Here is a 72,089-nt window from a genome sequence, read left to right as displayed (position 1 = left end):
CAGAATCAGGGACAGAAACAGTGATCAGGTTGAACAGAGTAGCTCCCAAGGGAGACAAGGGGCAGGCCCTCACCTCTGGCCTTCTCTACAACAGTTCTTACTAGGGAAGTAGCTGACCTTGGGCTCAGACAGCTAAACTTAACTCAGCCAAGTAAACGTCTGGAATGTGGATGTGTGCTGGACCCTACCTACTGAGGATCTGAAGCAAGAAGGGAAAGATGTCCTCAACTACCTCTAAAACAAGAGGCTTTCTGGTAATGAGCTATCACAAGCATCCACGTCAATACACTTGGTGGATAGATGACACCTCTCTAAAATGTACAATATTCCCGTAGCACTGCTAAAAACCAGTTTTCCACATTTAAATTTTTTCCATCTTTCAGCTTGAAAACTGTCTCATGAAATCTTTTGAATTTCAAAGTGACACACTTCTCAGTCTTCTGCAATCCCTCCTACCAGGAACAAAAGTGTCCATATCACACACTGCATCCTGCCCCAGAATTTTTCCAGTGTGCCATGAAAATGGATAAAACTGCACTTTTGTACCCAGGGTCTGTCAGAGACTCTGTGGTCTATGCCTAGCTAGCTGCTTTGGTCAGGTTTCTGGAACCAGTCAGTGAGATAACAGGGACAGTGACAGGACAAATAACAAAAACCTCTTGAGTCAGTTATTAGCACTCTTTCCACATTCGTCCATCTCTTGAGCCTGTTGCCTGTGTCCCTTCACCTCAATGTCTGAGTTCTGTGTTATTAATCACTTGCTCATTAGTCCTGCAGCAGAAGTTAAACACTTTTGCTTGTCTGCCACAACTGTGAAGATGCCACAGCAAAAGAGCTATTTCTCAATGTCACCTGTTCAAGAGTGATGTATCTTCAAGTGAAACAACAAATTTGGCTTTTCAGACTATTATCTACAAGCAGACTGTTTCTGCTTATATTTTGGAGGTATTCTTTCACTTAGGAGCTTACACCAACTGTCAACAGAAGCATTAATAACAGGAAAACCTGGTGCAGGTGACTAGAGGCTGGAGTTAGAATGGTGTCAGGTAGAGGCAAAGAGCAACAAGAACATTCTGGAATACTACTGAATTAATATTTTTGGGAAAGGCAGAGAAATATATTTCCTGGTGACAAATCCGACATGTTACAAAACAACTTACTTGGTGGATATTATTCCAGTATTTAGGGGAATATTTTGTCAAATGAAACAGTGTGGCCAAAACAAAATAAACAATAAAAAATTGGCTGATTGTGCTCTTGTAAAATACTTTTGAGTTTGAATGAACAATCAGAAGCAACTGTACCTCTGCAAATTCTCCAGGTGAGCCATAGCCTCTAGATAATCAAAGACCTGCTAATCAAAGATAAAGTGCTGACAAGAAAAAATGCTTGAAGAAGTTATTAGAACTGCTCTTCTCAAGAATACTGTCAGCCAGTGTTTTTTCTTTGGTGTTTATACTACAGTGATTATTGCAGATGGGCAAGTATTTTTTTCCTCCATCCAATCTTTTTGTGGCCTTAGACCCCAGACCTAGTAGTATGAGATTGTGTCAACTAACACATGCCTGGTTCAAAGGACATGGGCAGCCTGGTAGCTGATATTGCTAAGCAGATGAAACCTACATCCACTGGAGAGCCATTCACAGTACCATCCTAGTCTCCAGGACCAACAAGGATGGAAACCCTCCAACTAGGCCAATAAGGTCACACAAGTTCTACCACTTGCAATTATTTTCTCAAATAAGAAGTGTGCTTTTTTATTCCAACAGAAACTCAATATTAACAGGAGCTGATGGATGTGTAGAACTTCTGAAAGTCCTCATATTTTCTGTAAGCCAGAAAAAGTAACATAACACCAGATTTTCAAACATTCTTTCGATCAATTACAGGCTTTCACTAAGCAAAGTACTTGTTATGAATTTAAAGATAAGCATGTCTATATATGGAGGAAACAAACAGGCTGAGATCATCAGTTTCAAATAGATCTTGATGCCTGTTTATACATATTTATGTACTTCTTTTTGTAATTGGAGTGCTGGCCATTGTATTAAAAGAAATTGCTTTGCAAATTTTTATTACCCTAATTTTGAAGGTAAATATGAGTGACTCAAAGAACAACCAAGCATTGCAGCTGGGACCTTTAGAACCCACCCCAGAAGGAAAAAAATCCAGTGAAATTCAACATGAAGGCCCAATTATCTTCTTTTGTTAACTGTCACTACCAGCTGTGTTGGCTGTATGTATACTGTCAGCTGCAGTACGGAGCTGAATTATGCTGACCCCCCTGACAGTTCAATATCTCTATCCACCTTTCTGATTTAACTCAGCCTGAAAGTTTCAAAAGACTACTTTCAAGGACTCACACACAGGATACAGAACAATATTTTGAGCTCCATCAGTGACTATTCACTTACATTGAGTATATGAATGTGTTTGTGTCCATGATAAAGCAGTCCTTGGTCTTAAGCCTGCACCTGAGTTGAATGCCACTTCTGAGCCCACTGCAAATATTCAGCATAACCAATAGTCCAGACCTGTGCCAATCTACCAATCATTAGCTGGCTATTACTACAACCACGCTATTAAATTCAGCCTCTGGAGAGGGATGTTTCTACTCCTCTCTCACACAAAATACTATGCAGAAGGCCAGAGCAATACAACACTTTGAATATAGCCATGTCTCCTTTCTCCTCTTACTATGAGAAAGAGCTGAACCTTCCTTGATGAGTGATTCCTTGCATAACATTAAAGAGTGTAGAATGGAACAGTACCTCCCTCTATAGCCCCTCTTCCTATCTTCCCTAAGAAAACAAATGGCAGGTCCCTCTAGCTTAGTTTTTTTAGGCAATGACTTTTCTCCAAGAGATTTACAGCAGCAGCCTTGTAAGAGATTTGTAGCAGGCAGTCCTTCATCTGTAGTCTTACATCCTCCTTATGGGAGCCATAATTCTCCTGGAGTGAAATGACACGAGATTGTAATAGCTCATCACGTATTATGTGGTACAGTCTCTACAGGAAGGCTTGTACTTGGCTTTGTATGTCTCCTTTGGGTAACACAGAACTTTCTCAAAAGGCTGAAATAAATTCTTCTGTTTTGATTGCTACCATGCCATCATTGCACACCCCATCCCCACCTCCATGCACACACAACAGCACCATCCTAGGTATTTTAAAGAACATTTTCTGAAAAGTGGATTTTTTGGGGGGCTTGGATACCAGATATGGAACATTTCAGCTGCAAATTGCTAGCGTGATTCTGGCTCAGGCTGGTAACGATGTAAAAGTGCAACAGGTGTTCCGCTTGCATGAAATGGTCTATTCATACAGTTCTTCATGCACAGGTGATCTGACATTAGAATGAAGTCAAACAGGTATTAAATAGGGCAAAACCCCACACTTTAATATACAAAGAATATCCATTTTACTTTCAGTATGGCATGAATGTACTACCCTAGGTACAAAGCAGTACCTAAACGAAATGCTTAGAAAGCCATTTTCTTAACACACCAAAATGATAATCTTCTATTGAGTCCTGAATATTTTTGATAGCCTTCTACACACAGGATCTCTACTGTACACCTCTATCCGCTCACCAGAAAGTTATGTCTCTAAGAGTATAATGGACCAAAATTTTGATTTAGGACTGGAGAAAGAAAATTTCACCTTCCTGATTCATTCAAAAAGTTCTATACTCTTTCTCTTTCCTCGGAGTCTTCAGTGTTTACATTGAAACAGACCTAATATGACTCATTGTATGTATATATATATGTACTGCAGTACAAAGTAGGATCACATTAGGTTTTCTGACTTTCTCAGAGGGTTTACTGAATTGACCTGTTCTTCTGTGGTCAGACATGCAGCAAGAAGAAAATACTAGCTTTAACTGTTTATACCGGATATTACAAAACATTCTTCTACCATAAGCGTGGTCAGGCATTGGAACAGGCTGCCCAGGAAAGTGGTTAAGGCCATGCCTGGAAGCGTTAAAAGAAGTGCAGAAATGGTGCATGATTCTACTACAAATTCTTGGCTCCAAATGCGTACATACTACGGTGTCATACGAGCGGCTCTTTTCTTCTTCTCAGCGGGAAGCCCCAATGAGCAGAGCTTGGGTTCCTCACTCAGCTGCCCCCGCTCCGGGTCACACACTGCCCGCGGGGCGAGCGAAGGACGCGGGCTGAGGGCAAACAGCTCCAGAGCGGCGGCACCTCCGCCGCCATTGCCGCACCGGAAGCGGCCGCGGCGCGCGGGGGGCGGGGCGGGGCGGGGCCGCCGGCCGGGCAGGTACCCCCCGCGCCGCGGTGCCCTGGCCACGCCCACCCGGGCCCCGCCTCTACGGGCCCCGCCCACCCGCCGGTTCCGCCCCTTCCTCGAGCGGCCGCGGCGCGGGGGAGGAGGATGAGGGGGCGCCGCGGCGGTGCTTGTGGTGCAGCCGCGCTCGTCTGACCGGGCCCCGCCGTCCCCGCCGCTTCGCCGGCGCTCTCTCCGTGCCGCCCTCCGTGCGCGCCGCACCACACCGCCGCTCGGGGCGGGGAGTCGCAGCGAGTGGATGCCTAGCGGGCACCCCCGGGGCAGAGACCCGCGGACGCCATGGGCTGCTGCAGCTCCGCCGCGCACGTGAGTGGCCCGTGTCCCCCTCCCTTCCTCCAACCCCGCCGCTCTCCTCTGCCGGGCCCTGTCACAGCCGCCCGCGGCCCCGCTGCCCGCCCCGTGGCTGTGCCCCTCCCGGCCCCGGGTCTGCCCCTGTCGCTGTCCTGTGGCTGCGCAGCCGCTTGTCCCCTCCGCAGCCGCGCTCTCTGGCGGCCGTGCATCCCCTTGTGCCCCTCGCAGCACAGCTTCCTTTAGGCTGCGCACCGCTTTGCTGCCTCCCACCACAGAGCTCCGCTTTGCTGTGGCGGTGCATCCCCTCGCTACACCTGTAGCGCCGTTCTCCCGTGGCTGCGCGCTCGCCCGTGTCCCAGTCTGTAACCATACTCTCTCATGGCTGGGAGCCCCTTGCTTTCCTTCTCCCCTTCACGCTCCTCCACCAACAGCTCTGCTCTCCCATGACTGTGACTCCCTTGCTTTCCTCTTCCGTAGCCTTGCTGTTTCGTGGCTGGGTACAACCCTCTCACATCCACTCGCCCCAAGCCATGCACATGAACTGTGAACCTTTTTGCTCCCTCTGTAGCTGTGCTTTTCCCACTTATAGTTATGCACCCCCTTGTTCACCCCCCATAGCCTTGCTCCTACCGTGCTGCGCAGTTCTATCCCTGCATGCTGTTCTGTGTGGTGCTTCCCCTGTGGATCAGCTTCACCTTGCCCCTTCTTCCCCAGCCCTCCTTTGGCTTTGCAATCTTTGCCATACCCTGCTCCAGTTCCTTGCTATGGCTGCAGCTGCAGACCTCCAGTTCTTACCTGCCATCCTCGTAGTGCCTTGCACCACTGTTCCGTGATCCCCACCCCACCTCCCCCCGCCATGCCTCAATACATCTCCCTAGATAGCTCTGCATGCCCTTCCGTTCTTGCAGCATGTTCTTTGGGGTCCCTACTGCCCCACCCGAGAGAGAGAGGGTTTTCCGTGGGAGGAAAGTCATCATGCCCCGGGCATCCCTCAGATCCACTGCCTCTGGAAAGGGAGACACAGTGAGGAAGGAGGCTGGGATTAGGACTATGTCCAAGGGTTCAGGTGCCTCCCTACATCCATTTCCCTGTGTGTGATTGGTCCCGTGCACATCTCTTGTTTCCGAGGTCGGCTTTTCTTTCTTCCCCCTCCCCCTTCGCTCTGCTTTGCCCTTACTGACTCCTTTTTTTCCCCCAGAGTGGTGCTGCCAGGCAAGGCACAATCGGGAGCTCCACCCAACGCTCCAGTTTGCGGCTGTGCTTCCCATTTTAACTTTCCCTTTAAACAACACGACTAAAGCTATGCTGCTTTTTTGCTTGGCTCTTTTCTGAAGGCTGTAGTACGATCACGACTGATGCCTTGGCTGTGCTTTGCTCACTTGTAAATGTTAGTTTCCTTTGGCTGTGTCACTTGCAGTGGCTGAATCCAGCTTCCAGCAGACTGCTTATGTGGGAAAGTCTGTCTCTGCTGTCCCAGATGACTCATCACACAGATGAGTTTTTGTAGCTCATCCGTTCAGGCAGACTTTTTTTTTTTTATATAAGAGCTCTGTCCTTCCAATGCAGAACACTGCGGAGAGCTGTCCAGTTGCAATAGGGAACATCCTTTCTGTGTAGCAAATATGCTGCAAAGAGGGAGGCAATCAGCTTTATGGTGCATGAAGAAATGGTTTGAACTAAGAGAGTGAGATATATGCTAAATGTTAAGGGAAGATTTTGCAATTGTTCAGTCACTGCAGTAGACTGCCAGAGGATATTGTGAAGTCTGTATTGTTTGAGGTTTGCTAAAAAAAAAACCCAAACAAAACCATGTTAGATAAACATCTGTCAGGAGTGGCTTAAGGAAAGCTGGTACAGACTTGGAGCACTGAGAGTGAAGTTGATGTTTTGAAGTAATGTTCTGAAGTCTTTTCCAACCTTATTTTCTGTGATTCCTATCCAAATTACTTTTCTTAAGTGTTTTGTAGGCTCTTTCTAGCTCTTCTGTATGAATTTGAATTGCTGTTCACTGTTCTTCTCTTAAAGGAAAATGCAGGCTTCTTTGTTTGTAATGTTAGAGGATGAGTTGGTTTGCATATCTGGCCTGTTCATAGGTTTCAGCCGACTAATTCTGGGTTTTAGTGAAATTTGTGTTCTGCTGCCAGGTTGTATGATGTTAAAAGTATCCTGCTGAACTTTTCATTTGCTTTCCTTATGTGTGGCAAGATGCAGTACAACAATTGAGCTTTGTACCCCATATATATGACTGAAGTATGAAGAATGGCAGTTTATTGAATTTCCTGACCGTAAGCAGTGGTGTGTCTCTTCAGGAAATCCAAATCAAATGCTAGTTGCTAGTAGATAAAATATTCATTTTATCAGCAGTTTTGTCTGGTATATGGATTACAGAAACCTTGCTACCTGAAATACAGCATTACATTAGGTCCTAATGCCTGTCTTATCATGCCTTTTATCATTAAAAATAAATGTTGTGTTCCTCATCTTCCATGGTCCTTGCACTCCCACTCTTACATTTTTTCCTGGGCAGGGGTCCATCAGACATTCCTTCATGTCTCCTCACCTTTTTGCTTCTCCCTTTGTAGTCCATATTGGTCTTTGACATAGTCTCTCCTCTTATCATGAACGCACTCATTCCTTATGACTTTGTTTTTCAAGTAGATTTTCTCATTAAGTTTATTTTTCAGCTCTCTAGCCTATTTGATCTTCATCTGCTAATCCACATTTCTGTTTCTGAGAGAAATGATTACTTCTGTTTTGATTCTGCCAACCATCTTATCTGATTACCGCATCTCCAAGTCCCTTTCTCATGACTGCCACCTTCTCCTCTCATTTCTGATAATGCATCTACCTGTGACTGATTGTTGAACTGGATAGATTTCTTTGTAGTTTTATTCATAGCTTTTATTTCATACTCAATTACCAATTTTTTCCCTTAGATGCATTTCCCATTCCTTTGCTTTGCGGACTGTGTAAAGCTCTATCTTAAGGCCTTTTCCTATGCCTCTTCCCCAGCAGAATCTGAAGGTTTCCAGAGACAAACTGATTAGAATCGACATGTTTACCTTTATTCAGCATTATTGATTGCTACTTACAGAGATGTATTCTCGTGTTTGTTTTCTGCTTTTTCTGCCTTTTCAACTACCCAAAGCCTCATTCATTGTTTTTCAGTTTTAATTTCAAATTTCATGTTTTTACCTCCTGCTGCCATCTTATTCCCTTCTTAATTTTATTCTAAGTTGCTATTCTCCATCCTTAAAAATAACCACACTCTAGTCTGTTTCCCTTCTTTTCCAAATTCCTGAACAGAGGAACGTATGCTTGTTGCTACACATTCTTTCCTCCTTCTTCCTACTATATTAATTCCAGTCCAGATTCTGTGTTGTGCTGAAATGATCTTCGATTAATATCTCTACAGGCTTCTTACGCCCAAGTTGCAAGGACTCCACTTCTTTCTTACCCTCCTTGATCTCTGTTGCTTTCAATAGTATATGTAATCCTCTACCACATGATGTCTTATTCTCCTTGGGACGTCTGTAGTACCGCAGAATTTTTCGAGTTGAAAAGAACCCACAAGGATCATTGAATCCAACTCTTAAGTGAATGGTCCTTACAGGGAAAGTACTGTTCTTTTGCAATTATTCACTGCCTTCTACTCTCTGAATATTGTTTATTTGCCACTACTTCTATCTGTGTTTGTACTTCCAGCCTTTTCCCCCCTTTTGTTAACTTGCTATTTTACCAAATTTTTCAGCTTTATCTGTTAAGAGTCATGTTAAATTAAACTTAATGCAGCCATACCAGACTTTCTTCCAGATGGGCTCATTCTTTCTGTTATTCCACTGCTGTTTTGCCTGCTGAGGTGATTAGAACTGGAGTACTTCTTTTCCAGTTTCTTTTTTATTTTCATTTTGGTTTTCCATGTTTGCATGAAGTTCTTTCACTTCCACGGGATAACAGCATCTTCTGTGATCTCTACTATTTCTTTGTCATCACAACTAGAATTCTTGTTTACTTCTTGTTCCTTTTCAGTGTTACCTTGTTTCTTTTTGGTGTTATGAGGGTGTTATCTTTTTTTCTTTAGGGACTTGTGCAATTCTGTACTTACTGAGTATCACTAAGCTGTCATTTTTTTGTGCTTGCTGTCTCTTTACTATCACCGTCTTGCACCTTGAACTTGTAGAGAAAAGCTTGTGCAATGTCAGCTACATTTTAGCAGTTGTCTTAAAGCAGTCTGTGTATTCCTTGTTAGTTATCATGACCAGATCTTCCTGACATTTCTCTGAATTGTAGTTTAGCCAAACTGTACTATTGCATATGAGATGAAAGCCTGTAAAAGAAGGGACAAACACTGAAGTGGGATTTCTGTCTCCTGTCTGGTATTGCTGTTAGTTGTCAGTACCTTCATGTTGTTTCAGCCCACTGTCCTCTCTTGGCCATATCTTTATCATGAGATGGCTGTTTTCTCAGGATGGGTGCTTCTGTCTGGATGCATCTCTTTTGCCATGGATCTGCTGTGCAACAAACCTTAAGTTTCTTCTTACTTTTGATAGAGGTAGCTCTAGTTCGGGTTTGTGGAATTTTTTGTGTGTTTGTGCTGTTTTGGAAATGATCTTCTCTACCTAAATCTAGGGATCTTTTGAGCAAGTGGTGCAGAAGTTGTGAGTTGTTAGAATAATTGAATTTTTTTCAAGTCTTTAGTTTTGCTGAGAAAGAAGAATGGAACTGAGCGCCAGTATTCTCTTCCCTTGCTTTTCATTCTTCTCCTTTACTAGTGCTATTTTCTTCTATGTCACAGTATCAATCTATTTTAAAACTGGATTTTCAGGAAGTAACTGTTGGAGTTCATCACTCCTGTGTTGCCACAACTGTTAGCCTGTGCCGTAAATCTGTTTGAACTAATCCATACAGGTTTTTTGTTTGTTTCTAAGCAAGAAAACTTCTTTTACAGTATAACTCAAATTGCTCCACTGATCTAGTTTATAGCACAGTTCTGTAGAGTTTGGATTGTTATATCTGAGGGGGCAGAAATTCATAGATAGTAAAAGGGAATGAGGTGTGGGGAGAGTCAGACCTTAAACTGCTTTCTCATTCAACAGTTTTAATACATCTGTTCTCCCTTCCTGCTGTTCTGCAATGGAAGTAGCTGATTGTAGTTGAAAGGTGTTTGGTTTGGCAACACGTGATAGGAAACAAGGCAATTTATTGAAGTCTCAGTGTTTGTATTGCAATTGGGAAATACTGTGTGTGTTTAAAATAAACTTACAGCTTTTTACATTAGTGACTTGATCTACGATATGTGTGATAGAGTCTTGAAATATCGCTGTAAACTGGAGGCATGACTGAGAAAAACAAAGCACATGTTATTCTTGGTGGTTTTAGTGGTGGCCTTGGTTTTTGAAAGACTGTAAGAACTTCCCATTATAAGAAGAGATGAAGAAAGATTATCCCTTATCTTTCCCTTGAACATCTGCTAGCAAAACAACATTGAATAAATCTGGAGTTCCTAACTTTTTGAAAAAATGAGTAGTTCTGACAGAATGTCTCTTCTCACTGTTATGGGCAATACAGATTCTGATTGTACATCAGCCATATATCTTCAGCTGTCAGAAGTTCTCACAGTCAAATGAATTTAAGGGACATCAAAACATGCCTGTTTCATTGTGGGCATGCCGTCATGGAAGAAGACCAGACAAATAATGGTGTTGATGAAGGGAAACAGAATGAGTTGTGAATTCTTCTTCCAGGAGATAGGAAGCTTGATTTCCCCTTCAATATATTGACAGTAGATGAGGCTTCTACTCTAGCCTCTGGTAAGCAGATATAGTATGAGGGATGAAGTGTACGGGCAGGATCCAAGAACATGCTGATGATAAGGTATCTCACGGAGTTGCTTCTGTATTTCTGGTCTGTGAGCTCCGTAAGTTTCCTGTGAAGCATGAGATGTCCTTTTATAAATGCTGTCACAAGCAGCACAACCTGTGCAAATAATTTCTTTTGATCTTAACATAGAAATATTTCAACTACATAGATACTTGTGAGTACTCTATAAAATTCACTGAGCTTTTCCTACTGAGGGCTAGCTAATCTGAGGTTCAGACTACCCTTCTGTTGTATCACTTCTTGAAAGTTGTAAGTAGAGAGTTCTTTCCTTTGCTTTGTCAGGTAATTCAAAGATCGGGCGTTTTAAGAGCTTCAGGAAGTGATAGTTTGTACTGGGAACAAACCTGGGACATAGCATCCTTACAAAATTTTTTTTTTTTGGATGGAGTGAGAACAGTTTTGGAGAAGACTGATTATCTTGCATTGTTAATAGTGAATGCTAAATCCAAAGCTTATGTTACTGTAATCTAATTGACATCGAGACTGCTGTCAGCCATCAGACTTTTAGGTTAGTAATTGTGAGGGTATGTTCAGTATCACCCAACTGATGGCTTTTATTTGTCATTATGAAGAAATGACAGTGTTTGTTAAGTAGTGAAGTTGTCAGCTGTCTTTATGCTGCTTACTCTGAAGGCAGGCTTTGGCGCTAGCTGTGCATGCTTTTTCCGTATTTCGGCTGACTGTAATTTTTGTTCCTATGAACTTAGTGATTTCTTTTGTGAAAAGTAGAACTTGCAAACCAATTTAACAGAAAATGTGTCTTTGATATTTTGTATTTGCATCTTTCTGCCTTTGAAGCAGCTTTTGGAAAATTGTGTAGATCTTCTGCTTACCTTCTAAAAAATGGTTATGCAATGTTGTCAGGTTACTTCTACCTGTTGACTAAACTGATTGCTAATTTTTACCTTTGTTTTATGAAACTGTACTGAGAGCTTTGCTATAAATTTTAGAGAAAGTTTGTGTTGGTGAATATCTAATCGGGTTTGTTAGATATTTTTAATATCTAGTATCTAATAGTGGCCTTTCAACCTAGACTCCTAGACTTAGACAGTAAGTAAATGTCATTGCATTGATTGGCCTGCTTTTGCTAGGCCCCTCTTCTCTTCCCCCCCCCCCCCCCCCTTAAATCTTCTTGGTAAGCATTTTTCTAATGTGGAATAAAAGTGTATAATTGTATGACAACAGACTCAAGACCATCTGTATGTATATTTAAGAAGAGAGAAGTGTCAACTTCATTTTGAAGTTCAGCTTTACAGTCCAAAGATTTAGTTTTCTCTGCTTTAATATGATTTCAACCCAGTCTGCAATGCAATATAAGAATAAGAGATGATTGCTGTATATTGGAAAGCTGATTCCATACTGCATTTCTACATGCTAGTTTCTAGCAGCCGCTGTTTTTATTAGTGGTGTTGCTGGACTGTGGTGGTGAGCATGGTGAGCAGAAAATGGTGACTTGTACCTGATAATATATAATGTTCCTGCTCTTTATTAATGTAGTTAATAACACTAGAAATGAGCACTGGCCCATTTTGTTTTCATTTGGTTTTAAATTGAAGCTACTCTTGCAGCTCTTCAGATATATTATTTGACAGAGGAAGAGACCTCTGCGTATTGTATACAAATCTACAGAAACAAAAGAGGAAACCCATTTGTTCAAGGTCATGATAACCATGACCTGGGAATGCTTTGCCAGACTTCCCATAGTTTGCTATGAAAAACTGAAAAATTATTGCCTAGTTAAAAGGAAATATGCTTATGTAATAAGGTAGGGGCTTGACACATTATTCCCCTTTCCATTCTCCTCCCAGTGTTAGCTCCTGTTAATCTAATACACTCTGTGTCCTCGAGCACTGCCCTCTTACTGTAATTATGAGTGTTTTTCTTTCTTGTTATGCAAGAAATTTGAACCTCTAAGTTGGGAGTTTGTATTTAAGCAGCTATGATTTTCAGTTGGCAAACATATTTGAATATAGGATGGATTTTGAAGGAACATGTATCAAACTGCTATGAATGTCCCTGTAAGTGGCAACATGGTTAGTTCTCACAGCAGTGCTGTGCAGGCCATGAGCTCCTAATGAGCTGTGATTTGAATTTACAAGAAGACAGTGGAGAGAACAGGGGGAGCTTTTCTATGGAATGTCCTTCACATCTCATGTGGAGACCAGTAACTGGGGAGTTCTGCCCTGGGATTCCTGGTGGGTTTTTTGCATGTGTCTCAATGTCCTGTGATAAAGCTAACATTGGAAAGTAAAGTGTGTTTTTAATTTTATGTTTTAGTAGTCTAAAGTTAGAAAATATTTTGTAATTTGGGATTTTCAGTCTGTAGAAGTAATAACATTTGAAATTCTGTGAAACAGGTTGATGAACAAGTAGAAAATTCGAATGTAATACAGTAACTTGGTATGTGCAAAGTGTCTTCAGAAGTGAAGAAATGTTTTAATTTTTTAGTTTTGTGGGCTTTGGGGGTTGTTGTGGGGTTTTGTTTGGTTTTTTTTGTGCTTTGTTTTATTATTGTTGCTTTGAGTTTTCACTGTTATTGGTTTGGTTTTGTTTTCATGACTGTTTTTTTTATTAGTGAGTAAGAACCATGGAAGTTCCAAAATTGCATTGAAATGGATATTTTAAGCCCCTGAAAAATACTACTGTGATATTTTTAAAGTATCCTTATTTATTGCTCATTTGAAATAAATGCTTAATAATGTGTAATGAAGAAAAGAAACAATAACTAAATATTTTGAGACTTAAAAACAAGGCTTTTGTCTGCAGATGGCCTGATCTCTAAACTTCAAAACTGCAGCAGGTGTGCTGATCATGTCAACTCTTTATTTAATCAGCTGTGTTATGTTTCAAGATAAATATTTAAGTTGTTGATTGAGGCAGAGGCATGTAATCAAGGAGTTTTGAAGCAATGTTTAATATGAATTGACTGTAAAGATGAATGGAAGATGATCTACAACACAACATACGCTACATTCAAGAGCGAAGTCCCCACGTATGAGTTTTCAGGGTAAACATCCATTAGTAATTCTCTAAGTGATACCTTATGGTGATCTCGATTTTGTTTACCATATGTTAAAAACATAAATACTATTGGTGGAGTCTGAGAACATTAGTGAAATAGAAGATGTGGACCCATTGAATTGGTGGTATTCTTAATCTCTGAAGAGAAGCAAAGTATAAATTCATTACCCTTTGGTGGATAAAGCAGTATTACACCATCAGAAAACTTTTTCTAGCATTATTTCTGAGTTTCATACTTTTAACAGGCAGGTGCATTTTTTCAGTGGACAAGGCATTGGAGATCAAGTGGTGAATGTGAAGTCATTAGGAAAATAAGGATGTGGGTGCCTGTATGTAAAATACTGGTATATGGCTCTTAAGTCTGAAGTGTAACTAGTGTCTGCTTTGCAGTAAACTGAAAAATACACCATTTTGTAATGAGATTGAAGCAGAAATTACACACAAACGGACTAACAGTTGAACTCCACTGTGAATTGCATGTTCTATTATGCAGTCCCTTTTCTAATTGCCCCAAGGTGTTCGGGCTTCTTTCTAGAGATGGCTGGGACATGCTGCAGTAGTGTTACAGTGACAAGCGCTTTTGTCCCTGTAAGTGGGAGACATTGCTTCAGTTTTGCAAGTCTGGGGCAATTCAAGTCTCCCATGGGTATGCAACCCATGTTCTTTGAGGGGAGTTCTTTGAGGTTGGAGCAATACTGCTCTTCCCCAGAGGTAGATCCAGGCCAAGTCTATACTAACAGGTTTTTTTAGTGTGTTTATGGAGGTGTTTTTATGATACAATGTAGTTCATTCTTCCAGGGAATTGGTATAATTTGGTAGGGTAAAAGTTTGCACTTGCTGGTGCATGTTCCTGCTCTAGTAATGGAGGTGTACCAATAATATGCTGTATAATAAACAAGTTTTATTGTGAACCTGAGAGATTGTCTAAACTCATGATAGTGATGTAAGCTGCTATTTAGTGCTTTGTCTGAATACTTGTAGGTCATGCATAGGAAGTCTGTAGGTAATGGTGAACATTTTAACTAAGTCAACTGAGTCAGTGTTCGTAGACTTCTTGGTGATGTAAGCTAAGGGTTTTCTATAAAACTGTAACATGATTGGTAAAGACGTGAACTGAAAATAGGTTTAATGCTTCAAGACTTTGTTCTGCACACTTTAAACAGTAGATTCACCACATGAACTTTTTATATAGAGAACTGGTTTACTTGAGTTGTTAACTTTTGTTCTCGAAAGTGTACTTGTGTGGGGAATTGAGTGTGTATGCTTGGGATCAGGACTCATATACTCTTTTTCTTTAGGCTCTAGGATCAAGGTCTGTTAAGAGGTGGAAGAAGTTTCATTAGGACAGCATGCAGCTGGTGCTAGTTCTTCTTTTAAACAGCTGCACAGTGTAGGAAAGTCTGCCATGTCTTAGAAAAATGCCGTATCTGTTAAACCTGGAGAATTACTCTATTGCATTGCAAACAGTTTGGTAAACTAGTAAATTATGGCTCATCTTATTTGTAGGCAGAATGCTTCACAGTAAAGGTCAACGTGTGATTAGTACTGTTCTTTAGCTTGTAAAGATGTAAAATGAGTAAAATACCATCTCCTTAAATGGCTGTCAGGAAACACTGATAAATGTTTCAAGAACTGTCTTTTTTCTGTTTTTTTTTCTTCTATGTGGGTGTGTTTCAATAGCCTTTGAAGATGCAGGGTTAAACTTGGCTTGCAGGACAGCTTCTGAACTGGATGACTTCTTGGTCATCACCTTTTTAATTTGGCTTGCCCATTTCCCAAGGAGCCCTTACATATCATTTGGTGGTATGCACAGTATTGCAAATGGACCCTCCAATTTTGAAGGGTCAAACTTGCATCAGAGGTGTAAAATTTATGTATTCTGTACTCACAGTGCTACTGGAATAAACCAAATACTGTTTACATGATCAGTTGAATCTGTTACTTTATCAGAACCAGTCTGCCTTCTAGGAAAGGTGGATGTCGCAGGACTCCAGCAGTTTCCACAAAAGATGGTCAGGATGAGAATCCTTTTTTGCCTCTAAAGGCCATTTATTAATGCTATGTGCATGCTGTGGCTGTTTGTCTTCTATGAAGATAGTTTTAGCTTCACAATAATTTCTGAATTCTAATATAAATAAACAAAGAGCAGTTATGTCTGTTTACTCTTCTGTATTGAACTACAGTTGTATGTACTCTGAGTCCAGATGTTACATCAAGGTGATAAAACAACAGAGAATTTAAAGGAGGTGTAGTTAGATTAATATGATTCCTAGGATAGGGTTTTGTAGCACATTATCTTAACATCAGTGTCCTTAACTCTCTGAATGAAGTTGTGGCTTTATTCTTACAACCTTTGTGTTCATATGCGAATTGGAATAGTCCTATACTCTCCAGTTGCTAACTTACACTCACTAGCCGAAGTGGAGCCTAGAGTCTAACCTCTAGGCTCTGACCTGCAACTTGTTTTCATCCCGTGGTTGTAACTCATGCCAGTTACTAATTGGGTTGTCCTTAATTCAGCCCACCTGCCTCACTAGTACTTTAATTTCTTCTTGAAACATGTGCTCTGACCACCACAAGGTTTTTTCTTTCTGCTGCCTGTACCGTGGTGTTGCAACATCATCAGCTGATGGCAAATTCCATCTTTATCCTTATCTTATTCACATCTTTGCTATTAACCCACAGCTTGATTGTCTGTATATATAGTGCTGCAGATGTTCTTTAATAGGCTTCTTGCTTCAGTCTCATCACTCCCAAATTTTACATTGCATGAGACATCTTGTGTTTCAAATAAATTCTCTGTAGCTCCCTGCATCTGTAGTCTCCTGTTGAAATGCTGTATTTTTACATTTTTTTATGGTCTTTTATGTGTTTCACTCTGGTTATGGCACGTGAGTGCTTGTATGGCAGCATCCAGTACTGCTATTACAGTTGCCAGTGAAAGTGGTAACCACTGGTTTTGGCTATTCTTGTACAGAAGTATATTGCAGTATGCAGAGGAGACCTACTATTTGGTGCTGCAAAGATATATTTTGGAAGAGGCAGCAAGAAAGAAATCTGGAAGAGGGATTTCTGTTTTTGCTTGGGAGTGACTGGATGCAATGAATACCAAGAAAATAGCCTCTTTTTTATTTTGTATTTGCGTGCAAGTATTTTCAATCATGAGAATGTGTAACTCTGAATTTAACTAGGAAAAACCAGTAGTTAATGTCCTGACGATCTTCACACTTCCTCTTCTGCAAGAGAAGGCTTAATTGTAGACATGCAATTTTCTAGGTGTGTAGTACTAAAACATGATGGTAAAACTGCTGAACCCAAGGGTTCTGATTTGGTTTTAAGTTTGCTAAGTCTTGTGCAAAATGGACAGGTGTAAACTTCTGAACACACTCATTTGGGGTCTTGAGTAAATAACTCATGAAATCAACACAGAAAAGCTGTTATGAGGAAATGCCCAATCTGCAAGTTTGTCTTGGAGAGAAGGGCTCTTTTGCCAGCCTTCCACTTCTGACTGATAGTGCTCAAAATTCTCTGTGCTTTCATGACAGTACAGGCTCTGTGCTTTGTTAATGGCAAGAATATCTTTAGAGAGCATAGTGTAAATTACGAAAGCTCTATTTTAAGAGAAAATGTGAAATGAATCAAATAATTTCAAAACCATTTTTTTTGTCTCTAGCTTTATTGCATAAGCAAATACTGTAGACTCCTAATCTATCTGGAAGAAGGGCTAAAATAAGTAGAAGTGCAGTTTTAGGATTTCAGGTAAAGCATCTCTGCTATAATGTTGTGGTGTTTCAGTCACAGTGAGGACAAAGTATAGTTTACAGATTGCAGAACGAACATTTGTTAGACCTTATGTTGACCATGGATTAACAATTTATGTTGCTAAAGCATGAAAATCACAGTCTGAGTAAGTGCCTAAGGGTGTAGAGTAGACAGAGAGCAGTCACTGGAGACACAGACACCAACATCAAAGACAAGGATAAAGGGCTGGGAAGCTATGGAAGAAGATTCATTGGGAATCCAGAGTACAAAGAGGCAACTGGGAAGAAAACAGTAGACAGATAATGGTAGCTAGCTTGGGTTTTGTAAGGTCTGAGGACAAGATGAGACAGGCTACAGAAGAGGGGTGTTGTTTTAAACATACACAGTTTCAGACCTTGCTACCCTGCTAGGTGGTTAAATTGTAAGTTAGTAAGTATCTAGTGCCTGTTGAGTTTCTTCCAAGGATACTTTTTGTTTAGAATACCTTCCTTCTGTTTTAAAAAATTTTGTTCTGTTTTTTTTTTTTTTTTTTAGCACAGTAAGAATTCTAGACAGAGAATTAATTTATCTGTGTAACCTCCTAACTATGTCCTATGTTATGGTATTTCAAGTTTCTTTTTGACATAAAAACTGTAGTCCACTTAGTAAGTAAAATGGATTACTTATGGTAACTGTGACTAGTCAGACAACCTAAATCCTTACCAGAGCTATTCTGGAGGCTTTTAAAAATCCTATTAAAAGATTTTGTATGCAGATGGTAGAGAGAGGATTAAAAAAACCCCAACAAAACAAACAAAGCACACTCTGCAGTGCATTTTGCTGCTCCCTCTTTAGCCAAGGGCAGTTTACTCTTAAGATAGCAGCTGTAGCTGAAATTTGTCTCTGCTGTTTGTAAATAAAAGTAAATTTCTAGAGAATCTAGAGTTCTTGGGGTGAATTAGGAATAGGAAGCACGAAGTCTTACGTATTTTATGTAATTATGATTATACTAATTATAACAACATAAATGTCACAATCTTGTGGTAAATGTTAAGTTCGAAGATGGTGTTCGTTTTAAGCGTGAATTGCCAGGATCAGAAGATTCAGTTTTGTTGAATGTGGGTTGTAGAGTGCATAATGTGACCTTTTAGCACCTCTCACTACTGATTATTGAGTAAAATCTAAAGAAGTTTGACTGTTCAGAACCTATGGTGAGTTTGCAGTTTGAATTAAAACTGTATTTATCACATCTGTAAGTGGAACTTCCTTAATAAAAGATTGCAAAATTTGCATGGAATCCCCTAATGCAAAGTCAGACTACTTAGAAAACTGAATTTTTTGAAGTGTGATGCATGCAGGATTTCATTTGTTTACCCAGTTTTTAGCTTTCTAATGGTAGTATTTGAAAAGGTTGCTTTGTGCTTGTGAATTAAGAAAAGCCAAAGTCATGAATACCAAAAAAGCACCTTGCTAATATCATTTAAGTTGCATGCTATTGCTTTTTTTTATTAAAAATATGCAAAATACATACTGGAGATAAAAGCTGTTGACATTTCACCCAGCCATTCTGTTTTAATTCAGTACTGACATTTACTACCTTGTCAGCAAAATCTTGAAGATTCTTCGGAGTCTTAAGAGAAAAAAATAAATTCAAAATTTGAATAGGTTATCCCCTTTGCTCTGTCTCTGGAGAGAGCTGTTGTGTATGTAGTCTCCCTGTATCAATCTCCTTTTCTTCCTCAAGGATTAAAACATTGTCTGCAGTTTTTGTATCTCAGTCAATATATCTGAAGATTCAGTATTTGGGAGCCTGTTGAAAAAACTTGTCTGTGTAACTGTGTATTTTTAAAACTAGCTGTAATCAGTATTTTTGTTCTAACAAATTCTGATTTGGTGGTTGATTTTGTATTACAGGAAGTGCTTATTCTTTCCCTGAAACCTTTCTGCCTAGATGACTGTTTATAAGACTTTAATTGTCTTAGCAATGTATACATGAGAATTTTTACCTCATGAGCAGCAAACTATCTGAATTGCTTACAACTACCTCTGTCATTGCGTGTTTCAACCTTTAATTGCACAACTTTCCGTTCTGGCACCATAGCAATACCAATAAAGTATTTCTTCACTGGAATGTTAAGCTCAGCTGCCTTATGGCAGGTAGAAAACTGTTCCTTAATCAGCAATTTATTGCCTCCTTTCTACAGGCATAGTTCTTGTTCAACCTGCCAATAGTGTTTGAATACTTAGGGGCTTTTGAAAAGTTTAATCCTTTATCTTTGCTGGAAATCAGATTACTGAAAGGCAACTGTGGAAGACTGCAATAGGAGACATTGTCAATTTCATGCCATTAATTTCTGTTTTCTGTTAATAAAAAGACAAGTGAAAATAACCTGTTTTGGGGATAACTATTTGTAAATTTCTGGATAAATTAACTGTTTTCTGGATAAATAACTGTTTGGTGATCTAGCTCCTGTGGAGGCACTTCTTTTGGAGTCCTACATGAACCTTACTCTGAGCCTTTTGACCAAACTTCTTCAACTATCTTGGCACTTAAAGATGGCTCCTGCTGTATGTAAATGCCCTGTAGAATAATTTTCTGCCTTTTTCTATTATGAGCAGACAATTAAAGTGTTGTTAACCTTATCTCTCTCTTCTCACACAAGAGTTCCAAGCGAGAGTGGAAGCCTCTGGAAGACCACAGCTGCACAGATGTACCATGGCTGCTCTTATTCATCCTTTTCTGCATAGGAATGGTGAGTAAAACTCAGAGGATTTTGTAAATGTTACATAGTTGAAGACTTTGCATTCATAAGAAAGGAATTTTAAAACCCATCAGTAACTTAATCACTGGAAAAGGTCAGGATATATTTGCATGGGAACCATCAGCTGTAGAAGAAATGGGTAGTATGTACATATCAAAGGCCTTTGGTAGGGATCCGTAATTCATTGTTTATGCCAGTTCTTGCTCCAGCTTCTCATCCCCTGAAACTGCAGTTTCAGTGATAAATGATTTTCAGCTTGGTGAATTACCACTTGACTCATGTTCCTTAAGGGGCTCTGCATGTCCCAGAAATGATAGCTGGGAGTCTGGTAAACTGTGAATCCCTGTAAACTTCTTGTGAGAAGCAATGTTTCTGGCTATCAGAGAGTTGACTTTTTGTTTATTTGTTAATTTATTTATTTTTATTGAATGCTTAGTAGAAGCAGCTGTTGTTAACAACCATATTACTAATGATAAGATCTTTCTTTCAAAGTTTTAACAGTTCTGTCCTCTGTGATGAAACCATCACCTTTCTCAAGTCAGCCTCACAACACTCTACACTTTTTATTACTAGATCAAACCTCCAAGAGTTACAGATTAATGAAAACTAGAAGTACACCTCCTTCCATCTTGTTTCGTTTCATGGACCTATGTCTGCTACTCTTCTTAAACAGAAAACGTCCATTGCTGTTTTCTACTGCTGTGTTGCAAGCAGTTGTCCTTAGAGGCGTTTGGGACTTACGTGCTCTCAGCTTTCTTTTCTGCTGTACCTCGGTCTCTGGTGTTTGGAATAATTCCACTGAAAAATTTCTTCTACCTTCCCTAGGGTGTTTTTCAATGGTTGGACTTCAAATGCAAAAATTATAATGATTATTTAAAATCAGTGTCACTGTAATATGAATATCTTAAAATTGCAAAAAGCACAGTGCTTCCTGAAACAAGTATCTCTCTTGTGTGTTTGGTTTTTTTCTGGTTTTGCTGATGTTCCCTGATTATTCAGTTACACTTACCTGTTCGCCCAGTTATAAATTAGTTTTCTGTGCATGAGTGTCCCAAATTTTGCTGTCTAATCGATATAATATACAGAGCAATCAACCAACTTGGTCACATAATTGGTGCTGTAGGAGACTTCACTTGTAGGGCAAACCACCCACATTTTCACTGTTCCATGCCAACTTCATTACCTGTTGCCATCATTTCATCTGATCCTTCCACTGCCATCTTTTGCTCCATGCATTTGCTTCAGCTGTTTGTTCTGCTTCCACTTCTCACATCTTAGCCTGCCTCACATGTGAAAACAGTTTCTTGGTGGTAGTGGAGTGAGCTGATTGTTCATTTCTCCCTGTCAGTGGTTTGATAATGAAGCTTTTGGGCCAGTCTCTTGTTTGCACAATCACTGCCTTGATCTTGATTTTGCTTGTGAAATATCTCTGAAAGTTCACAGCAAGACTTGCTTACTTAGGGTATTTTCTGCATTACATGATCTGAGCCATCTTGCTTTGCATCTGTTTCTTTCCTGCATTTAAAACCTGCATCTTAAACCGTAGTGGCCTTGACCTGGTCACTTGCTTTAAGAGGATTTCCTTAAAAGAAACTTGTGTTAGATAGGCCTGTTCATTCTATCTCATCATTGAAAGCACTTAATTTATAGGAAAGAAAAAAATCGGAAAGGAAGAAAATCTGGATTGTGTGGAAGATTCTCTAAGATACATAGCAATCCTTGACATCTCTGCTTGTAGCTCTCCTTCACTGCCTGCCCTTGCTCACTTGCTGACTTCTGCTTCATGCCCGCTTGCTGAAAATATGACTCTCATAAAAACCACATACAAGGGTCTTAACTATGGTTGTATAATATGCAGTATTAGATGTCTGAATCCTCTTTTAGCTTGCATTTAATTTTATTATTGCACAACAGTTCTCTGTGATGATCCTTGTCTTTCCTTTTCCAGTCTGAAAGAATTTTTAGACAATCTCTGCTTAGAAATAAATTAATAAAACCAACTTTTCCCATCTGGCAAACAGAGTATTGCTAAACTGTGGGGTTTTTTTATTCCTCCAGGGTTTTATCTGTGGCTTTTCAATAGCTACAGGAGCAGCTGCAAGACTGCTTTCAGGATATGACAGTTATGGAAATATTTGTGGACAGAAAAATGTTAAGGTGGAGGGAATAGTCAACAGTGGTCTGGACCTCACACACAAGAAGTAAGTATGCGATACAATTTTTGCATTCTGTAAACCAGGAAAGGCAAAACCTTTCTTCCTTTGAGAGTGGTTTTAAATAAAGTGGGAAAAGGGGTATGCTAACTCATTCCTGCTTGACCTTTGACACTTTTCTCACTTAGAGGACAACAGTCTTTTGTAACAACCGGCAACATTAGACTATGTATTGGCAGATACGCAATATGAATACAGCTAAGACATCGAGGAATTACTTTTTCTCAGTATCCATTTCATGTAGAATATTGTATTAGGCTGCTGAAAAGTCTTGTTTGTTAGAGTTTTAGGTCTTAGATTTGGGAGCAAGCCTTTGATATCCGTGTAAAAATGGTTTGCTTTTGATCTTGTATGCTCGGTTTCTGCCACTAGGTGTAGGGGGAGATTAAGTGTGCCTGGCACCTTAGAATAAGACTTCAAAACTTAAACTGTAGGCAGAATATATGTAAGTGACTTGTGGGAAAAATGCACAAAACTTTAGAGGCACACGCAGCTTTGATTAAGCAGTGTCCTGTTTAAAACTTGTACTTAAAGTTCAGGTACTTCCTATCGGTTATACAGAAAGACTTTATATTGCTGTAGTAGTACTGGAGCAGTGGCAAGAATTCTGCACTGACAGGTTAAAAACCTGAATATCTCTTGAGGTGTGTCTGTCAGTAAGTGCTCAGAGGGCTTCTGCACAACTTGGGTGACTTAAGGAAGTAAACTGTTTAGCTTAGTACGGTGTGGTATTAACTGACAAAAAAAATGTTTCTTTCACTGTTGATTACTTCAAGTAACTAAAAAGTTATTAATTTCTGAGTATGAAAGCCTTTTCCTTCACACTTTCAGACCAACAGAAAATTTGATGATTTTCTTAAATTATTTTGGAAGCATACTTTCCTGAGATCTGGTTCTATTCTAAAGACTTCCAAATATGTAATTTAAGATTTAATGTAGATAGATTATTGTTGGTTACCAGAAATATTTGAGATAAATAAAATGTCTGGAACTTTTTACAGCTCTCTTGTGTCAGAAGAATAATTTCTTGATATAATGCCATCTTTCAAGAAGGTTGAAAGGCTTAAAACTTATGCAGCATAATTTTCCTATCTTTTTACATAAACATTTTCTCGCTTCCTAAACCCATTTGTATTCAGTACAGAGTTATGATTCTAATGTTCTGAGAAAAAAAGCAAATTTTAAAAATCATAATTTTAAGTTTACCTTTAGAAAGAAATGGTGTCTGAGCTCATGTGAAGGTAGAGAAATTCAGACACCTTATTGAAATGTAATAATTAATATTGTGATAGTTGTTTACATCTGACATAAGTCAGACCACCATGTGGGGAAACCTCTACCACTAAGTGATTTCCTCTTGTAAATGCAAGCTCAAAAGACAGCAGAAAAAAAGAGAGACTGTTTTTAACACAGCTAATTGACAGAGCCTGTTGTTTGTCAAGAGTCTTAATGAGGTTCAAAAGAATTACGTTTTTCTAACAAAGATGTCATGGCTTGAGGCATGATCTAAGCAAATTAATAGATACATATTTGAGATATAATCATCTCTATTTGGTTAAGAAAAACATTCTGCTAAGGCACATTATTCTTTAACTATTCACATGAAGTGCCTGGTATAGTCCAGGGTGTTCAGTTTTGGAAGAGATTGGTTCTTATGCAAGTGAGTGATCCTTCCTTCTCTCACAGCCCATAGTTTCTTCTGAAAATTTGCCAAGCACATTTAAAAAGCTATCTGCTTTGCATCTGTCTCTAGCAGATGGAGTTCCTACAGTGTCTGAGGTGGAGTTCATGGGAGTATTTAATACTATTTTTACAGGGGCACTTTGCAGACAGACTGTAAAAATAAACTCTTCTTCCTGTCTGTACATTTCAGTTTGTGTAGAGAAAGAAAAGACTTCTAAGCTCCACAAATGGGGCTCTGGAAACATGAAGTTAATTCTCATTGCATTTTGCTTGCAGGGTAATTCCATTTTCGTTTCCCAGTCCAAGGGCTGAAAAGCTAAATCATCTGTAAAAATAACATTTTCTTCCTTGTATATGACAGCAACCCATAGGCACTGTCACGTGGAAGTGAAATTGATGTGGTCTGTGTGGATATGGAAATCTAGGTGGTAAGAATGAAAAGCAGAGTTCTTACAGGGTTATGATTTGCTCTGTGTACATCAGATTTGCTGAAACCAGTGAGCTGAAATGTTGGGAAGGAGGATTTTACAACCTGGTCTCATGAACAAAGACTGGGTCAGGAATCTTTTTATTTTTACAAGAAACCACAACACACTTAAATAGTCTGTGCTCTAGAGTCAGACATAGGATTATACTCTAGATCTGGCAGGGAATTCTAATCAAACCTGTCTGCTTCAAGTAAGCTCCTTGCTTTACAAGTTCTGGTAGTTACAAGGGGTTAAAGAAATGACCTTTTTATTTGCAAATAAATGATGACCATGGCAGCCAAGTATAAGTCCCTGAAGTGCTAATTCAGTCTGGTTTTTGATCACCCATGTTATTTGGACAGAATTCAGTTCGTGCTGTCTGCTCAAGTAGAAGGAGATGTGCATATGATGCTATGGAGGACAGTTAGGGTGGCATTCTCACTGAATACATGCCGTTGACCCCAGGAAATGATTGGAAATGCTTAGGTAGTGGGAAAACCCAGGGATGGTTTGCAGCATCTACAGAGAGTATTTGGTTGAGTGAAACTGTATATGCCCCAATGTTAAAGACGTTTTTGACACTAGACTCTCACCTCCATTAGATGGCACAGATCAGTTATGATATCTGGTAGCTTGATCTATATGCCTTGGAAAAAGAGAACTTGAATGAGGAAATACCTGGGGAATTATTTCCCTTGCAATCTAAGTTCCCTGTCCCTTACGTGGCAGCCTGGACCAACAGCACTGTTAGGGCCTGGAGTGGTCTTTCTTTTCATTGTTTTGCTGTTGTGTTACCAGGTGGTTGCCATGTGGTCATCTTCACACCCTCTTAGGTTGGTTTTTGTGGGGGTTTTGCTTGGTTCTGTACTTCATGTTGTAATATGAGCATTACAGTTCCTATACCATGCCCTATGGGCTGTACACTCTAGCTGTTAATTTTTAGGTAATATTTAAGATGCTAGCTTTGTCTATTCTAAGAGTTATTAATGTTCAAATTAGCTCTTGGCTTCACCTTATTTCTCTACAGCTACCTGAAAGGAGGCTGTAGATGGGGGAATCAACTTCTTCTCCCAGGTTACAAGTGACAGGATGAGAGGAAATGGTCTCACACTGTGCAAGGGGAGGTTTAGATTGGACATTATGACAAATTCTTTTTGCCAAAAAGGTTATCAAGCCTCGGGAAGTGGTTGAGTCACCATTCCTGGAGGTATTTAAAAGATGTGTAGATGTGGTGCTTAGGGACATGGTTTAGTGGTGGACTCGGCAGTGCTGCATTTACAGTTAGAGTAGATGATGTGAAGGGTCTTTTCCAATGAAAATGATTCTGTCATTCTAAATCTACCTTCTTTTAGTTTAAAGCCATTACCCTTTGTCCTTTCACTATCTGCCTGTGTGAAAAGTCACTTTCTGTCTTTTACAGAAGCCCCCTACAAGTACTGGAAAGCTGCCAAAAGGTGTCTTTACAGCCTTGCCTTCTCCAGGCTGAACAGGCTTATCTCTAAGCCTGTCTTCATATGCTCCAGTCCTCTCATCATTTTCATGGGTCTCCTCTGCACTTGCTATAAGGGGTTCATGTCTTTCCTGTACTGGGCATCCCAGAGCTGGGTGCAGTATACGAGGTGGGGGACACTCCTGAGGGCAGAGTAAAACTTGCCTTGCTAGTTACGCTTCTTTTTATGAGGCCCTGGATACAGTTGGCTTTCTGGGCTGCAGGTGTACATTGCTGGGTCATGTCCAATTTTTCATGCACCAGTACCTCCAGGTCCTTCTCTGCAGGGCTGATACTTTATAAAGATGCATAAACGTGCATATATTGTATGTCTACTATATTGACTTCCAAATAGCAAACATTTTCATTTGCAGTGTTGCAGCATCTCTAACAATATGATTACTTTGTTTACATCAATCTTTGTACTGCTGAAATAAGTTGTTTCCTTATTAGAAAATTAGTCTATTGCTGATTGTAAATAACTGGAATTGCAGCACAAAGCATGTAGTGACATTCTTCTAGAGAGAAACAAAACCTGTTCTGTGGTGACACAGTATGAAATTTTCTGCAGTAAAACCACTTGTTTTCTACAAGTAAGCTTTATAAACAAAAAAATTAACTTTTCTTCTGTAATGCTGGTGCCTAGCATTTTGGCTCTTGTTCTAGCTGCTAGAAAGTAAAAAAAAAAATCTTACTTGTGTCTTCCTAGGCCACAGATTGAAGCCACAGATTTGATAGCCTGGAGTTTTCTGTGCACCTCCCTTACTGCTGTCAGAACAGTCTCCATACTATACAATGCAGTGTTGGAATTACATGTGTCTGTTTAAGGCTATGCCCACACTTCTGTCAAAACTGCACATGACACTATAATTGCATTGTATTTCTCAACTTCCAGGTTTGAGTTAAAATTGTAGCATTTATTTTACAAAATATTCTGGCAATTAAAATGATAGCTTGACCCTTGAATTGAAACCACTGTGGAAGTGGGCTGAGTTCTAGCTTGCTAATGGTGACATTCCTGATTTGGTTTCCTTAGGGAAATTCAGAGGACCCTCCTGCCCAGGAAATGGAGTCCAGTCCTACAGTTCCCAGAACCCAGGGTCTTTGCCTGGGCTGAGGGATGTGGATGGAGAGTCTCATATGGGACATTGACACAGCTGGTTACAGACTGGCAGTGACAAGGTGCTGCCTTCAACAGTGGCACTCACAAGAACAGTCAGCCATGTCCTCTCCTCCTCATGGGATGACAGTGGCAGAAGGTCCCTAGTGTAGGCACAGGCATGATGCTTTCCAGGTTCGGAAGCTCTAATACATTTGTGGATTCTCTGAGTACCAGCACAGCACCTCTGCCCCTTATCCACCTCATGGGTTCCCCCTACTCAGCAGCTGATCCAGTTTGGTGCTGACTGTCAAACACTCACACACTCATTCCACAGGCATCACAGACCCACAGTTTCCCCAAAATAATACCACAGACCTTCTGCCCACCCAACACTTCTCACTCAGAGCTCCCTACTCACCATCTGATACAGCTTGGAGTTTGCTACTGAGTTGTACCAGGAGCAGGACTCAGTGATCCTTGTGGGTCTCTTCCAAATCAGGATTGTCTATGATTCTCTAATTTGCATAGATCTGTTCTGGGGAAGGTACAACAGCCAGCACCACAAGGGCTGTGACCACCTATGCTGAGTCTATCACCTCTGCTTTTCTTTTGTGGGCACACATTGTTCCCACCCCAGCAGCTCATTGCCAAGACCCCTTGCTGCTACTGGCACTGAGACCCCACTCACTTTGGTAGCTGACACCACAGTCCTGGGGCAGCCAAACCCCTGGTCTGCTTCCAGTTGCTGGCACTTAAAACTCTCACACCCATGTCAGTCCCCCCAGTAGCTGGCACTTAATCCCTGCAGCTCTTGCAGCATCCATGCACATGGGATAGAATTAGGCAAAGAGAGTTAAAAGCTTCAGCAATAGGACAAGACAGACTGCAGTGATGAGGTGCTGAGATCAGATAATGTACTGTACTGACCAACATCAACTATTCCCTTTTACACCCCTTTCTGTCTGCTACCCTGTCCTATGCACATTCCCTCAGCAGCTGGCACTGTGTCACTGACCCCTCTGACATTCTGTGCTTAGGAGTTTGCATCCCTATCAATCACAAAGTCCTTGTCTGCAGTTTTTTGATAGCCCATCAATTAGTGTGATGGACTGTTTCTATTAACATTAAGTGGACAACTTTTATGTCTGAGTGTCTCCCTCCTTTTCCTTATCTCAGTTTGGCAAGGTCTTCAGTCAGATAGTCTTACTGAAAAATCGTAATTTTCATAATCCACATATCCTTACAAATTAGTGAGACTGACCAGGTTTGTTCCCATCCTAGCCTCCCTTGCCATTATCAATCAGATTTGACTCTGTAGGTTCTTGTTTGTAGCTCCTTTGACCAAATACCCTCAAAGGAGTAGACACTCTTTCTATGTGCCGTTATTGTATGGGATAACAACTGGAGGAACTTCAATTAAAACAGCTATTGTATGTCTTGGTATAAACTCAAGAGTATTTTCTTTGAAATAAGGATAACTGTGGCTTATTGCTTGCATGCAGTTACTTTAACTGTGTCTGCAGGACAGAATTTTCATGTTTACACTTGTTTCTCAGACTTCAGTGAACATAGACCCTAGTTTATGAAGTCCTGAGATGCGTAGTGTGTAATAAGTAAAAAAGAAATGGAGGTGGATGATTTCACTGAGATGTCGACAAAGAAAGGAATGTTTTAAGAATGCAAGTAATCTATTACCATGTTACAGTTGATTTAGATGACATGAGTTTTGAGGGACTTTCAAGGAAGACTGTACTATGTAGTAATCGTTCTTGAACTGACACTGGGTAATAGAACAGTAGACAGCAATTAGCATATAGACAGAAGGTGTCCAGGCAGGAGCTAAATGCTTTCTAGGAGCAGAAGGGATTTTTACTGGTTACAGAATGAATTCCCATCATGAGGACTGTAAAAATAGAAATGGCATTTTATGTGGCAGATTGCTGGTGTTTTCCTATATGTTAGGTAATATGAAGAGAATATTTCAATGCATAGTATATCCCAAAACAGTAGGAATTTAAGATTTGGTCAACTTTTGAAGAGAAAAGCATCTGTGTTATACCAGTGGAAGTTTTGTAGGGTTAGTGTTTCTCATAAAGTGTATATAGCCAGGAGATGTTAGTTAAGAATCTATAATATGTACATCATGCATTGAATTTTTAAATGACACTCATTGTGGAAAGTTAGCAAAGAGAATCTCTTTAAAAATACTGCACTTAAACATTAGATAATTCTACTTGAAATATCCAAAGGATTTTTATTTCTAACTAAATACTGAAGTAATCTGTTCTGTCATGGCATGGAAAATCAATCTAAACTAAAAAGCTGTTCTTAATTACTGGTATTATGTGTATTCATTAATATAGTCATGGACCTTTTCCTTTTTGCATCATAAGAGTGACTTTATTTGGTTTGTTGGGTGTTTTTGGAAAAAATTTGGCAATCTCGAACTCAAGTTTAAGGTTGGAGTAAAGGTTTGTGAATGTTTGGATTCATATCTGTGAGGAGGCATGGTAGGACTACTGCTGGTTTTCTGGGTAGCACCATTTGAATGGACTTGAATCAGGTAGAGTTAAACACCCATTCTGTGTGATCCAAAGGTAGATAAATACCCATACATTTGTTGTGCATATATTGAGTACATAAATTCTTTTGATCCACGGAGTTATAATAATATCAAATTTCCTGTGTTTCTGGGTAGACTGAATCACTCAGTCTTGACTGAATCCCATAGTTTGAAATTTTTTTCAGTGTAATTGTTAATTAAAATAAAATTAATTTACCTTTTTTCCTTCCCTAGGTATGTATTCTTCTTGGATCCATGCAACATTGATCTAGTACATCAGAAGATTAAGTCTATTGCCTTGTGTGTATCAGCTTGCCCAAGGACAGAACTGAAAACTCTGGCTGATGTACAGAAATTTGCAGAAACTAATGGTATGAAAAAAATAGGTTTGTTTTTGTTCATATTTTCATAGGATCTAAAAAAGACTCATGCATTAGCTGAGCTAAAAATTATTTATGTATTAAGAAATATGAATAGAAATAATGAGTTCTTTTCATTAAGCTGAAACATTACTGTATCTTACAGCATCGTAGTATTCCATCATGTCTTGGGCAGTTTGGAAAGCTTGTTTTTAAAACAGGAGTACAAAGTGTAACAAGCATTTGAAGGAATGTCTGACTATATGATGTGTTTTCAGCTACGAAGGAAATATTCGGACATTGCTGCTTAGCAGTAGTGCTGTTGAAATGCTCTCATGTACATGGGGTTAGTGAGAGCTGTGATACTGTTTAATGGCACTCGAGGCACAGAGTATGGCTGTGTGTGTGGAAATACCACTGCTTTCCTTCAGTGCTACAGTGCGGTTCCTGATTGGTTTGGTTTTGTTTTCCTATGCTTTTCTTTAAAAAATAAGTGTAAAGGAAACTAATTGCATTAACAAGGAAATATTATACCTTGTCTTCCTTAAGAGCAGTACTTTTTCTCAATAGAAGTAGTAGTAGTATTGACATAACTAGCTCAGTTCCTATTTTAGCAGTCTTTGGAATAAAATGTATGAGAAGTAACCAACCTTTGGACATACAAAAGAAAGTAAAGAAAAAAAACTCAGTTTGAGGAAATTTCAGCATTTTTTAGCTATTCAAGTGGGAACATCTTCCTAATGGGTGGGAACAGTCCTAAAGTTATCTTTTAAAATGATGCAGTAATATTTCTTAGCAAGGTTCTTGACTAAAAATGAGTCAGTCTGGATGACCCAGTTCAAAGCAGTGGAACTGATTACTTTCCATAAAAGAAACTGAAATGTTTATTTCTGTACTAGCATTAGGTTATATGAGTACTTCTTGTTTGAAAGCAGAGTGAGTTGATGTGGCCCTGGGACGCTGCTAGTGCCCTTGGTCTCCCACTGCACTGTTTCTGCACATCTGGGTGTCTGATATCTGAATCAGGAAGCTGAATTGCTATGGGGCATCACAGCTTTCACAGAGCCGCACAAACAGCTTCCTTGTGTGATCTGTGCACCATTGTCAATTACAAGTGAAAATAGTCAATATCTAAAGGTGCACTCTTTACTCCTTCTCTGAGCATGCTGTGTTTTCTTAGCTAATGCAGGCCAGTTCTTTGTTAGTATGAAGTGAAGGTCATTTGTAGTGGAGTTTAAGTACCTCTTGAAGTATTGGAATTCAGCCGTGTCTTCCTTATCACCAACATTGCTTCTATGTTTATAAGTTAAATCTCTTACTAATTGTGCCTGAAATATATTCAGTATAACTATCTCTTAAAGTACAACAAAAACCACTCTTCCCAAAACATGCTATGCTATGTCTTGTCCTCATGATTCTTTAAGTGTATTTTCCTTAGAGCTTTAGATTTTAAAACATAAAGATAATTTTTTTTTTTTTAAATAATATGACAGGCAATTTTTTCAGTTTCCAGAAGCTTGGTCAAAAGTATGAAACCTGGTGCTGGAGCAAAACAAAATCACTAATAAATTCAATTCCTAATTTTCCTTATATGATATTTGGCTTATCAAAAACAGGTATTACACTAAACTGAGCTTTCCTTTTATAAATGAAGTCTATGCATGAAATCACTCTGTTCAGAGAAATATTCTCATCCTCATGGTTATATTTCTGCTTAAATGTTCACCAACCTATGGAAGTTCCAAAAAATTATGTTTTGCAGCAAATGAACAGCTTAATTGTTGATTATCTTAACAGTTGCATATATATATATAGTAAAAGTTCAAGTGTGATTCAGCCTTTTTATAGAGCAACAACAGTGAATTAGTACCAAAACTATAGTGGTCAGTAAGCAGAATAATTTTTCTGAGATCCACTTTGTAAATATGTTAAGTGGATTTAAATTAATTCATACTAGGATTAGGTTTGGCAGTTTATTTTGAGTGACCATTGACTCCACTGTAAAAATAATAATAATGAAATCTAAGGACCTTGAACATGACTGTATATAGAGCTTAATGTCAATTTTTGTGTTTGTGATGATATACAATTAAGAATAGAGAGTTCAGCTGTCAATTTCTGAAGAAGGAGGGCAAGTTGTGTTTGATTTTGTAATAATCAGTACTGAATTTTCTCAGGCTCACAACTTCTAAGATTTAAAAAGAAAAACCTAATGGTTTAATTATATAGGTAAAGAATGCAGTCAACTCTTAATTTTGCTCTGTTGAGCCTTTCTGAAAGCTTTAACCCTTCCCACATTCTGAAAATAGCAATTATCTGGACACAGACTATGTAGGTTGTTCCATGTGCTTTTGTAGAGTTGGCCATTTTCACCTAGCTCATATGCCATCCCTGATATCGCCTCACTTGTCCATGCACCTTGAAATTCTTTAAAAAATTACTGCTTAAGAACCCTTCCTCAACCCAAAGAAATCACCTGCTGTCCCTCAGTTGCCCATCAAGAGGTAGTGTGGTAAGTTCAAATAAATGTGTTTTTTAATACAAACAGCTTTATCAAGAGCTGTAACATATAAAACATACTAAAACATATTTATATTTACTAGTGATGATATCTAAACCGTATATGATTTTCCAGCTAGCCTAGCATTTATGGTATTTTTACTAAAGTGAGACAGGCACTTGATTGCCTCAACACAACAGGACAGAGCTGCCAATCCCAAAGATTCAGAACGCTTATGGCAGAGCTCATATTTATTGTGCAGTTCTGCAAGCGAGATTATAAATAAGCATTTGGGGCAGGGAAAATGCTTGCTTGAGGCAAGAAGACCATTTCGTGACAAAGCAGCGTTTTAGCTTTCTGAATCAGTAATGATGCACTTACTCTTCTGCTGTAATTTGGAAAAAGGAGCTGATTTTGTGAATAGCATGGCACCATTTCAGGGCAGTAACTTCGCTCCCACCCCTACCCTCACTTGCCCTCTCCCAGTCAGGTCTTACATTTTCAGTACCTTCCCCTCAAGGAAGAGAAGAAGCCCACCCCTTACAAAGCCAGGCTGATTTTAACAAAATAAAAAAGCATGTACATTTAATCTGTTCACAAGAATTGACACCCAGAAAACTGGAACCAGTTGGGACCTTTTACAAGAGGAGGAAAAAGGGAAAGAGAAAGCTGGGCACTTGACCACTCAGACCTTTGACCTATACAGAAATGCAAGCTGTAAAATACAGGAATATTCTGGTGCAACTCCTGGAAGTGACACAGGATGGTTGCCGTGTTACCTGAGAAATGCTGTAATGCTGTTCTCAAACAGCCATGCTAGTATTTGAGTTTGTAGAGCAATCGACGGGACACAACTGGGAATGTTATATGTTTTGAACTGACTGCTTTTGCTCTCCCCAATCTTTTCTCACGCAGTATAACACCTCAGGCACAGAATGCTTGTGATTCAATGTTTTTGTTGGTCTTGGCCCTTAAAAAATGATGTATTTTGAGCAGTGTGACTGAAAGCTGTTTTTCCCAGAAACTCAATTGATGCTTCAAAACTTAATGTCCGTGAAATACTGCAGTGATGTTTTCAAGGACTTGCCAAAGCATTTTGGAATATCCTTGAAGATACAATTCATCTATGACTGTGCCAAATGAATAATGAAATGTCATTATTAAAGAGAAACACTAGACAGGTGGCTGTAATTTCTGTTGTGTTTAATTCAGTAATAACTACAGTGTCTGCTCAGTGTGGGAACTACTATTCCTGTTCATTGTGTAAATAATTGGATGCATATTTAGGAACCTAAAATGAAATTTTTGTTTTGCAGCACATTGGCAGACATCTCTGTTGTCAGAATTCTGTAGCTAGACCAGACTAGTTGTGATCTGGGTGGACATAGAGCCAGAGGGAATGCTTCATTAAGTTTGCTATAGAGACTGTCCCGAAAGAGATCAATAAAGGAAATCAGTCTGGCTAAGTGAGAGCATGTGATATCTCTGAGCTGTTAGAAGGAACCACGGGAGAAACAAAAACGATTTTTCTTTTGTCTGAAGATAATGACATCTTCATGTGTAGTAGTCAAAGTACATCTTTGCAGTTCCTGTTGGCACTTGCCTTAGAAATAGCTCTTACATGGTTCACTGCGAGCTTCTGACATTTTTTATCTGCTCTTGTTCCCCCTGCCTTTGTTTTCAGTGAAAATATGCTGATTAATCCTTTGCTTACGATTTTCTTGAAGTATGTTGTACTGTGTTAGTTACAGGAATCTTATGCTTAACGCAATTCTGCACCCATAGGTCTTTGGAAATCTGTGATGTTAATTTTGAGTGTCGTTTTTTTTTTTTATTGACTAGAGTAAAAATACATTATGAGCAGTTTTGAGATACAGTCATCCACTGCTACTCTATCTTGTTACCAGAACTGTCCATCAGGTTTGTGTAGTATTGGAAATGTATCCTCTAGTTAGAATGAGTGTTTCCTCAACAGAAAGTGGCAGCACGTGGAGTCCTCCAGTAATGCTGTGTTGTGTTATTGATTACATTAATAAACAATTTGGAAAGGGGAAGAAACAGCGAGGTTATAAATCTTGTTGTGACTACTGAATTATTTAGAATTATATGGAGGAAAAAAACCCTGCTATCAATTGCAGTGGAATAAAATGTCAAATCAAAAGGAGTGCCCCCAGAATGAAGGAGTGGGAAATTATTGTTATGCATATAGTGCTTTAATTTTAAATCGTTATTGGTACTTGGGGAAGAGATTGTGTAAATACCGAGGATCACAAGAGGATGAAGTTGGAGGCAGAGCATTGTCCGAAAGAGTAATGTTTATGAATTATGAAGAGGGACTGCATTTTGTGTAAACTCATGCTTTGTTGGCATCATAAAGGCTGTGTTCTGCTCTTTTCTTGACAATTTTTTTTAAACTTATACACAAACACACACGTATGTATGTACTCAGTATGTATTCACATACTGTATGTATATACATACTGAGAAGGGAAGCAAGGATTATTGTAATAAGAGGACCAGTGATTTCCTCTGTCTGTAAAGAGAAAACTTTCAGGAAGAATAAGGTCATTAAAAGCAGGAATATCTTAGAGAAGGTTGAAAAATTATTATTCCTTTATCTCATAACCTGAGTAATGTGAAACTAGAGATCAAAAATGAAATCGCTAAGCTTCAAAGAGATTTTTCTGCACACAAGTTATAGTTAATTTACAAAACTTACTGCCATGAGAATATTTTAAATACAAAAAATAAACTCTTAGGATAGTACTGTTTGGATATTGTGTTAGTGCTGAAGAATATCCTTAAGTTCTAAGTGGTGCAGAGCTAAAGATTCGGTAGGAGAAACATCTGCTACTTGACTAAATGGATTCTTAATTTGGTTCCAGAGTAGCTGGTTTTATTTAGCACCGGAAGAAATACGAGTGGAGGAATAGGTAGATTAATATTTGTATTAAACTCTGTACTGTTAATAAGAATGGGAGAAAGTGAAGACTATTGTCTTTTTTTTTTTAATTACAACTCAAAATACACACATATATATATATAAATTCTGAATCTAGGAATTTTTTTACATACTCTTAGTTGTAACAGCATGTTTTTGGTCTTCAATTCTAGAGACTTTTGAAGATGTAACTAGTGGGATTTTTGATGTATCTTTCTTGGAATATTCTTGCAGGCACTGGAGACTCCTTACTTTCATTTCAGTCCTATATATATGTATAAAAGCAACTGTAATTTCTCCTGCCCTTTGATGCTCATTGCTTTAAAGGAGTGGTGGCATGTCTCTCTGCAACAACTGGAAGTATAGATATATATAAACCTTGCTGTTCTTTCTTGAAAACCCACACTGTGCTTCTGGAAGGCACCAGTGGGTAGATCTAGAGTATGAAGCTTTCTTTTTTCACTGAGGATAGCTCTGTCATATTAATCTGAGAAGTCCTGACAGCAAGGTGGTCTGTCCTATGCCTTTTTGCTCATCTCAAGGCATCCCTATTTAGCTAGGGCCCAGAAATCAGATTTAGGTGTCAAGGTTCAGCTCTGTCCTTTTTTGGTCTTCTGGCTCTATTCCTGCACATTTGCAAAAGGCATAGCTGCAATGTTTAGCTATGTTTGTGCAATCCTCTAGTACTTCCACTTTATATGATACTTTAGACCACATTAAAATCTATGGCTAAGAAGTAGAGTTCTTGTTTTCTCAGTCATTTCCAGCTCTGATGCTAATCTATGCATAACTAAATGCTACTTCATTCCTAAATGAAGCATCATATGTGTGTGCTCTTGGAAAGGTTTTGTTGTTCTAAAATAGGTAAATAGGAAATTTATACAATCCTAAGCTTTTGTGCTTAATGCTTCTGTTCTGAATAGAATTACTTCCTATAGTTGTAGATGGGTTGTAATTACTATTGTCAAACCTAGCAGTCAAAGAATAAAGTAAGTCTGGTCAACATAATGTGGTTTCATGGTAATCTGAACCTTTTTCCATTTGACAGGAGTTCATGAAGAGAGGTTCATGTTATTACTTGCCATAGGCGTGCTTTTTCTGGGGTCATGCAACATTGTTCTCTTTACTGACAGAACTCAGCCAAGGATTGTAACTACCACCTTTTGTGGAAGTAGTGTTTGGCATCCTGCCAGTTCTGTGGGTTTGGGCTCTTGAATTTGCAGCAGCCAGATATATGAGACACTGTTTTAAGCTCTCACTTTTCTACGCTGTGTTGCTAGTCCATAATATGCTAAGGCAATACCCAATTATTGGAAGTGTACCAAGTTGTCTCATTGCATGAAGCTTTGAATGGGTAGTGTGGTTCAGATTAACACTTTAGAGCTGATCGAGTTTGACAGATAGATTTCAGCCAGGTTCTGGGGTGAGAAATGTAGGAAAGTGTTAAGAATTTTATCCTTGTGACAGTCTGGGAGCCTCGTGCTTCCTGAACACCAGTGAACTGCAGCTCTGTCAGTGTCAATAACATACTCTAGCCTTTATTGCATGGGTTGGTGAAGCATAATCATCTATGAGTCATGTATTCACAATGTTAACTAAGTTTTAATTGGTGAACTTAGTCATAAAATACACAGAACTCAAGAGGAAGTAGGACTGGGCTGAAAGTCCAGAGATGAGGAGTTGTGATTTAAACAGTCTCATTGCTGCTAACGTTTCCACACATTTCTGTGTCTGTGAGTTTTATTCCTGTGTCAGAGAACTTCATGAACTAATAGGATGTTATGTGTGAAGGAGACAATGAAATAAGATACTAAGGTTTTGAGCTATAATCTCTGCTTTGTCATATGGCCTTTTAGAAGTCAGTTATCAGTCACTATAGAATATACTGAGTTGGGGGGACCCACCATGAAGTCCACCTTCTGGCCCTGTGCAAGATACCCCAAAAATCACACCGTGTACGTGAGTGTATTGTCCAAACACTTCTTGAACTCTGTTAGGCTTATGCTGTAACCACTGCCCTGGGGAGCCTGTTCCAGTGCCCAATCACCTCTGAAAAGGTGAAGAACCTTTTCATAATATGCAACCTAAATCTCTCCTGACACAACTTCAGGCCATTTGCTCAGGTCCTGTCACTGGTAACCACAGAGAAGTGCCTGCCTCTCCTTTTCCCCTCACAAGGAAGTTGCAGGCTCCCCTCAGTCTTGTCCAGGCTGAATCAACCAAGTGACCTCATCCATTCCTCACACAGCTTCTCCTCAAGTTCCTTCATCATCTTTGGTGCCCTCCTTTGGATGCTCTTCAAGAGCTTAATATCTTTCTCATATTGTGGCACCCAAAACTGCCCCCAGCACTCGAGGTGAGGCTGCCCTATTACCGCAGGCCTGGGCCCTAGGGTATATCACCGTGTCCCGCCGCCGTAGGGAGGAGGAGGAGAGAAGATCCAGCAGGCAGGAATTGTGCAGCAAGATTGCCTTATTTAATTATTTTACAAACTCTTTTATAGACTTTTTTCTTCATAGTCTAATTGGACAAAGGATCAGCCACCCCTTGGGGTTGATTGGCTAAAATCCTAAAACATCCATTGTCAAAATATTTTTCTACTATACCATAAACAAGACTTTTCAAGGTTGCAGGTTGCTTGGTTGTTTACATTCTCTGCTACCTCTTCTGTGAGAGAGAAAAGTCTCTCACGGACTTAGAAAATAGCAAGAAAATCCTCGCTAACAGCATTTTTGTATCTACACTGCCCCAGTGCAGAGCAGAGCAGGACAATCCCCTCCCTTGCCCAGCTGGTGATGCTGTGCCTCATACACCCCAGGACAAGGTTGGCCCTCCTGGCTGCCAGGGCACTGCTGGCTGATATTCAATTTGCCCTTGACCAGGACCCCCGGGTCTGTTTCCACAGCACTGTTCTCCAGGGTCTTATTCCCCGGTCTGTCCATGCATCCAGGGTTGCCCTGTCCCAGGTGCAGAATCCAGCACTTGTCTTTCTTAAACTTCATACAGGTGGTGATTACCCAGCCCTCTCAGGCCTCTCTGCAGGGCCTCTGCCTTTGAGAGTGTGAATGGCTCCTCCCAATTTTGTATCATCAAACTTACTGTGGACCTCAGTCTTGTGTCCAAGTTGTTTATGAAGATGTTGAACAGCAAAGGGGCTCAGCTGGAGGCCCGTGGAATCCCACCAGTGACAGGTCACCAGTCTCATGTCACCCCATTCACTGTAACCCTTTGTGCTCAACCCCTGAGCCAGCTTCTCACCCACCACAGGATGTCTTTATCCAGCTGTGGGCTGGACATTTTCTCCAGAAATTTGAAAAATATTACATCAATTGGCTTCCCTTGATCAGCTAGGTGGTTTACCCTGTCCTAGAAGAAAGTCATGTGGGACAAGAAGGACTTTCCTCTCATGAAGCTGGTTGTGATGATGGCTGTGGTGTCATGCATGCTAAGAAAGCATTAAACACATCACGTATGTCATGCCACATTTGTGCACAATACACACACCATGTCAGACTCAGAATGGAGGTTCATATAAATTACTTCATCAAAACTGTGGTTTGTAGTCTCTCAGGCTGTGCTTTGCCGTGTGTGTGAGAAGGGGTATGTGGAGCTGCTTGGAGCTCTTTGTAGCTTAAACAAAACATACTCCTAAACTTCTAAGGTGATTGTGCTGCTCCTGATACTGAAGCTATCCGTGTTGTCTCTGCATAGTTCTGTATTTTTCTGCTTAAATCCTTGACTCTGAATATGAGTCCATGTTTCTATATCTGAAAGTCCTTGTTTTAGCTGCTGTTAGTAAGTGTTGATAGATGGGTAGACCCTGCTGAGCTCTCAGAATGGAGTCCAAAACCCCTGGTATGCTTTCCACTACTATAAGTCAGGGAATATAAATGTCATTGGTGTCCTCTGTGGACTGCTCCTCTTACTGGATGACTTAGGAAATCCTACCATTTCTCAAGCTGTTAACTCTTGATAGTAATGCTGCTTTAGCAGGGGTTTGTTTGTTGGTTTACAGTACAGCAAATACAGGAAGGAAAGCTGTACTGGAGCTCTGGTCTCTAGAAGTATTTTTATCTAACCACCTTTGGTTAGTTTGGACCTTCCTGTTTATTGTACTGTTGTGGAAAGCAGGGCATTATGCCTTTTGTGCACTGTGTCTTCTGAGCACACAAGACTTGCAATAATTTGCCTTCTCATTTAGAAAGAATCTTTGAAGTCAAAGTTACGGCTTTCTACAGCATCTTTATATATAAATTTGGGCTAAATATAGCTATTTTCTATGAATGCCAGAGATAATGGCTGTTTAGCTCCTTACTAATCCAAGCCTAGGCAAAAGAGAAGGAAGATTTAGAAAAGAAGTTCCTACAGCTAGGTTGGAAGTTTGTCTCTTGAGATACTTTGCTCCAGTTATGGCTCCAATACGTTCTAATGGCTGGAGCAGTTCTATTCCTTGAAAAGACACCATGGAACAGAAGCCATGGTATGTCTCCATGACACCACTTTGTGTGTAAAACCACCAAATACAGAATCGTGGGACCAAAGTGTGCACACACAGGTCGGGCACACTACTATGTGCTCACCAGTAGCCCTAAAACAAACATGTTGGGATCTGAAATGCAATCCTTGTAGGACAGTTTGATGTCATTTGCCTAAGGGCTTCTCCAGAAGAAATATGTGCATTCCTGTAGGAAGCAAAAGATGTATTATTTCAATGATCTTTTAGTTTGTTTTCTGTGTTCTGCACATACTGGTTTTGAAACATTTATGAGTGATAATAATTTAGGAATAAAAGTAGTGGCTTTGGTAAACTAATTATCTCAGCAAGGTAGATGACTCGAATGTTTCCTTAGAAAATGAAAACTTCTATTTAATGATGCACACGGACTCTTTTGTTAAGAAATCAGTTTTAAATTTAATGTAAAGTGACGTTATTCAAGCACGCGTTTGAGTTCTAAAACTCTCCTACACAGTATTAGAGAAGTTGGAAGGTTCAAAATATAAATATTTATGGGAATAATTAGAGTTTCTGCCTAGTTATATGGGACAAAAGGACTAATGATCTTATGGGCATTATTTTGGCTTTGGGACTGGTAGTTTCTTTAAATACAGGGTGGTTAATACCCTTTGTTTGACAAACTCCAGGAAAATATTTCTGTGCTTGGCTGTAACTCTAAAGAAGCGTGCCGTGTGAGGTAGACAGCTGGAGGGCAAAGATCCAGAGTAGCCCAAAAGCAGTTCCCAGGCAAGAGATGGTAGTGGCAGCCTGAGTTGTCAGGCATGACAGGAGGGAGCATACTGTTGGCTTCCAGAGGGACCTGTCAAGGTGTCTCAAGTTTCCTCTACAGCCAGAAGTGTACTGGGTTACCCTGCAGGTCTTACTTGAATGGCTTGTGACCTGTATTCAGATCAGGGTCTGGTATTTGATTTTGCTTCGTTTATGTTTGTGATCCAAACAGGTCTTCAGATACACATTTGTACAAAGAGTTTCCTTTCCTCTCCGTAGCAAATCCTACCCTTTTTCTCTCCTGCCTGAACTGCTAGCAGTCGAAATGGAGCATGGGCATCCACATATCAGTCCTGTCCCTCTGGCTTGTTTAGATGTGGGGGCCGTTGCATAAGAGACTTAAACTGTAGTTCACAGTGGTCACTTGGCAGAATGGCCAAGCTGACCCCAAACATTGTGTGTCATGAATCTGTATACACTTGTCCACATAACACACATCCCACTTCTTCTCATAGAACTCCTTGTTCTCACCATAGAATCATAACCAGGGAATTATTTAGGCTGGAAAGCACCCTTAAGATCATCAAGTCCATCAGTAAACCATTTACCTACGCTCCACATCTGCATGTCTTTTAAGTACCTCCAAGGATGGTGGCTCAACTGCTTCGCTGGGCAGCCTGTTCCAATGCTTGATGACCCTTTTGGTGAAAAAATTGCTCTTAATACGCAGTCTAAACTTTCCCTGGCACAGCTTGATGCCATTTTTTCTTGCCCTGTCTCTTGTTACCTGGGAGAACAGTTAACACTGTACCTCCACCTCACTACAGCCTACTTTCAGGCAGTTGTAGAGTGATAAGATCACCCCGATACTCCTTTTCAACAGGCTAAACACCGCCAGCTCCGTCAGTTGCTCCTCATAAGACTTGTGCTCCAGACCATTCACCAGTTCCATTGCCCTTCTCGGGACACTCTCGAGGACCTCAATGTCTTTCTTGCAGTGAGGGATCCAGAACTGGACACAGGATTTGAGGGGTGGCCTCACCAGTGCCAGGTACAGGGAGACAATCCCTGCCCTGGTCCTGCTAGCCACACTTATTTCTGAAACAGGTCATTGGCCTTCTTGGCCACCTGGGCACAAGTGGGTCATGTTGAGCTGACTGTCATCCATCTTTATAACTTATCCTTTAGTCTATATTCAAAGCAAAATAAATGTAAATATCTGCAATCTTCTTTTTCCTTTGGCTTTTAAGATAAACCTGTAACACTCTCTACTGCCAGCCCCTCTGTCAGATGGAGTTGTTAGTAAGTGCACATGATCTGGAAGTTTTCATATGTACAAGAAAAAATTAAAAATTTTTGCAGCGGTATAGAGCCTTTTGTCCAAGAAGGACAAAATGTTTTAGATACTACATTTACAACTAAGATCTAAGGAATGTTGTTTTGTCTGATGTCTGTTTATCTTATGCCATGTTTTCCACATAGGCAAGCAGAGGCATAATGATTCATATTAACAGTATAATTGAAAATGCATTTCAGATGTTTCACCTGGTAACTTTTCTTTGTAGGAAATCTAATTTTCTTCAATAGTGCATTTGGTGGTTAGAACTGGCTTCCAAAAAACCTCTTTGTAGAAGTTGTACTTAAATAGTGTTCCAGAGAGTGCATTAGATAGAGAGCAGCTGAGGCAGCTAAGTAGGCTCTCTGCTCTTTCCGTCTGTAAATAGAAGAGATCTCTTCATAGAGGTAGAAATAAAGCAATGGTAAATAAAATTTCTGCAAACAATGCTCTACAAATTCTACAAATAATAGTTCTGTTTTGTGTAATGCACGCCAAGATAAAGCTGTTTGTCAAAAGTCTTGGTTTATTTTGGGTAATAGTGTATCTGTATTATCCAGATCCAGTTTGCAGAACTCTCTTCTACAAAGTATTCCTGAAGAGGAGACTTTAATAATGGAAAGAATTGTTTATATGGATGATCAAGATTAAGATAAGTCCTTATTAAGATAAATGCTTAGTGTATTGCATAGGGAAAAAGGACACTGAAAGTTATGTATTAAAAGCCCTTGCATTTGGAAGTAAGCAATCTATTAGGAAACAAGCTTGGAAGGAAATTAATTTTTGGATAGGCAGCTTATACCATTGGAGGCTTCCTTACCTTTGCAATTTCTGACATACCAGGGCTCCAGTCTGATTTGGAAGTTGCTGATTTCCTTTAAGCATTGGGTCAGATGTTCAGTGTCTTCATTATAGATAAATTGAAAGAAACCTCTCCTAGGTAAGGCACTTCCATTAGGCAAGTGTCAGGTACAAAGGAAAACTTACTTTATGTTTGAATTTTGTTATAGGCAACTTGATCTTTATTGTGCTGTACCAATTTGTTTAATGGAGAGACTTCAGCTTTTTAGAAGCTTTGGATACGTAATGCAGAGCTTCTGTTATTTTTCAGCCAACTTTCTGACTTTATCTGTTCAGGTTCATTGTTTCTCTCCCTGAAATCTGTAGACCAGTTGTATTTTGAATATGCACACGTAAAAAACCACTGCAAACCCAAGAATATTTTCTTTCTATCATGCATGTTGTGTTACACAATGTTCATGCCTTAAAAATGATCAAGAAAAACATGGTGGAATAGCCAGGGAGAGGGACTTCATAGTATTTTGTGTCCTTCTCTTTTATACTGTATTGTGAATTAGTCTTTTCCTCTCAAATACCCAAACTTTGGAAAACCCAAAGCTAGATGGAGCGTGTCGTTGTACTCTACTGACGACTGTGTTGGATTCACCGCTACCTTACAGGAGGAACTGTAGCAAAGCTTTTTGGTAATAACATGAGGAGGTGCAGAATTAGCAGCTGTATCAGTTTTAATGATGTTTGCAAGGAATATGAATGTTTGATTTTTATTTGTTTTCCACACCAATTTTTTTTTCCTTTTCAACAGGGTCCACTCTGTGTAGCTATGAACTACAGCCAGCAGAATATACTACAGACCCAAGGGCTGCCAAGTTATGTCCTAAATATCCTGTTCCAGAGAGGTAATATTAATAAGTTGTCTGATTTGGGGTGGAGGGAGCAGAGATTTGTTTTGTTCATGACAGTTCTTTAGAAAATACCAGCACATGTTCACTCTTACCAGGTAGATGTTTCAGTACATTATTGTATATATTTATAAAATATTCCTTTTTAAAAGGTAGTGAAAATAACTCTCAAAGAAAACCCCAAATTTTCTATGTATAGGTTACTGAGACTATTGAGCTGATGTCTTCAAATTCTCTTCTATCTTATGTGACTGACACTGTTTCAAGTATCAGCTGTTTTACTGCCTTTCACCCTATCTGTAGCCAGCTGCCAGTCAGCAGTGCAGATCTGAGACAATAGTGGAACACTTTTAATCTTTGGGAGGAAAAATTATGTAGGGATGCACAGCTCTCTGCAGCATTTGCTTCTTATACCTTACCTCAGCCAGTCAGATAGATGCGAATGGCTTCATTTTTTACTCTTTCCATCCCCAAACAACTAATATAAGGATAGTAAAGTACAAAAAAGAAGGCTGTATTTTATTAACAGATCATTTTTAGGTTTATTGCTCTAACTATTATATTGGACTGCTGTTTGTGCTGTAGGATTGCAAAGTTCATAGCTTCATAAATTCTTCTAGCTGTACTGACTGGATCTTTGGCGATGAGCATTGCTGAGAAAAGAAGTGATCTGTTAGCTGTTGTGCATCTGTTAGCCTTCTGTCAGTAATTGCACTAACTCAAGAAGAGCCATGTTGTATTTCCTCAAAATTTATCTTCTCAAATACACTCAGTAGTGGGTGGTAACTGCAGAGTCTTTTTTTATGCATAGTTTTCTGTCATGTTTTTAGTAAATGTGATATTTGTGTCAGTTCTACAAACTCTGATTTTAAGTCCTTCTTGTTTACATGGTAACCTCTCCACTGAATATTTTTTTTTGTATTAGAGTGACAATTAGCGGCAGCTGGAATATTAACTTTTTTTTACTTTTCCCTATATAGATTAATATTCCATGCAGCTAGTCAGCTGTTACAGCAGTAATACAAAAACAGATGAAAACTTCACTGCCAGTTTGCATACTGAAAAGGCTTGTTAGTCTTGATTTTTGCCAGAATTATATTGACTTCTCATTGTGTGCTCCCACGTCATTCAGTCTCAATGAATATAGCTTAGTTAGAAAGCAGAAGAATAGAACAATGTGTTAGAGCTCTAATGATGTTATGTAAATTCCTCATAAAAACTACCTCAAGACTTATTTTAAAAAAGCTATTGTGTAGGGGGAGTATTTCCCCTTTTTGATATGGTATTACTAAAATGTACAATATGTTTGAGTATTTTTGAAAGTTTGAACTTAATGCCCTAAGGCAAAAAAAGCCTTAGGCACTGGTTTTTGGGTTTTTATAGTTAAATTATTTGAGTAAATGTAATTCGAAGGTGGAATGGAATCCTCTTGAGACAACCAAATGAAAACCCAACTTCTTGTAGACTGAGGCATTCAGGAAGAACTTACCTAACAGTCAGATTTGATCTGTGTCATCATTTAAACCCATCCAGCAACCCAGCCCCACACAGCCACTCACTCACTTCCCCACTAGCAGGACTGGGGAGACAATTGGAAGGGTAAAAGGTAGAAAGCTTGTGTGTTGATATAAAGATGGTTTAACAGGGGAAGGAAAAGCTCACACACAAGCAAAGCAAAACAAGGAATTAATTCATCACTTCGCATGGGTAGGCAGGTGTTCAGCCATCTCCAGAAGAGCTGGGCCTCATCACATGCAACAGTTATTTGGGAAGACAAACACCATCACTCCAAATGTGCCCTCCTTCCTCTTCTTCCCCCCATTTTATATCCCAAGTATGATGCCATGTGGTCTGGAATATCCCTTTAGTCTGTTGGGGTCACCTGTCCTGTGTCTCTTCCCAACCTCCCATGCACCCCCAACTTCCCCACCATCACAGCAGTGCAAAAAGCAGAAAAGGCCCTGGCTCTGTGCAAGCCCTGCTCAGCAATAACAAAAACATCTCTGTATTATCAACACTGTGTTCAGCGCAAATCCAGAACTCAGCCCCATACCAGCCACTGTGAGGAAAATTATCTTTACCCCAGTTGAAACCAGCGCAATCTGTCAAGGGTTATGAACCCTCTGATTCCCATTAATTCCATGGGATGGAGATAGCATATGGTGTGAAGACTGTCCCTTGATGTTTTCTGTTTGATGACCAGGCTTCTTCACAGCCTTCAGTTGATGCTGTTAATGGACTCTTACCATCCATCTTCAAGGTATTACGTCCAACTTTGACAGAGCAGTACAGTCTAGCGGTGCAGTCAGCAATATGTGTGTCTTCCACACCCAGCCTCAGTAGACATGACTTCACTGTTTAGAGGATTTGGAGGAAAACCTGTCCAGTCCCTGTCGCATTTAAACCAGCTGGGCTGAGGGACTGCCCTGTAGAGGTTATAAAGAGCAGCTAGGTGTGGCATTCCAGTCAGACTCCGCCTCCCCTCACACAGATTTCTGTATTTGCCCGTGGGTAGTAGTGAAAGGAAAAACTCTTTGAAATCTAATACTTGAGTAATCAGATGGACCTTCTAACTTTATTTGAATATTGCTTTAAAAATACAGCTTCTGAGACCATCATCTGCTGGCTTGAACTTTATTCATTCTTGTTTATGATTAAGCATCATGTTGCTATTCTTAGAAATTTGTAATTCCTTTTCAGTAGATAATATACCAAGATATAATCAAGAGGTCATATAAAATAGCACAGGTCATGGCGAATAGATCTATTATTGTGTTTTTTATTAAGACACTTTACCTCACATACTCATTCAGTCAGTACCACTGAAGCAGAAGCAGATCTCAAAAGTGGAATCTCAGGAGTCCCATTTACTCAAGAAAGCTTGTTGGAATCACTAACCTATTTTTTAAAATTAATTAAAACAAACTTAGCAATTAATTACTGTACATGAAAATAGGTAACTTAAAATAGATAGTGAAATTGCTTTAGGTTAAGGGATATTAGATGAGTAATATAAACTCTGATGCAAAAAGCATGTTTTCCCTCTGTTGGGATGTATTTTGGAAGAGTGCTTTAATCCCATTAGTTCGCTTTTCAAAGTGGATATTTTTGTATTTGGATGAAGGAATGATATTTTTTTGCTTACTCCTGCCTCAAAATTTGGGCTTTGTTACTGGTAGTGTCAACTTATAAATGCTCTAGGCTTTCTGCGAAGTTGTAGTAGTTAATTAAATAAACCTCTCAAATTTCAGTCTTTTTCAGTAATACTGCATATAATGTGCAGCAGTATTTCAAAATAGGTTATGTTGTAAGAGGCTAAGAGGATGCATGGACTGCCTTTTAAGTAGGGCAGCCATCATTATGGGTTTAATTTGTTTTTTAACAACTGTGACTAATGCACAATTACTTTGCTGTGCTTAACTGCTGTATTCATTATTATCCGAAAGTAGACCATCAATATGAGCATCTCCAAATGCATTTACCTACTCAGCACAGTAAGCCTAGAACCATAAAATTTGCAATCATCAGTGACTTCAAACGAAAACCTAGGATCTACTAATTACCTAGATATGGCAGGTGATCATAATTTCTCCCAATTTCTTTACAGTATAATTACACATTAATGGTTTTCAGCATGTCATCCTTTTTCCCCAAAAAAACAATGGATAGGAAAGACGTGCCTAAGGCACCTGGTTTATTCACTATGTGTTTAAAATGATGGTTAGAATTTTGGAAAGACGTGGCCTTAAAAAATAGTTATCGAGGACAGAAAATTGTTGATTTCTAGGTCATTGCTGAAATGGGGAAACTGCAGAAAATTATGTTCATTGCTGCTACAGTCCACTGAAATATTTCACATAAGGAAGATTGGGCAGGGTGAAACAATACAAAAGACATTTTTTCAGTGGATCCAATTACAGGAGGGAACATGTAATTAATGTCTGAAATGTAACAGGGAATTGATCAAATGATCACTTTGAGATCTGACATATTTTATGAGCAAGACAGACAGCTACTAAATGGGAGACATTTAGGGAACAAAATTAGCCACTTTTAAAGGAAAGTTTTTGCTCTCTTATCTTTCTCTGATGGACTTGAAAGCAGGTTCTTCTGAGCATTGTGCAAAGTTTAGTGCGTAGTCTCAATAGTTTTTTGTGAGGGTGCTTCCAAAACCGTTCAAAGCGGTAGAGACATCCTGGCATGTTTTGCGTAATTTTAACAAAGTCAATGAATAGAAACGCTGTGTTTGTAAAATTCAATACAAGAACAAGCTTAGTATGGGGAAAGACTAGGAATAAATACATTGGTTTTGCTTGGCAGCAATTGTGAATGCTGATGTCCTTTAGCACAAAATGCATACTCTCAAGAAGTGTATTGTTATTCTGCAATTTCCTTTGCTGCAAATATGGGCCAGTATTCCATTTTAACATGTGTGAAAGGCATTGTTTCAGCTGCTCATTCACCACTTGAAAGAAAGACATTTAAGTGGAAATAGGAACATATACTTTCTGAGCCTTGTCATTTAAGGATGGGAGGGTAATAATTTCCTATTGGAATGTACACTCCAGCCTCACAGGGTTATGTGTAAGAACTGCATCACTTTCCATTATGATCATCCTCATTTCAGCAGCACTTGTGCATTCAACACATGGTTTCTGATTATGATGTTATAAGGGTAGAATGATTGCATCTATTCACCTTTCATTTGTGTGTTGATGTGGCATTTATATTAAGTAGGAGTAATTTTTTTTTCTGATTTTTTTTCTTGTGTCACCAGTGCACCTATTCCATTCTTCCATCGCTGTGCTCCTGTGAACATTTCCTGCTATGCCAAGTTTGCAGAGGCCCTGATCACCTTTGTCAGTGACAGTAGTGTCTTACACAGGCTGATTAGTGGAGTTATGACCAGCAAAGAGATTATAATGGGACTTTGCTTGTTATCACTAGGTAATTGTTTTTCTCATTACTAGCTGTTTCTTAGTGTACTGCATTAGGAGATTGTTAACACACTCTAACCACAGTATAAGCAAAAAACACGTATAATAGCGACAATCCCTTAGCAAATTCTTCAGAATGCTTTTTTTAAATTGTATTTGAGAGCTGGGTAACTTATTCAGAAGTATTATATATATGCATTCCTGGTTTTATTTCTCTTCCACTGATTACAAGATAGTGGATGTGTGGCTGTTAATTAGCCAACATTAGTTTTAACAGTTAAGAGAGCATCCCCTTTTTCCAAAGTTTTATTATAGTATTCCCTTTTCCCATTTGTAGTAGTCATCTTCTACCAACTCAAGTCCAAATAAACCCTTTCCAAATAAAAAGGACAGGGTGAGAAATGCACAATGTTGGATGTAGGGGATTTCATTTGTTTCATTTAACGTACTTGCGCAAAGATATGAGAACTTTCAGAGTGAAAACAGGAAAATTAGATGCCCATTTGTTGTACTGTATGTTACCTCCTTCTTCCCATTCCTCCCAAATTAAAAACTTCGGGTCTTTGAAAATCTCAGCCTTGTCTAAAGAGGTGGAAATTCCCAACAGTACAGAGGTCCTGAATTGTTTCTATAGCTGCAAGATGCCTCTAATTTATAGAGTGACACTTTGCACTAGACTGAAGAGCTGTCTTAACAAAGTCATCTTGTTTAGAGTGGCATGTTGCCCACCCACATAAATTGCTTTCCTAGTGAGTCTATTTTACTCATACAGTGTATAAAATCTGAAATCCTAAAGTGGGAGGATCAAGATATTAGCTATGCATATGCAGAGTATATCATTTAGAAAGAAACATTGCAAAGCTGTATCAGATATAGGGATCCTTTGTTTTCAGTTTGCTTTTGTGGTTAAAAAAAAAAACGGGGGGAGGAAGGGAAAAAGAAAGGAAAAAGAAGAGGATACTACATACCATTAACCTCCCCCTACACACACACGAAAGACCACTGTGTATGTTTTTAGCTGTAACTGGAAAGCTGTTTATTTTTACATCTTGATAGCTTCAGTATTTGGCAATAATGGTAGAAAACTGGAATCTGAAAGCTAGTGGCTGATTTGCAGTGCTACTGTTCAGTTAGAGTCAGAAGTTAGTGCAGAATTTACGTACAGTTAATTTAAAAAATAGTTTTCCTAATTTCATAGTTAAACAGAAATTATTTATTTTAAAACAGTGGGTTAGACTGTGATTCAAAAAGCCAGGTTCCAGTGGCTTGCATGTAACTGCTGAACACAAACATGTATGTGTTGAACTATGAGTATGCACTTGTACACCCCACTCACTTAGCCTTAGCTGTATAGTTTTTTTACTTATGACTGGCATGACGTTTTGGAATACACAGATATCATATTAACTGCACTTGTTTGAAATGTGTATTTGAGTGCAGACTCTGCTCTGGTCCTCAGGAGGTGTGCTCATGTTACCAGACCCAAAGTACTGTCATGTCTTGCTGTTTGTTTGTTCATTGTCTATGTACATCTCTCTCTGTATGCACACATTTTGTCTTGTATTTAATGTATCGTGTAAATGTATTTGTGCTCTCATTGTTTTAATCAACATTATCAAAGCAGAAGTTGTAGAAGTACCTAATTTTCTTAACTGTCTATTCAGTGAGTTTGTAAGACTCAAAGAAGAAATCTGTAAAAATTCTGTTGGAAGGCAGTTTTCTTAGTGCAGTGGGAAAATTAGGAAGGCTATTTCTACTTGAAGTAATTAGTCTGCTTATTTTATTTGTCTTCTCTTGCAGTGTTGTCCATGATTTTGATGGTTATAATAAGGTACATTTCAAGAGTACTTGTCTGGATTTTAACAATTCTTGTCATTCTGGGATCACTTGGTAAGTCTTGCTTGTCTCGCAGTGTGAGCACCCAGTTCTAATCCTTGTGCTTCATGTCCTCAGCCCAGCTACATCCCATACAGATCTTGGATCATGCATTTCCCTTCAGCCTGTTTTTGAGTCCCTTTCAAAATGCACATCAGAAATGCCACCTTAGTAATTGCAGACTTCTCTCAGAGTACATTGCTCCTTGGATATTTGCATACGCTGCTTGGCAGGCAGTCTTCATGTCAGCTTAGCTCACTAGACCCCACGGGTGTCAGTGCAGGAGATTCCTCACAGCACTCGTAGCACAACCCTAAACGTTGCCTACTTCTTAACCTGCCTTCCAAATAGGTCAGCAAGGCAGCACACCTGGCTGTGTCTGATGGCTGGTGCATGAAGAAATCAAAGGGCAGCTATTGCTTATGCAGCTGAGTATGTTTACAACCCTGACATGTTCATCAGCCCCTTCAGTTCTTTGAGTAGCTCTTTAAGACCTCTTATTGAAGAGAGGAAGTAAAGGTTCTTGTCTAGAAATTCTAATAAAATCCTTATATTTCCATATGGCTCAGGAAGACCTGCATGACCTAGGTCATGTGTGAAATGCAACCGGCCATGCTATCTTGGAAATGTCCAAAGGTTGTCTCTTCCAAAATGATGTAGCTTGTATGAAAATAGCCTTATTTTATCAGATCAGCTTTTAAATTTGTAAAACTTAAGTTTTCTACGCTTCTTACTGAGTAGATAAGCCAAAATGTCTGGGCAGATGACTGTAGGGAAGAAAAAAAACCACAATAATCATAATAGGAAGCAGTAGTGATTTAATTCTTGCAATCCATGACTGTAGTGGATGGAAAAAAATCAGCAGATCATCTGTATTTTTTCAGGATCACTTTGGTTTTCTGCTTAATGGCCTCACAATCTATGACCAGGGAAAAGGAAAAATATAGATTTTTTTTTCATATATATTGTCTTTAGAAGCTGAGAAACCATGTTGAGTGAAACAGTTGAATGACTTATATTATTGGCAGCTGTTACTGTGTTGTAAAAAGTTTCATCCTTTACACAGCCTTAATAAAAACCTGTCTTCTATGACACATACTGCTTATTCTGTCATGGCTGTTTGTTTAGGAGATGTCGAAAGAGCATTCTTCATTTTAGACTTGAACAGAGTACCTTCAGCAAAAACATGTGATCACAGAATGGGTAAGGTTGGAAGGGACCAGAGAGGCTCATCTGGTCCAACCTCCCAACTAAGCTCATGCATTTGATTCAGAAATACCACCAGAACAGAGAAGGACACTCAAAAGAAAAAAGAAATGTCTCAGAGAGGAGAGGTTATCTCTCTGAGGGGCTGGAGACCTGTGTTTAAGAAAAGCTCTATCTTGGAAAGGCAGCTAGAATAGGAGAGTGTTATTCTGGCCATAAGGCTAGGTTTTCATAACAGGGATGAGAAGATAGTACCTCACACTGTATTTGCCTCCTGTGCCTTTCACTAATGTTTTTTCCAGTGTCCAAGATGTTGTCTGAAGCAAGTTAAGCTACATACCATTATGGTGCTGTTTCCAGCATCAGGCTGATCCTTGTTGTTTCGATTACCCAGGAGTGGTAGACTTCTTGTTTTGTTGTTGCTATTTCACATCCTAGTCCAAAGGTCTGTCTCTGTTCTCCCTCCTAAATTCTTACCCCCTGCATTGTTATACACACATATACATCCATACATATAGCCTACCATAGAACTATTTATTCTTCCTTTTGTTCCTCTCTTACCTGTCTAGTGGGAGCTGTGCTATTCATTGTTAGGGCTCCCCATGAAGTAATTCTTCCATGCAGTTTACCCTAGAACACAGAATCAAGGTTCTGCAAGTCTCTTAAGTGGTCATAGTGTGGTGAGACTGTGAAAAGAGTTGATTCACCTGAGAAGAGGGCAACAGATGACAGCTAAGTACTTCTCCCTCCTCTCAGGTTCCTGTTGGGTTGAGCATCACTGCTCTTGAGTGTTCAGTACCAGACTAGACTTAAAATGAAAGAACTGTTTCATTTCTCTGGGACTAGGTAGCATGACTGTGTCACACAGAAGATGTATCATTCGTTTATCCTTTCTGTTTTCTCACTAAAACGCAGGTGGTACAGGAGTCCTGTGGTGGCTTTATGCTAAACAACAACTATCTGCCAGTGCTCTTGAGACTCAAATAGCCAAAGACAATCTTCAGGCTCTCTTGATCTATGCCATTGCAGCTACAGTCTTCACGGTATGGTTTGCTAATGACTGCATCATTTTCTTGTTCTTGTCTTCCTGTTGGTCTCTGTTTTTTTATTCAGGTGAAAGCATTGTATTGCACACATTTTTGAACAGTTTATTTCTGCCACAATTTCTGTTGAAGTGTTTTTCTTTCATTATGTTATTTTTTTAACTTTCAGGAACTGTTCTCTAATACCTAAATATGAGTCAGGGGAGATTTTCTAGGAACAGTTCTCTAATATCTGATTTTGAGTCAGGAGAGACTTTCTAACCCTGCAGCTACTCTCATCTACTGTAAAATGTCCACAGGGACTTCCAAGAATAGGTATGATATTGGACTGCCAATCCAAAGAGATTTTTCTTAGGTTCTCAGTTCAGAGGTACTCAGTCATCTCAGAGTACTTAAAAATCCTTAGCCTACTTCTGAAAGAAGTTGTTCTCAAGTCGTTGTGAACTGAAATAATAACACTGATTATTGGACCAATTTATCTTTTTTTGGGCCTTGCTGGTCATTTCAGAGTCACTGAATTTACTACCAAAAACTGACAATGTTTGACTAATTTCACAGGAATTGTAGACTCCCTGTTTTCTTCTTTTTTCACATCCTAATCCAAAAGTTCCTCTCTGTTCCCTCTCCTAGATTTTTAGTCCCTATGTTATTACACACATATATACATACATCCTGTAAGATCACCACACCATAGTCAAATATAAATTTTAAATTACCTTTCTGCTAAAACTTGCCAATTTCACTGTTTTGTGAAACATAACTGAGGATAGAACCTGGTCTTATCTAATCAGCTTGAGGCTGATGATGATTCCAAATACATAATTATGAGAATGGAATTCCCCAAAAGTATAATTTGGAAAATAATTTATCACTAGAGGAAGCTGATAGAGGTTTTACATTTTGATCTTGTGATCTTCTAGGTAGAGTATCTGTTAATTTAGTGTGTTTGAATATCCTTGCTATGCAAAAGAATAGCTTGATTCTGCTTCAGTACTCTAAAATGTGATTTGAAAACTTCCCCCTCTAGGTTATCTTGTTCTTAATTATGTTAATTATGCGCAAAAGAGTAGCTCTCACCATTGCCTTGTTCCACGTGGCCGGCAAGGTCTTCATTCACCTGCCGCTGTTAGTCTTCCAGCCATTTTGGACATTCTTTGTGCTTATCCTCTTCTGGACATACTGGATTGCAGTCCTGCTTTTTCTTGGTACTACAGGTAAGCAGCTGTCACTTATTTTAAATACATTTCACTTTGGTTTTGTATTATTTCAAGCAGAGTTGGCTAAAAAGCATTTGGGAATCTCAAGGAAAAAAGCCCACTTGTGCTTCTATTCCTGTCTACTTCACTGACTTCACAGCACTTGTTTCAAGAAAGTTATTGTGCATTTTAGTGTGCATTCCCAGCATGGTACTTTGTGTGTGATGCTTTTTGTGTGTGGCTTTTTGATTTGATGCAAGCTGGTTTGCTGCAAACCATGAGACTCTATTAATAAAACTGCTGTAGCAATTTTTCAAATAATTCCCTCAAATTTTACACGTACAAATTAAAGACAGCATAATCTTGGAGCTAATATCACCAAGTGTTGTTGGCAGTACTCACACAGATGAGTACACAGTAAGGGAAGGGCCATTGCACACAATTACTGTCTCCCACAATGTAAATATTGTGGAATTAGTTTTCAGTTGTTTGTAACTTAGGTGTCCAGTATTATTCCAGAATCATTAGGGAGATTTTTCTGCTGTTTGTACACTCTATTCAGAGAGCAACCAATGTACTCTTAATTCTGCCTGCTCTTCAGTACATCGAAGGTGAAAGCTTTATTTGTATTCAGGGTCTGACAAGAGCGTCTAGAATTAATCAATCCTATAGGTCCAAATCTTAGTTATTTCAGCAGAGAAACATAGCAGATGCTTTTTAAAAAGTGTATTATTTTGCAGTATATTGTAGATAACAGAGGCTGTCATTCATAAATACCTTAAAATTTTGAAATGTGTTGTTTACTACTGATCCAAAAGTAGCAGTGTTTCAAGTCATGAAGCTATTTCACAGTAATACAAGGTAAGTATTTTTCATATCCTGAGTTCTTAGCAAGGGTTGGAGGCAATAGAATTCATGTGTTCTTGTTCTCATTACTGCTGAAATTTTTAGTTTTCATTGCACGCTGTGCTGTGTGCAGAAAATGGTCGCCACTGAAAATCTCAGCCCTGTGCTTCACTTTCTGAATCAGACCACTGCACAGGCACTAAATTTGTAGCAGAATGTAGTCTGATTTTACAGGTAACTGGTAGAACCCTTCAACTGGCCTTGATTCTGCAAAAACTTATTTATCTTTTTAGTTTATATGCACTCAAACAAAATATTTGTGCAAATAAGGCCAAATCCTTGTTCACTGAAACCAGATTTCAATAGTTAACTTATTCACAAGAAAACATTGATTTTATATGTAAGTATAAAAACATAACTAGGAACGTGGATAATGTGCTGTGAGTGCTAAGTCAAAACAATTGTTTTTCAAGGTATGCACTTTATGCACATAAAGTTACTTGCAGTGTTTTTCTGAATCTCATCAGCTGTTCATGTGACTGTTGTATAAGACGAAATATCTCACTGTGCATTGACACATTGAAATAGACCTTATCCTAGGAGTGTTCTGACATGCTGTCAGTCTCTGTACATGATTCATATTAGAGAAAGAGTCAGTGCATTCTTGAATATATGAAATCATATATTTAGAATTTCTAAGGCTGTTCCGTATGTCTGTTAATAGCTTTAAAGCTACAAAAACTTACTGTAAGGAAAACAAAAGTGATTGTTAATGTTGACATCTAGATGTAAAGAGCTGATACTGATTCCTGCTGTATGAATAATACTGATAAAGCAGCTAACTCAATTTAAGAATGACTGAAGTAGACTTCCATTATGTTTAACTATATGAATTTTTGCTATAAGATGGTGGTTAGTTGTGGAAATTTTTTTAGTGTTTTTTTTTTTCCCAATACCATTATACTTACTGTATTGTCTCAAAAACTCTGTCTTTCTTAAGAACAGTCTTCCTGAACATGACATTTAAAACTATGAGTAGAAACTGGAGGGTTTCTGCTGTAACTGGTTATGAACCGTATGCTTCCTTCTTTATCAGGTGATGTAAGCATCAATTACTTTTTTACCCTCATTTATTTCTAGGTAGTCCTGTCCCAAATGAAGAAGGATTTGTTGAATTTCAGATGGCAGGTCCTTTGAAATACATGTGGTGGTACCACATAGTGGGACTCATCTGGATCAGTGAGTTTATCCTAGCCTGTCAGCAGATGACAGTAGCAGGGGCTGTTGTGACATACTATTTTACAAGGTAAGGATAACTTTGATAGCTCTATCATGAGCCACACTGGGCACCACTAAATTTGTGTCGGTTTGGCCAAATTTAGAAATATATCCTCTGAGAGAAGGCAGGTTACAAACCACCCCTCCCCCACCAGGTTCTGGAATAGTTGAATTTTCCTCGAAGGAAAGTGAAAGAGATAAAAACTATTTAACAAACACACAGGAAAAGAATAATAATGCTAAATGATAAAACCTCTCGCTGTGGAGAGAAAAACCTGGGAAAATTTCAGAGTCCTTCCGTAGTCTCTCTCTCCCTCTCCTTGGAGCTGGGATGGGGTGGTGAGCCCACCTCCAGGGCCAAGGCCTTGGTGGAAAGTTCTCCCAATGTATTCTGATGTTGAAAGAGTCCAGCAGAGAAAAAGGAAAAAAATGAAAAGGAAAACAAAAGTTCAGCTCTCCAGAGGAAAAGGAGCTGAAAAACTGACCGAAAGCTGGCTGGAAAGCAAGCAGGCTGCTTCCCCACCCTCGCTCTGCAGAAGCAGACAGGTTTTATCTCTGTGTCCTCAGAACATGAAAACAAACTGCTTTGGAAAAGTACACTTTTCTCTCTCCCCTCTCAGGCTCAGTTTAAAGGCATAGAAAGGCATATATGCTAATTTCTGGGCATAGTGCAGCGATAGGGAATACAACATCAAGTCACCCCAAGACAGTAGCCTACACATTGACTTAGCAGAAATAATGAGGGGCAGAGGTTTTGGGGAGAATACTTGTATCCATTGTGAAAGCTGGGGAACAGTTAAATTGCCTTGACTCTTTTTAAATCATGTGAAGTCCTGAAATATCTGTTTTGCCAGTTATAGATGGTGTTCTTGACATATAAGACTTGAAGTCTTATTTGCCTTGTAACCTGTGCACATTCTACAGAGATGGGTGGTTGTTTACAAAGTAGGATGTGCCTGGAAGGTCATCTGTTTTGCTAATAATTAATGCTGGTAAGATCTGTAGAGGTTAAAAAATAATGAAAGCAATTGATTATTATTTTAATTGCAAAACAGTGCCTTTTAAATTATTTACAGTGCTTCACTAATCTTCATTAATCTTTCTTTCATGAGATTACTTAAGATCTTATTAGATTCATTGTTTACATATAGATTCTGACAAGATCGTATACAAGTAAAAATTCTTGTAAAATTTTAAAGCTCCATATTTCATTGCTATGTTTGTGGACTAAGATGTGTATCAGTTTTTGAATAATGTATGCAGATATTTTTCAAGTGCATGATTCAGATCACAAATATTTAATTGGTTTGTCTTTTTAATTGAGGCTGTTATCTGAACTACATTTTACTCCTTTTCTGCCCTACTCTTTAAAATAGTATCAAAAGCAAGGAATCAATTTACTGTGCTGTCAGAAATTTTGTTATTTTCTTAATGATGAAGTTCTCCAGTATACCAGTGAAATACATCTATGAAATTATTACAAGATGTTACAGGGATGTAATCTTGTGAATAATTAAACTAGATTGAGTATGGAATGAGGAAAATACAGAGGGAAGAGAATAACTCTGCATTTAAATAGATTGCTTAGGAACATGTATGCTTCACCTGTAAGTTTATGTATTTCCTATCACCTGAGGGTGAATGAATTTTATTTTTTCCATACTCTATAATTCCATAACAGCAATTTTATTTTAAGTTAGTAAATACTCATTTCTCTTTGCTCTTATCTTCTTTTTGCATTTTAAGGTGCAATCATAATTTGAAAAGTGACTTGTAAAAATGGAAAAGGCATTAATTTGCACTTACCCATTATTTTGCATATGAGCAGCTTCCCAAATCAAATGAGATGAGGTTATCCATGGAGAAATGTTTTATATGTGTTCACTGCTCATTCACCTTAGCCAGATGGATTCCTTTCAACTCAGGCAATAAAAGGCCTCAAAGTGTTTTGCAAGACAGACTTTGCCCTGAACATGAGAAAGTGTTTGGGTTGCCTGGGCATAAGACTCAAGCCATTTTTGTGATTGTGCCCAACAGGGAGTAAAATTTGTCTTCCCCTGAAAGTTAGTTGAGAGAACATACAGGGTAAACCTATTTTAATCATTAACGTCTCAGATTATGTTATGCAGGTATTAGTTTCATGGAATGAAGAACCTACTTTTATTATCTTTTCTGAATGAAATTTGCATCTTTCTGAAGCTGGGGAGATCCTTTATTTTTTGAATGTTAGCACATGTTTGTTAATATGCTTATTATCATGCTCTTATTTCTAATAAAGAAGAAGAGCCATTCTTTAAATGTTTAGTAGTGCTGTTCTTTGAGAGAGACATATAAGTGAGTTTCTTGGTAGAAAAGTGGCTTCAAACTGTGAAAGTATTTATCTGATAAATTAAAAATATTATAGCTACATTGCATTAAATAACTTGTTTTAAGGCTCAACACTTGGTACCTTGAGGACATAATAGCTAAATCAGAAATACAAAAAATCTGAGAAAAGACTGTAGGTGATCAATTAGTAATATCCTCTCCAAAGTCCACACAAAGATCTCCAATGAAACAAGAGGGGAGAAGGCAAGTTTACCTAAAAATGTATTAGCACAGTTTCTTACTGTTTCAGAAGGTTTTGAATTGCACACCATCCAATGTAACTTTACAGGAACTGCCAGTTGTTAACAGTGGTAATGAAGCCAGCTGCTAGTAAGACTACCTGTCACCAATGAGTATTTTCAGTTGCTCAGAGAATCACTGGCAAAGGTATTGGCAAAAACAGGTTAGTATAAAAGTGAAAGTGTGACAGTTCATTGACAAGATTCACTCTACTTCTTAGTAGATGGTTAAAGCACACAGAGGAAAAGTAGGATTAAAATCTAAAATCAATTGATCTAAAACTAAACCTAAGATTATTTATGTGGAAGCTGGGGATGGAAAAAGGTTAAGGATGAGAAAGGATAAGGATAAAAAGGAGTAAGGGAGACCCTCCCACTGAGTCACAAGAGTGGACCCTCTTGCCTCTTTCAACCCCAGACTTGACCAACAGTTTAGGCCTAAAGATTTTAACAGCACTTAAACTTAGCATCACTTAATCAATACCCTAATTTAACCAATTTTCCAGAAGAGTCTATAGAATTTACTGTGAGCACAACAGTAACTCAGTTATAGACTTGACTTACTTAGCAATCTAACATTCATAGTACATTTGCTGTAGTCCGTTCACACTCACACTTGTATGTACAGGGTATAGATCAGTAAAAATAATTCCTTTCAAGTTCAGGGAAGTGCTCACGCTGGATGCCTTTGCACCTTCTCAACAGGCAAAGGGTTGAGGCTTGAGCAGTGGGATGTCAGCCCAGGTTCTGTCAGCAGCATTTGACATTGGTCCTCTGAGTATCACAAACTTGAGGGTTCACTGGCTCAGAGAGGCCCCATTCAGAGGGAGGTGCTGGTGACAGCCCACTGCAGTCCAGGAGTCTGTGGGGTTGCAAGAGAACTGGCTTCAGTGATAGTAATTCTCCATCCTGGCCACAATTCAGGTCTGCAATTTTCTTTGAAAGTTCAATAACAGAAATGTTGTTCTTCCTAGGTTGTTATTTAGTCACAAAAAAGAAAGTTTACAAGGCTGTTTAAAAACAGGAGCTTGTTAGACAGGACAAGTTCCTGGGAGCAGACCATGTTTCTGATAAGTTTGAGGAGCTGAGCCCAGGTGCTCTTTGTCAAGACTGAGGCCTAACAAGCATTTCTGAGATCACAGTGCAGCCCAAAGCAGGAAGGGACAAATGGGATGCACCACCACACTACTCATATGTGTTATGAATAGATTTAAACACAGAAGAGCAAAGAAAACTAAGTCTCTGTGAATAAAGCAGATCAAACCCAGAAAGGTTTGAAATACACCTCAAAACTTGATTAAAACCAAAGGAGGTTAGATGTTGGTGCCAAAAAAAACTTGATATATTTTATTTAATTGTAAAAGAGGCAAAGAGAGAAAATAAAGAGAGAAAGAAATCGAAAAAGAGCAGGGGTGGGGCAGGGAGAGTGACATGGGTTAGGTAGAAGCATATCATCCTTCCAAGGGTCCCAATGATGTCTTGTGACTTCCCTCCATCTGATCTTCTTTGTGCTTAGGGTCCCCTGCTGCACCCCAAAAAGTATAGTCCAATGGATTCTATACTTTTTGGGCCAGGTGGGAAAGCCCAGGTGCCTCCCGTGGGGAGGACAAGTTTGACACTGTCCCTTGCAACACTATGGATCTGTTGCATCGTGTTGCAGTGCTGTGGTGGAGGCTTTGATGGGCCATGACACCCCCGCTGCTGTCATTCACATGAGTGTCCGTAGATCTGGCTATCCCGGGGTGAAGGGCCCCACATCTGAGCTGGTCTGCACAGCAGAGGATGGGAATTCACGGCCTTTGACTAGAGGCTTTTTCACCACACACCCAAAGCCTCTCTCCGCCCTCCCTTGGTGTGACTGTCTGTGGGAGACTGGCAGCTGATAGCCCTGGGGCTGTGGTCTCCACCAGGTGAAGATGAGGCTTAACCCTCCTGTGAATGTATTCTTTTCCCGAAGCCCAGACTTGAGTCACTTTATCTTATCTCCATCAACTTGCAGTCCAGGCCTCAGTCAGGAGGCTCATGGAGGGTGTGGTGGTCTTCCAGGCAGCTTTTGTTATACAGTTTTGCTATAATAGGCAGTAAGTCCTAAGCAAAAAAAATTTCAGTCTCTGACAGTATGACATACTGATTCCTTATCCTAGTCCTACTTCTGCATTAGAGAAAAACCTGCGAGTTACACAGATTGTCAGGGTGGAGTAAGCAATATATCCTGAAAGCTAGTATGAGGATAATATATTCCTTTCCCACATTGTTTTATTAAGAATTTGTAGCACTTGTAGATGATTTCACATAAATACTGATCATTCTGCTTCATTTTTTTTCTCTTTTCAACAGGGAGAAAAGAAATCTGCCATTTACTCCTATTCTGGCATCTGTTAATCGCCTTGTTTGTTACCACCTAGGAACAGTAGCAAAGGGGTCTTTCATTATCACACTAGTGAAGATACCACGAATGATTCTCATGTATATTCACACACAACTCAAAGGAAAAGTAAGAGACATAGATTCCATTTTCTTACCAAAACTCAAGGCCTGACATGTTTAACTGTTTGTTTAGTCAATGTGGGAGGTTGGAAGTCTTCTTTTGGAATAGATCAAGGGTAAGAATAAATTCTTCACTATCAGGGTGGTGAGACACTAGAACAGGTTACCCAGAGAAGTTGTGGATACCCCACCCCTGGAAGTGTTCTGAGTCACATTGGATGAGGCTTTGAGCAACCTGGCCTAGTGAAAGGTGTCCCTGCCTGGTGGTGTTGGGAGTTCCTTCCAACCCAAACCATCCTATGAATATGAAAATTTAGACTTTATAGGACCATGGGACTGATACAGATTGCTTAAGTTAGTGGGCTGAATATCAGTTACTGAAACACCAGGGAATATTTTTCCATAAAAACTCTTTATCTATGTTTTCCCACATTCTGTGCTTTTCTAGGAAAATGCTTGTGCTCGCTGTATGCTTAAAGCCTGCATCTGCTGCCTTTGGTGTCTAGAAAAGTGCCTGACATACTTAAATCAGGTAAGATTTTCAATATTTAAATTTTATGTAAGGGCTGGTACTAGTATATATATTCTCAGAGTGCAGTCTGATGCCAGCACATAATGTCTTGTACTTTGGACCTGAACTTGAATGAAAATACTTCAGTCTTGTCTCCATTACTGAAATTATACTGCAAAACACTACACTGACCTTTGGAATGTAAACAAAAACTAAAAATAGCCAATATTCATCTTTATGAACATGGTATCTAAACTTTATAACAATGTATTTAGTGGTTGGAGACATTCCCTCTTATGTCTCGTTCAAACTGCCTCTGAGTTTCAAAATATTTTTGCAGTGAGACGAGAATTAAGCTTTGCTAGGTGTAATATTTAAGATTCCCACAGTGTAAGAACTATACAAAACATCAAATTGTCATCATTGTCTCCAAAGGGGAAAAAGAATTGCAAAATGCAACATACTAGCTGGTCCTTATAAAAGACCCTTTGTAAAAGTGGGTTTATGAGCCTGTAGTTCCACCTCTTACATATGTACATAAATACCTTGGTAATATCTGTTTCACTGTTGTTAATTTTTTTTGCTTGTGGAAATGTAGAAAATAAAATCATAAGAAAGCATTTTAAACCCCTCAATGTAATCCTTGAAAACTGTCCTCACTAACCTTAAATGCAGTCTAGTTGAGTATCTAGAAATTATCTTGGTTGACTTGTATGACACTCAAATTCTTTTATATTTCCAGATTTCTTTTTTGGAACTATTTAATTTCTGTAGCTATGCTACCGTTCACCACCTCCTGCAGAGAAATTGCAAATTCTGTTTAATGAGTTTTTTTGAACAAACTAGTTAATGCATAAATTATGAGCAAGGGAGGAGAAGAATAGTAATTCTTTACCTCATATAATCTTCTGTCAGCTGGTTCATATTGCTTGATTCAACAACTCTCAAGGGAATTTTGGTTCATTAAAATCATATGATGAATGTGACTTACTCAGAAGCTGTATCTTCCCCCTCACCTTCCCCACCCTCTATCTGAAATACCTGATCATTCTATGAACAAATCTTCAATCTCCTTTTCTCAGAATGCGTATACAGCCACAGCTATCAACAGCACCAATTTCTGCACCTCAGCAAAGGATGCCTTTGTTATCCTAGTGGAAAATGCTTTGCGAGTGGCTGCCATAAACACAGTTGGGGATTTTATGCTGTTTCTAGGAAAGGTATGTCTGCTGCATCCAGTTGTTACAGACCTACGTAGAAGCAATCTTTCTTTAGCAATGGCTTGAACCCTAATGCAAAATGCCTTAAAAATCCTGTTTCTTAGTGTGCACTTTATCACATCTAGCAGCATCCTATTAGGAAGGGACTATTCAGGATAGGGAGCATAAGCAGATGACCCACTTAAACTTAGTAAAAGTGGCTAGAGAGGAATAGCTGAAGCTTATGACATCTTTTCCATTATTTTTTTAGGGAGTCAAGAGAAAAGTGATTAGAAGTTCTAAGGTTTTGATTTTGTGGTTAAGACAGAATTGCAAGGAAAGGAAGCTTTTCTTTTAAATTCTGTTTAGGAAGGTTTCTTCAGGTTTATGTTGAAAATTTGACATATTATTGACCACCCTTTATTGGGGTGACAAAATTGGACTGGAAGAGTACAGAAGCCTGCTAAGAGGAACTGCCAGCTTAAGCAACTAAGTTAGTTCTACTCTGAGAATTAAAAAGAGACTAGAATAATTTCTTCAGTCAGTCAGCCTCTTGGGTCTCCAGCTGATGGAGATAGACTGTATGGAAACGTAATCCAGTGAATTATTTCTATCCTTTGAAGTGCCATAATTTACTGAAACAATTAATACCAGTCTTCTTAAATCACCTGTGCCTAAGTATTTGGACACTGGTTGGACTGATCTGTATTCCTTATTGCATTCCTCTACTTCTGTTAAATCAGAGTACAGCAGGCTGAACTTTGAATCCAGTAATTAAGTGAGTAAGATGTGAGAAGGAATAAACACATTAGGGAGATAAAGGTGCTTGAGAGAACCTGAAATTACATAACAAAGTTTTACTGAGGTATCTGAAAAATGTTAGGAAACACCTCCCTGAAAAGAAGTCTCAGATTATTAGAAAAATGTGCCAGTGACAGAAGTGTTCAAATGAACAGTGCATATAAAAATTAGTATCAGCTGTAACAATGCTACGCAATCAGCATCTCCTCTACCAGTTCAATGTGGTGTTTTCATAAAAGCTGACCTATGTAATGATTTTGTGTTTAGTTGCAGTTCATAATAATAAATTCAGAAATGTTCAAAAAGTTAAGTGGCCAATTAGTCCTTTTATTTTTGCCAAAACCACACTGGTACCCAGTGGAATATATGTTAGGGCCTCACACATAGCGTAGTTCTGTGGAGACTATTACATGAAGTGCCTCATGTGAATTCTGATCTACTTGCTCCTGTATGGAGGGGAGTTAGATATTAAACAAGCTTGAAAGTTGTTCCACTAGCAAAATGAAAAACATACCATCCTCCTTATACCTGACTTTCTCCCTCCACCCCAAATAAAAAACCCAACTGCATGTTAGCTGATGCGCTGCATCAGGTTGTGGGGTTTATATAATTGACAGGATAAAGTTATTTTTTACAGGAATATTGTATAACACTAGAACAATGACAGCAGAATATAAATGTAATCTGCTCTGAAAAATAATCCTTGTGCTGAAGGATGTGTAACAATTGACTTGAACCTGCTGAAAAATGAATTAAATGTCATTTACCCCGAGGGACATGGTAGGAGGTAAAGGAGGTAAAGATCTTGTTACCTACCATGTGTAACCTCTAATTCTAACCCTGGCAGACCAAGAAGCATATTGCCTTAAAAAAAATAAACCAAACAAAAAATATCAAAAGGCTTCTGCCATTAGAGTTGCCTACCATTTTCTTCTTCAGGTCCTGATTGTCTGCAGCACAGGTTTGGCCGGCATTATGTTGCTGAATTACCAACGAGATTACACCATCTGGGTGCTGCCACTCATCATTGTCTGCCTCTTTGCATTCCTGGTTGCTCACTGCTTCCTTTCCATTTATGAAATGGTTGTTGATGTCCTTTTCTTATGTTTTGCCATCGATACAAAATACAATGATGGGAGCCCTGGCAGGGAATTCTACATGGATAAAGTTCTCATGGTAAGTTTCCCTTACTCTCAAAGTCTAAGGATCTGGTTCCATAAAATAGGTATTTTGACAGTGGAATGAATGCACTAGCTGAGTTCAATATGGGGATTTTTTGGTTGTTTGATATTTTTACCTTGCCATCTTGTTTATGGCTTGATCAGGAGACAGTGTAATCTGATAAGCATCAAATAAGGAAGGATGCTTCCTTCCTGTGGTATTGGCTTTTATTTGCTAGCTGTTAGATGAGCAGTCAGCTTGCAGAATCATACTATTGGGTATCATGTCTTGTAAATGCCACAGTGCAAAATAGAAAGAAGCAAAACTAAGGGAAGAAAATTTGGGTTTTGTACTTTCCCAAGAAGGACCTCTCTTTGGATTGAGAGAGAAAAAAATAACAGACTATTCTACCTCACACATAGATAGAGTGACCACAGTGGAGTTTTTGTACAGACACAAACCAGAATTTGTGTGACTCTGTCACACATAGAAACACCAGGCTTTATGTTCTGTCCTGGAGCCTACATGCTTTGTCAAGGCTTTTTGCAAGGCCATTTAATTTTGTTTATTTTTGTTCCATGTTGTTTTCTGTTCACTCTAACTAGAAACCAAGATGTAAAAATTCTGCTTCTCAAGCCCTTCACTTTGTTGTTGAGTAGGAAATTTCTTGACAGTGTTTTTAAGTGGCAGCTGTAGAATGTCTCTGTAAAATGTACCCTCATGTAGGCTAGAAGAAGAATCTCCTGACTTCCTAGCATAATTTTTTTTTTTTATTACTGTGGGAAAACCATGCCAAGAATTAGTGCTAAATTTTTTGTAAACCCCTACAGAATCTAAAATATATAATAAAAAAGTGGCAGCTGATGGGTTGCTTCTTAACAAAGAGTAACAGTAAAATGCAGCATGTTCTATCAGAAGAAAGTGCTGATAAATTCTAAAAGCATTGTGGGTTTCTTTAGTCAGCAGTCAATATCAGAGAACCCCAGCAGCTAAAGTTTGCTGACATTTTCTGCAGAATTCTTGCCTTTAGGAGAAAAAAATTGCTTAAAATTGAATTAGCACCTTTTCTAATTTTCATGAAAAGGAGATTGTGATTTGGTGAAAAATGTAAGAGGTTGTATTGAGGAAAGTTAGGGAAATCACCCAAACCTTGCAAGTAATTACCTCCAAGTCCTTTTGTTTAATGGAGTTCTAACATTATGCACAGTATACAAGGCCGTAAATGGGATTCTGGTTTGTTTGGGGGTTTTGTTGTTATGGTTTATTTTTTGTTTGGTTTTGGCTTGTTTTTTGTTTTTTTTGAAAACCAGGCTTTTACCTTCTTTCCCCATAAAGGAGAGCATTGCATGGTAAATGTGAAAGTTGTAAGAGCACACAAGGCAAATATTTGTCTGGCTTCCAGAATTAAGTGAGGGAGGCCTTTGTGGCTGTTTGGCAGGCTTTTTTGATACTTCATGGTCAAGTCTAAGCAAGAGAAGTGGGAGATGCAAACTGCCTGCATATTTTGAGTAGTTACATCTTGAAGTTCTGTCTTGAGATTTGATGTTTGGAGTCTGCTCTATGAAAGCACTTGTCATTTCATTACTGTTTTTCAGGAGTTTGTGGAGAATAGTAGGAAATCTATGAAAGAAGCTGGCCGGGGAGGTGGAGCTGAGGGCAGAGAGCTAAAACCAATGGTAGGTGCAGATGAGGAGGTGGCGATCCTCCAAGAGTTTCACTTTTACTTCTTCTCCCTCTTTGTCTTTACTGACTGCACTTCTTCAGGAGAAGTTTTTGTTCTCTGTATCACTCAAGATGTTCTGCTTTTTCTGTTTGTGAGCTTGCCTATCACCTGGATGGCAGAGTTTTTGTCACAGCTGAGACCATCTCCTGTAAAAGTAAGATGAAAGGAACTGTCTCATACGAAACAAATGCAGTATAATTTCATTAGGATTAGTGGTGCACGATATGTGGTATATGCAGACACCTCAGTTGCTGAATAGTCTAAAAATAAGACGGCTCTGAGATTCATTGGGCTCTCCTTTGCCCTGAGATGAACAATTTTTGCTCATCTTACATTCCCTACAAAAGCCTGAAATGAAGAACACTACTGAGTGCATCCGTTGTTGCAAAGTAAAACCAGGTATTTAAAGCCCTCACCAAATTATCTTACACAGTGCCAAGGAATTGGATACAGTGATTCCTTTCAACCTGCTCAAATGACATTTCTCCCAGTTGTTTGTTTTATTGCCAACTACTTATGTTGCTTGTCTCTTGTGTGCTCTTTCCATCTCACACTGTCAGATGCACAGACAGTGAATAATGCATCATTTATGCTTCTGCAGCCTGTTTTACTAATGGTGTGCCTGTTAGGAAGGCGTTGCATGTCTGAGTAGCCTGGAATAAGGAACACTATATATGGTACAGATAACAGATAGGAGGATAAGTTTGGAAGGTGGAGAACAGAGAGCGTATAATGGAGAGCCAGGCTGGGCAAGGTATGACTTGTCATTGTACATTATGACTTTGTAAGAGAGAGTATTTTTCCATCATCACTTTCTCAGAGTGTTTGGGGTCGTATTTCTATACCATGGGGATAATTTTTTAACCAAATGGAATCTAAATAAGTGTATGCTAACAGAAGAATTTATTTTTTCAACAATGTATGTGAAGCCATGTTGCATGAGCATTTTTTGACTAAGCTGGAATGGGTCCCTGCTACAGACTGGATAGATGTGTAGCTTTGCGTGTTTTGCTATTTCATTATGGCATACCAATTTCTAGATTTGCTTATGCCTAAATGCTGCTGTGTTTATACATATAAAAAACTAATTCAATGCTCATTTACTGTTTTCTTCTGGGAGTAATTCTAGCCGGTCAAGCAGACACTAACATTGGGATTTTCAAAGCAGCCTAAATGCTATATAGATGCAAATGTGTCATGAAAATGACTGAGAATTGGGTATGAAAACTCTCTAGTCATATGTACAAAAAATTCAGTTCAAAATTTTATGTTGAATTCTTAATTCAAATAATTGGTTTACCTTAAGTGGTTTTCCACTCATGCTGTTGTCAGAGCTGGCACAGGCTGCTACTTATACTTTTGTACTTGACTGCCTAAAGCTTGGATGTTAAAAAACTTTATTTACCCCCACCCCCTGTAAAAGCACAAACCAAGTACTTGCAAATCAAGGGAGGTCTTATTCTTAGAGGAATTTTTTTCTCGGCTCTTGAGCCTGGTACTGGCTGAAAGTTGTCATGGGACTGCTGGGGAAGATGCTGAGCACTTGGGGCTCAGCATGGGAGTAGTCACCTGCTGAATTACTCCCAGTTCTGCTGCTCATGTGATTGTCTTGTTTGGAACTGTTTGGGCCTTGTGGTTTTCCATTTTTGGGCATTCAGCTCCAGTTGATTTAACGTTGAAATACTAGGTTCTCACTTCCTGAAAACGATGGGACACAGCAGTTAAATTTCTGATACCTTTCCCCAAAGTACTGATAGATGGCCTCAGTTACATCTAGAATAGGATCATTCATGAGTCTGTTATGTATCAGTAGTACCCATAGTCCCAAAATTGTATGTGTGAAATTTAGATCAATATTACTTTTTTCTCTTCTTTTAAAAACACAGTCTTTACTGTTTTGCTTCAGTTTCCTTGAAATGCAGATATTTCTTAGATATGACAATTATTTCTTAAAGTGAAATGCCCTAAGTGCAGTTGTATTTAAAGTAGATCTTAGTAGCAGAGATGAGGAAACACTTAGGATGTTCTGTTCTCATATCAGGGCACAACAAAAAACCCCACCTTTTCATGCATCTTTCTTTATGGCTTCCAGTGACCCCTTTGATTCAGTTTCTCCTTGTCCTTTGGCATTTGTCTAAGACTGTACTGTATGACTTTGTTTTCTAGGCCTCTGGAGCAAGTTCATCTTGAAACTAGCCAGCCATATTGGAACCCATTGACATTCCAAAACAGTATATATATACATATATACATACATACATATATATATATATATATATAAATATACAGCCAAAATCAGAGAAAAGGAACAGGGATTTAAAACTTTTTTTAACAATTATTTTTGTGAAACATGTACTCTTTTCATACGGGTGGCTTTTACAAGCAGCTTTATCATTGTTCCATTTCTTAAATTATTTGTTGTGGTCATGGAAATGTTGATTCTTATCTGCTCGATATTTTAAAATCTGGAGGAAGTATCATTGTAAAGATAATTTGAAATCATGACTGGGTTTAGAGACAGATTTCCCATGACACTGCTAGTCTGCTGAGAGTTTTACTTGTTTAATTTATTTTAAATTTGCATTAAATTCGGGACAGTGACATACAGAAAACCTTAAAATCAAGGAAAGTCTCAAATTTAGATTTTCAATAGGTGGTTTCAGCAAGAATTCATCCAGTTCAAATGTGTTTGTAAGCAGTTATTTTACTTTACAGCCCTGTCAGGGTACAGTTTTGTTTACCAGTATCAGATATCACAATAACCAACTCCTCAGGTATTTAGGTGTGTGGGAGCCCTTGCATCTCCTATTAAACAGAACCTACAAAATGGGGACAGATAATTTTTATATGCAATTAACTTCCTGCTTACCCTACTTACCCCTCATACCCATTGCCCTCTATCCTCCCCTTGAGTTCAGTAGCCTCCTTCACACTTCAGCAGTGTTCCTTTGAAGGGTATGGATTCTCCATACAGGCAATTGAAATAACAGATTGCTAAAGCTTAGTCTTAGCCATACTCGTGATTAATTAATGACTAGATACAAAGATGCTGAGGATGGGAAGAGAGATGAACTGTACTATTGTACATAAAAAAGTACTGTATGCTTCATTTCATCTAATGAGAAAGCTCTGGGAGGTAGCAGGGATCATTCCTTGCCTGTTGTTTGATCCATATTTGTACATACTGTAGAGGGTGGCTAAAGCCAGAAAGGGCAGAGAAACATTCCTTTGGAAGTAAAACTGCCAGGATAGTTATCTGAAGTTATTAAATAATGACACGAGAACATGCTTTTTTATTATTATTAGATACATAAATTTATTTTCAGTCTGGAAGCTCACCAGATATGAATGCTAATATTCAATTATTCAGCATAGTGAAATGGTAAATGCTTAAGTGTATTTGCTAAGAATTAATGATCTGTCTATGCTATATATTCCTTTTGTTACCATTTTTTTAAGAAAACTATTTTTGTTATTGTAAAGTTAATATTTCAGAGCAGAATTTTTAAAATTATTGCACTAAATACAAGCTGTCTACAAATAATGATGCCTCAATGGTTCAATCACTCCATTCAAGAAAATCTTTTGAAAAAGAGTAAGAGCCTTTCTACAGAAGCTTTATGATGGAGTGGAGAGGTATGTCTAGGTAGAGACATGCACAACTCGTGTTATCAAGGTTTAGTAAGTAAGCAGTTATCTGTGCTTCCTTTCAGACTATCAGACTTTTAAATTGCTGCTGAAGGTTTAAAAAATCATGTAGTACCATGTAGCTAAGTAGTGCTCTTATCTTTTGGCAATAGTAAAATGTTTCACTTTTGCTTCCAGAAGTCATTTGATAACTTAAATTTGTTACATTTTTTTTCTGTAAGCCAATTAAAACAATTTACACTTTTCATATCACAGATCCCAAACTATTCAAAAGGTATGAAACTAAAGATATATTTGGAAAGGATAGCTGCTGGGGAGACAAAGAGCATTATCCAGTCTGGGAAGCACTTACTCATTTAAGTGAACTGTATCTGTAACTACTAGCATCAGGAGGGCTCTATAAGTATGGAAGTTGTAACTTACACATCTGTGTAAATGCTGACTGGACTATAGCTTCAGCCTAGGGATTTAAACTGGAGCACTAGTGAGGCCTCTCAGTGCAAGTTAGAGGTCAGACTTGCCCAGAAGAAACAGTGGGGCAGTCTTACGTTTGTGGAAAGGAGACATTCTTGCAGTGTCTAAGACAGCAGTGGCACTCAGCACCAGTATTTGTGTAGATCAGAGGGGTTCAGCAACACAAATTTAAAAACTGGCTTAGATGAATCCTAGAAACTGGTTTTCAAGGCTAAAAGTCTTATCAAGTACCCAGTTGCTTCCAGTGAAGCTAGTTTTCATCATGTTTGGAGGTTATTGGAGGTGCTTAATTAAAGAATCCTTGTATTCTGCTCATTTTGATAAAAAATTTCTTCCCTGACTGGCTCTGCAAGTTTATGTTCTTCGCTCACTGGAAGTCCTGGGTGGGGACTTTTCTCTGTAATTGCAACTGGGACTGCAGTTGGTAACAAATTTTGTATTTTTGTATGACTTGACTGTGCACCATTTTTATAGCAGTTTATCCTGTCTTAAAAATAAATTTGTTTATTTACATGGTGTTTAAAAGATACAGGCAACATTTTTCTATGGGTAGTTGTAACATTTAAGTGAGAAATCTATATCATTACAAAGTTCTTAATAAAAACGTGTGCACCATTCTTGAGTGTATATCCAGCATGATGAGCTTTTCAGTCCTGTCAAAAAGGCATTTCATCCACACACAGGCTTTACAGTGGCCCTTTAAAGCTTTTGAATGTCCTTTGAAGTTCATTTGCAACCAAACTACAAGCTGCCCTCTTCCAGCTCTGTCTTGTGCACAGAGATAAGCAGAAGACAGAATTCTGTAAAAACAACTTTTCAGGACAAATTTAGACTCTGCTTTCTCTTCCTAGTGTGGATAGTGGAGTGGGAGGACATTTTGGCATGTAAATCCCGTATATAAATTTTGGCAGTAGGGGTACTGGGGTCTGCCAGCTGTGATGGATTAAATACTTTTTCTCATTGTTGGTTATTAAAGCCAGTGTATGGTCTGCTTTGTGGGAAGCAGTCTAGACTAAGTAGAGAGTGATGCTGCACTGAGAATAACAATGCAGAGGAGCAGACGAGACAGCTGAAACAGAGAAATCATCTCCTCAGAAAGTCCATTGAATTGAGTAGTGCTCAAAGACTGGAGATTTAGGCTGGACAGTTTGGATTTAGAAACAATCATTGAGATTACTGCTTCCCAGCATTTGGTTTCGGCATCATAGCCTCTGACCAGCTAGGTTTCAGAGGGCAAAAAGCATACCATCCCTCAAATTGTTAATTTTTTTTCCATGTTATTTTTTCTGTTTGGAAGTTGAACAGCACCGTGTCATCTTTATTGCTTCTTCCAGTCCTGCAGAATATTTTTTTGTTATTGTTCTTTTGAGTCTTATTTCCATATTGCTCTCTGAGTAAAGGAGTGGCAAGTGTCAGTGTCAGCTTCCCTTTGTACCTTGATCTTACCACATTCCCTTTCACCTTCCTGAGGCAATGATTCAGGGTATCACCTGGACTGAATGGGAAGGGGAGTAG

The 72,089-nt window shown here is 39.0% G+C and overlaps 1 protein-coding gene across 1 annotated transcript; it reads left to right on the top strand.

The window, feature by feature from the left end:
- Nucleotides 1-19,800: 19,800 nt before the first annotated feature.
- SLC44A1 (solute carrier family 44 member 1) lies at nucleotides 19,801-68,028 on the top strand (the record flags this gene model as incomplete). The annotated part of the gene is made up of 16 exons (XM_082301680.1): nucleotides 19,801-19,812; nucleotides 19,908-19,997; nucleotides 22,065-22,207; nucleotides 29,758-29,894; nucleotides 43,487-43,580; nucleotides 48,361-48,530; nucleotides 50,321-50,410; nucleotides 52,517-52,644; nucleotides 53,672-53,858; nucleotides 55,827-55,992; nucleotides 60,908-61,064; nucleotides 61,506-61,589; nucleotides 62,651-62,788; nucleotides 64,508-64,744; nucleotides 66,325-66,606; nucleotides 67,876-68,028. The coding sequence occupies 16 exons, from the start codon at nucleotides 19,801-19,803 to the stop codon at nucleotides 68,026-68,028; spliced, it is 2,268 nt and encodes a 755-aa protein (XP_082157806.1).
- Nucleotides 68,029-72,089: the final 4,061 nt, after the last annotated feature.

This window comes from Coloeus monedula, assembly GCF_965178545.1.
Source record: "Coloeus monedula genome assembly, chromosome: Z".
Classification (NCBI taxonomy): Eukaryota; Metazoa; Chordata; class Aves; order Passeriformes; family Corvidae; genus Coloeus; species Coloeus monedula.
This window is presented reverse-complemented; position numbering and strand designations above follow the sequence as displayed.